Source organism: Propithecus coquereli, unplaced genomic scaffold (assembly GCF_000956105.1).
Source record: "Propithecus coquereli isolate 6110/MARCELLA unplaced genomic scaffold, Pcoq_1.0 Scaffold101, whole genome shotgun sequence".
NCBI classification, from domain to species: domain Eukaryota; kingdom Metazoa; phylum Chordata; class Mammalia; order Primates; family Indriidae; genus Propithecus; species Propithecus coquereli.
Genome location: NW_012133970.1, coordinates 2803523 through 2874798, shown reverse-complemented (window position 1 = coordinate 2874798; position 71276 = coordinate 2803523). Strand labels below are relative to the sequence as shown.

Sequence of the window (71276 nt, the reverse complement as noted above, 5' to 3'; positions counted from 1 at the left end):
ATTAAAACCACAAGATACCACTAACAGAACAACTAGAACAGTGAAGAAAAAAATTTTAATAACAACAAATGTTAGGGAAGATGTGAACAACTGGATCTTTCATACATAGCAGGTAAGTACAATTATTTGAAAAAAAGTTTGGAATTTTCCCGTAAAGTTAAACATATACCTACTCTATGACCCAGCAATTCTACTCTTATGTATTTACCCAAAACATATAAAACATATGTCCACAAAAAGACTTCTACAAGAAAGCTTATAGCAGCTTTATTCATAATAGCCCTAGTGGTTGCTTAGGGCTGGGGAGCTGGAGGGTAATGGCTAAGGGGTACAGAGTTTCTTTTGGGGATAATGAAAATGTTCTAAAATCAATTGTGGTAATGGTTGTACAACTGTGAACATTCTGTACTAAAAGCCATTGAATTGTACACTTATATGGGTGAATTGTATGGTACGTGAATTATATTTCAATATAGCTGTTACCAAAAAAAGAGAATGAAGTATCTGGTACACAAACATGAAGAATATAAAAAACATCATTTGACCTAAAGAAGTAGGCCCCAAAGAGTATATACTGTGTTAATTCATTGATATGAGATTCTAGAACAGGAAAACTAATCCATAGCAACAGAAAACATATCCATGGTTGCCTATGGGGGCCAAGGACTAACTGAAAGTGGAAATGAGAGAACTTTCAGCTGTGACGGAAATGTTTTACATCTTGATTTTGAGTGGTAGAAATAGGGTATGTACATTCATTGAAATGCATTGAGTTGTATACTCACCGTATGTAAATTTTACCTCAATTAAAAGAGGCCACAGGAGACAGGTGACAAGAGAAAGGAAGAAAGGGGAAACAGAAAAGAGGAAGAGAGGAGAGGAGAGGAGAGGGGAGGGAGAGATCTAGAAGATATTTATAAAGTAGAATCTATAGATTTTGTGTCTGGTTGGATATAAAAGATCAGGGAGAGGAAGGGACTACAGCAATAAAAGGTGGCAGAGTAACATTCTGTAAGAATCCTGATTTTAGAGCCAGATAAATGTGTAAGAGGCTCCTTCAAGAACTAGCTGTGGGACCCTGGGCAATCATCTCACCTTGCAGAGACTTTCTTGGTTTATTCATGTGTAAAAATGACAAAAATCCCTCTTTCATGAGTTTTTTATGAGGGTGAATTAAATAATACATGTAAAGTCCCTATAGGAACTCAATCATGACTCCCAGATTTCTAACTTGGCCCCTAGATAGGTCCTGCTCTGCCTCCGGAATGAGATAGGGGTCTTGGATACAGGAAGGAGTTGTACAAGGGATACCCAAAGAAAGGAGCCAGAAGTGAGGATGAGCAGCAGTTTCCCAGCATGCTGAGGGCTGGACTTGGAGCCCAGGACAAAAGTCACTAACTCTACTTTTAGGAGATCTCCTCACCAGATTCTCACACTTGGAGGTGGGATGCTGGTAGTATCCACACTCTGCTAGTTCATAGTCAGAGAGGCATACATCCTTCAAACCTCTCCTCTTACCTTTGCCTGGGCCATAAAGCTTGGCCTTGGACTCCACTTTTCTGGCTCACTGGGTGGAGTGGTACTCTGAGAGCAATGGGACATTTCCCTGGGGTCTGTGGGGGAGCCCACATCTTTTGCATCTGATCAAGATCCTGCTTCCTCTTCTATCCACACCTAATGCCCAAAGGTGTGCAGGTCCCAGAGGGTGGAAGGTCGGCCCACTGGCCTCTGGGCCACCTCTAACCTGTCAGAACCAGGCAAAGAGCAGTAGAAGCTGAGTCATGGTTTCTGGGTTAACTCCAAAGCATGCTTGGGAAGGGTCCTGCTCTTAGACTTTGAGATGGGTGCTTAAGAATCTTAGGGGCTTCAGGCTGATGATTTTGAGCCTGAGCTCACTCTAAGAGAAGTCATCTTATTTAGTGTTTTGATCCTCCCTCCTTCTCCATTCACTTCTCACAGGGGAGTCTGAACGCAGGCCAGAGTAGGCAGCAGCATCTCCCATTCATGGCCTGAAACTCACCCGTCTCAGAACTTGGCTGAGTTGTGTCCCGCTCCTGTCCTGAAGCACTGCAGAGAGGGTGGAGGCAGCTGTATGGAGCTGGGAAAAGCAGCCAGAAATTTGGGAGTCTGACAGCCTTTCTCCACAAGTCACCTCAGGTGGGGAAAAGTAACCTCAGTTACCATGCGGGGGCAGCAGAGGCCAATATACAGAACCCTGACCCTGGACTTGGAACTCCTGGGTTAGAATGTTTGGGTCTGCGCACGGAGTCACGGCCCGGGGCGGCTCAATCCCAGGCCAGCACTACCTCATCGCCCTGCAGGCCAGCACAGACCTGGCCCAATGGTCAGGGGGAGAGTGGTCCAAAGAGCAGCCAGAGAAGTCCGAGAAGAGGAAAGGTACCAGGACAGTAGGGCAGCCTCGGGGACCCAAAATGCCGCAATAGAGAAGTCCAAAGCATGGCAAGGGAGAAGGGCAGTTACTTACATATAATTTAGTTCAGTCCTTACTGTGACTGTGCATAGAAATCTCTCCCTCCCTAACTGACTCTCACAGAGATGCATTCTTCCCCACTTTTCATATTCTAGGCTGAGCTCTCCCAGCCTAGAACTCCTGCTCAGAACAGCTGCCTCAGCTTCTGCCCCAGATCATCTGGGCGATGACTTTTTTCCATGTTTACCATGCTGGCCTCTCTGGCCTGGAAGATCCACCTTCTTATTTTTATGGTCCACGAATTTAGAGTATCTAGAAATTGTAAAAATGCAATTCAGGGATTCCGGGAAGAGTTTCGTCCTTCCCCCTGGGTACAGCAGAAAAGTGACTCATCAGTGATTTCTTGAGGAAGAGGGTGAGGCTGGTAACCAGTGTTAGCTTGATGACTTACTAACCTCAGAAGACACTGGCCATCCACATTCTAAAATGAGCTGAAAGCCAGAAGTACTCCTGAAAGACAGCGCTTTACTGGGAGAGTACAAGTCCAATTTCAGACTTCAGAACAGAAAGAAAGAGCCTGTTAATTGAAGTATCAGAGCCCAAGATGTCATGCACTCTGGAGATCACACAGCTGATAGAATAAACAGACCCAGATATGAGATTAGACCAACAAATGAAGGTGCTGCGCTTCCCTGACAAATGTCCCAGGAAAGCCTTACTGTTTTTCTTCCTAAGCTTCCAGATCATGTGTCAGGCTCAGACCAACTCTAAGAGGTCCCCTGGCCTAGGGACTCAGCTTCCTTTCTTTCCTCTTTAAAGCTTGCATTAACACTCTATCCCTTTCAGTGGGTCTCATCTCTCCTTTGGGCTGGCTAAAGAGTGAGAAAGAGTTATCTTGGCACTCCCCTGAAGATCAGTCTAAAGACAACAGATAAAGGGCTGTACTTCCCATTACCAAGGCAAAACAGAACAGAGTTAACAAAGGCAACACACTGCACATACCAGGTTTGGTGAATTATCACAGTGGAATAAACATACAGTGACAAAGGCTCTATCTTCTAATGTTCCCAGATAGCTGAAGGTTGGGCTGTATCTCCCACCTCCCTTCTGAGATGGCCACTGGAAGCTCTGTTAGGCTTCTTCCTTCTGCTTCCCTTATCCCGAAGCACTCTCCCTCCCCCCACACACATTTCTCCCAACCCATACCTGAAGCAAGGGCGTGCAGGCCCCCTTTCTCTGCATGGGGAAGCTGTATCTCTAAGGATGTTCACCCTGGTGGATGAGGAGGAGCACCCAGCCCACAAGCTTCTGCTATACATAGAAATTTCCCCCTCTGGGAGTTTCCTCCCAGCAGAGAACCAGACTTAATAACCTGCTGGTGAACGTGTCTAAAGCAACAAAACAGAATAGAAAGACACTAGGAGAAAAGAAAAAGGGAGTGCTTACCCTGTCCTGCAAAGAACAGTTCAGGGTGAACTAATATGCAACGAGGGCCACGTACAAGACATTTCAGAGCTATCGTGACATTTTATCTACACACCAACCTCCTGATGAAGTAGCTGTTTTCCCCTTTCTTTCTTTCTTTCTTTCTTTCTTTCTTTCTTTCTTTCTTTCTTTCTTTTCTTTCTTTCTTTCAACTGGATAGGGAAATGAGCTCTGATCGCTTGTGCTCAGAAGTGCTAGGCTGGGATGTTGACCCAGGCTTGCCTAACTCCAAAGGCAGTGCTGTTTCCATTACCAATGTGCTGCATCCTGAAGACCGTGAGAGGTCCAGGACTCCCAGAGCCACAGACTAGACTCCACAAGGTCAGCGGAAAGAGACAACTGCAAGATCTTGGATCATGACCCAAGCCACGGGAGGAGAACCACAGACCCTCCAGAGGACAGGACAGCCACAGAGCCAAAGTGCAGCACATACCAGAGTATCGGCCCCTGCCCAAAGGTAGAGAATGAACAGGTCGTGGAGGTACTGAGGCAGAAGAAGCCCCTGAGTCCAGGCAACCCAGGTTTTCCTTGGGCCCAAAGTCCTAGGTCACATATGTGTCAGCATCCAAGGTGACTCAGACTGTAGGGCTCAGCCCAGGTCTGCTGCCTCAAGACCTCTACTCAGCTCCCTTCTATATTGCCGCTCTGCTGGTGGCAGGCGATAAGGCTGACAGTGACTTTGTATTGACTTGTGGAGGATGGAGCTCCACAACTTCCTTGCCCCCGGGCCTACCTTTCACCACTTTCAGGAGGTAGCTCTCTCAGGCACAATGAGGCAGGGAGCTACAGAGAGGACCTCTCTGGCCTTCGCAAGCAGTCTGATCCAGATCCCAGGAGCCTTTTGGCCAAGGCCTTGCCCTGCCTAAGAAGATGGCTCCAGAGAGGATCTGAAGAGCAGTGCTAGAGGGGCCTGATCTGCCAACGATCAGCTAGGAAATCTACCTTTGTCTCAACAGGTAGATCTCTTGTTGATCCATGAAAAAGTACTCAGTGAAGAAACAAGTTGCTTCCCTTGAGAGGAGAAACCCATAGTACTGAAGAGAGAACCTCCATGGAGGAAGAGGCTGTGGTCACCCTGCAACTCTGGCCCTTTGAATCTCTCCTTTCCCCTTACGGCCCTAGGTATCACTCTGATCTCACCACTGTCATTTCCTTGGTAAAACAAAACATGGGGGCTCCCAGATTGAAGCAAAGAAGATGTTGGGGAGGAGGACATGCAGGAGGGAAGCTCTCACTCCCAGTACCCCCATACCGAGCTCCATGGAAGGGCACGTGTCACTCTCTTTTTAAGACTGTGGCCCTGAGAGGGCCACAAGGCCTATCTTTGGTTTTCCCTGGGCACAGTAGAGGCAGCAGGAAGCAACTGCACAAGAACTTCTTGAACTCTAGGAGAAGCAGAGGGCCATACCAGAAACCAAAACAGCTCAACTTCCACAGCACACATCTCTGGGCCAACCACAACCAAGTTTTCTCTGGGACTCACATGCTCTCTCTGTACTATATCCAGGCTCCTCTGTTCTCCTGTGTTCCTGGCCTGTGCTCACAGGGCAGCCACCTTTTACATCCAACCTCAGGGAGCAAGTGTCTGAGCACTGGGTTCCCTCCCAGCCAGTACTACAGAAACTTAAGTCACAGACTTCCTGGAGTCCTCCTCATCAGCTCTGGTTCCCTCCCTGAGGAATACATTTCTTTCCCCAGTGATCCTCAGAACTCGGTTGTGATTGATGCCATTTATTATCTGACAGTTCAAGTGAGAGACAACCCGCCACATTGAGGGGTATGGCTATGACCCTTCCAGGACCCATAGTCTGACACACTTCACCTTTACAAGACAAGACCCTTAGCATCCAAATACCAAGAGTTACCCATGCACAGCATAACAAGAAGCTGATTCTGTCACAGTTGGCCCCTCAATTCTCTGAACTATGAAATGTGGGGATTTACAGTCAGCCCAAAACAATAACCTTTATTTAAAATTCCTTGGGGCCAGGCGTGGTGGCTCACGCTTGTGATCCTAGCACTCTGGGAGGCCGAGGCAGGAGTATTGGTTGAGGCCAGGAGTTCAAGACCAACCAGAGCAAGAGTGAGACCCTGTCTGCACTAAAAAAATAGAAAAAAATTAGCCAGGCATGGTGGTGCATGTCTATAGTCCCAGCTACTCGGGAGGCTGAGGCAGGAGGATCGCTTGAGCCCAGGAGTCTGAGGTTGCTGTGAGCTAGGCTGACACCACAGCACTCTAGCCCGGGCAAGAGAGCGAGACTCTGTCTCAAAAAAAAATAAATAAATAAAAAAAAAAAACCTCTTTGGATACAGTCGGACCAGTAAATTTCCATCCTTGCTATGAGAAGCATGAGGAAATAGCTTTAAATCTAAGCAGGAAAGATGAAAATTGGAAACAAGATTTCCAGGGAATCACGGAACTGAGAGCTTTGGAAACTGAAGAACCTCTACCCATGGCAATCTTTAACATAGAAAAAAATACTGGTATGTCAAAACAGGAACTAGAAGAAAATCTGCTGGGAAGGAAGGGAATGAATGAGGTGATCTTGATGTGGCTAAAATCCTAAAGTGGTTTGTTCTATGGCTTTTCCATCCCAGAGAGTGTCTGAATCCTCTTTTCTCAAGCCACCCTCTCTGTGCACCAAACACTAGAAACCTTGGATGACAAAAACTTTACAGATCATCTCGTGACTATATTACCACAAGCAGTGATTCAACTTCTGATCAGATACCTGCCTGAAGATACCTTCATTGAGAGGAATGAAGTATCTCTGGAAGCAATCATGAGGAAAAGACGCTCTGTTTCTACATGTTGGAGTTTGTATTTGGTATTAAAACACAGTCATGCTAGCAGATCCATTAGGGCAGCGGTCCCCAACTTTTCTGGCACCAGGGACCTTTTCACTGAAGACAATTTTTCCATGGACCAGGGGGCGGGATGGTTTCAGGATGATTCAAGCACATTACATTTATTGTGCACTTTATTTCTGTTATTATTACATTGTAATATATAATAAAATAATTATAAAAACCTCTCTGCTAATGATAATCTGTATTTGCAGCTGCTCCCCAGCACTAGCATCACTGCCTCAGCTCCACCTCAGATCATCAGGCATTAGATTCTCATAAGTAGTACGTGACCTAGATCTCTCGCATGCGCAGTTTATGGTAGGGCTCGCGCTCCTATGAGAATCTAATGCCGCTGCTGACCTGACAGGACGTGGAGCTTATGCAGTGACATGAGAGATGGGGAGCAGCTGTCAATAGAGATGAAGCTCCCGTCGCTCACCAGGTGCTCACTGCCTGCTACGCAGCCCAGTTCCTAACAGGCCATGGACTAGTACTGGTCCATGGCCCAGGGGTTGGGGACCATAGCATTAGGGTAAATCCATAACCCTGTGATGTAGTGGGGATGGTCCCACTTAAAGTGTTTATTCACTAACTCACTCATTCATTCATTTAATAAATACTGAGCATCTATGTGATAGGCACTGTGCTTGGCACTAGAGAAACAAGGAGGAACAAAAAAATAGGCATGGTTCCTGTTCTGATGGAGTTTGGAGTGGAGTTGGAGAGACAGTAATTAACAAAGAAAGCACACAAATAAGCATGAAAATGCAACTAAGACAAGTGCTATGAAGAAAGGAAGACAGTTCTATGAAAGACATAATAGAGGAATCTGACCAAGCCTGGAAAAACTGGCCAAGGAAAACTTCCCTGAAGAAGTGATGCTGAGATTTGAGTATTAAGTAGGATTAGCCGGGCAAAGTGACTGGAGGTAGGGAGTAGAGAGAGTGTTACAGGCAATGGAAACAGCATGTGCAAAGGTCCTGTGGCCAACAAGGCATAGCATATTTGGACCTGAAAGATGGCCGGTGTGGCTGGAACATAGAGCATGAGGGAGAAAATGGTGTGAGCTGAGGGTGGAGAAGTAAGTTTGGGTAAGACATTATAGGACCTTATAGGCCACATTAATAATTCTTCCTTTTATGGGTCATAGGAAATTATTGGAGGGTTTTTATACAAGATAATGACAGGATCAGATTTAGTATTTGAAAGTATCACTCTGGTTGCTATGTAGAAAATGGGCTGGAAGGGAGTGGCATGGATGGGTAGAGACTGTTGCAATAGATAAAATGAGAGATGACAGTAATGTGGACAAGGGTGGTGGCTGGCAGTGTAACTGCAAAGATGTGTATGGACTAAGAGCCTTTTAAAAAGTAAAATAGATAGAACTTAGTGATAGATTGGATATGAGGAAGAGGGGGTGCCAAAGATGACTCCCAGGTTTCTGAATTGCTTAACTGGATATTTGCGGGTGCCATTCACCGAAAAAGGAGAAACTGGTAGAGAGCCATATCTAAAGAAGATCATGGTTTTGGTGGTGGATGTATTGACTTTGAGTCGTGTTTCAGTCATCTAAGTAGAGATATAGATATGGGATCCATACCATGGGCATGGGTGAGATTGCTTAGGGAGAGAATATAGAGTGAGAAGAGAAGGCAGCCTTCGGGAACTCCAACATTTAAAAGCCAGCTAGGGAAAAATGAGCCCCCAAAGGAGACCAATAAGAAGTTCTCAGAGAAGTGGGAAAAAAATGAAGAAAGGAGGCTGATAGAAGAAAATGTCTCAATAAATAGGAAGTGGTCAATAATGTCAAATGCCATTGAAAAGTCAAGTAAGGTAAAGATTGAAAGCGTCATTGGGATTTAATGGCATGAAAATCATTGGTGACCTTAGTGAAAGCACTGTCAGGGTAGCGATGAGAGTGGAAGCATAATTAGAGTAGGCTGAGACGTGAAGGCAGACAACTTTTTGAGAAGTTTATTTGGAAAGGAGAAGAAAGAGTGATAACAGAAGGGGGTGTGAGGTTGAGGGGGACATGATTTTAAGATGGAAGAGACTATTTCACATGCTACTGAGAAGGGTCAAATTGAAGGAAAGCAGTTGAATACATAGGAGAGCAAAGGGATAGTTGGTAGTGTGAGAAGGCGGGAAGGGATAGGCTACCAAATACCAGTGGAAGGCATGGTCCTCTGAGAAGAAGGGATACCTCGTCTGCTGTTACAGGAGGGAAATCCTACAGAGAATGTAGATGAGGTAATGTGTGGGAAGAGGAGTCCCTGCCTAATGCTTGAATTTTCTCAATGAAATAGGTGACAAGGTGCTATGGTTTGAGTTTGTCCCCTCTGAAACTAATGTTGAAATTTGATCCCCAATGTGGCATTGCTGGGAGGTGGGGCCTACTGGGAGATGTTTGGGCCATGGAGGCAGATCCCTCGTGAATAGATGAATTCTCTTCTGCAGAAGTGAGTCCTTGCTCTCACAGGAATGGATTAGTTGGGAGAGAGGGTTGTTTAAAAGAGTCTGGCTTCCTCAGTTTCTCTCTCTTGCTTTCCCTCTCACCATGTAATCTCTGCACAAACTCCCCTTCCACTTTTTGCCATGAATTAAAGTAGCCTGAGGCCCTCACCATATGCAGATGCCCAGTCTTGACCTTTCCAGCCTGTAGAACCATGAGCTAAATAAACCCCTTTTCTTTTATAAATTACCACATCTCAGGTATTCTATTATTACACTAAGCAAAGACACAAGATTATCTGCTAAGAGTGAGAGGGTAGAGACAAGGATTGGAGATTTGAGAAGAGAGCGGAGAAGTTGGAAATAGTCATCCTGGAAAGTGAGACATGCTAAAGAAATTTAATACTTAGTAGGATTGTGAAGCAGTGTTGAGGGCTTGATTGAGATTGGTGATTTATAGTGGAGCAGGTCCAGTTTGTGACAATGAGAGCAGGTCCAGTTTGTGACAATGAGTGGCTAAGGCAGAGTAGAAGAGATGAGGAAATTTAGGAAGCAGCAGGTTCAGGTGGTGGCTGAATCATCAGCTTGTACACTGAAGTCCCCAAAGCCTTCATTGAGAAAGAGGGTGTACTAGTTTCCTAGAGCTGCCCTAACAAATTAGCACGAAACAACACAAGTTTATTCTCTCACAGTTCTGGAGACCAGGAGTTCTAAATCAAGGTGTTGGCAGGGTTGGTTCCTTCTTCTGGGACTCTGAGGAAGAATCTGTTCCATGACTTTCTCCTAGCTTATGGTGGCTGCCAGCAATCCTTGGCTTACAGCTGCATCACTCCAATCTCTGTCTCTGCCATCACATGGCGGTCTTTTTTTCTGTGTGTGTATCTGTGTCCAAATTTCCCTCTTCTTATGAGAATGCCGGTCACTGAAATGGGGCCACCCACTCTAATCCAGTGTGCACTAATCTTAACTTCATTACATCTACAATGATCCTATTTCCAAATAAAGTCACATAATCACACTCACAGATACTGGGGGTTAGGATTTCAACATACATCTTTGGGGGATATAGTTCAACCCGCCACAGAGGATATGATCAGGAGGTCTGTACATGACAGCAATGAGAAAGAGTGAGTGATATATAAAAATGATGTGAGGCTCAAAAGAGCTATAGTTTTTGTAAGAGGGAGGAAAGCAAATGGTTTGAAAATAGTGCTGGGAGCAAGTAAGATACCTACCCCATCTCCCAACCCTGAGGTACTAGAAGAGACAACAAGAACCCTTCACGTAAGAAGGCTGCCAGGGAAACAGAGCCCTCTGGGTAGAGCTAGGTTTCTGTTAGGTAAAAGAAATTGACAATGCTAATTAGGGAGCAGCTGGTCAAGATGGCCCCCAGTGGAGGTTTGGGTAGGTGGAGAAAAACCGGAGGGTTGGGTTGGGTGGAGAAAAAAGCAGAGCAGTGTGAGAATCAGTGTGACGGTGGAGATGGGCTTACACTTTGGGAGTTGACTGATGACTATGGGAGGTGCGAGGAAGGGAGGATTAGTTGTATCTTTGAAGAGGTTGGCTCTGGACCTAGTGGCCAAAAAACTGGCTCTCTCAAGCAGAGCTGGTGGCAGCTGCAGTAGCTGCATACTCTGTACCCTACAAGCTCTGGAGTAGTGGTGAGCCTGGAGGTGGTCATCTGTGTACCTCTGCAACCTAGAGTGGGATGGATCCTAGGGTGAGACCACTCTGTCTATTACCTACGGATGAGTCTGGATTCCTCGTATTAGAAATTGGAAGTGAGAGGGCAAGCCCATGGTGGGTCAAAATGTGGACATTTACTTCTCTTGGTTTTGACTGAGAAAGCATCAAAATACTTAGGAGGGATCCCCTGGGTTGTAGGTCTATCTCTCAGCCCCATCTGTCCTAGCTCACCCACAACTGCCAAACACTGGAGAAGCTGAAAATTTTATCTGGTGTTTTAATCTAGGCAATTACCCCAGAAGCACTAACCCTCTTCTGAGAGGAGGCAAGGTGAGCATGAACTCCAGAGCCAGACTGCATGTATGCAAATTCTGCCTCAGCCACTTGCTAACTGTGTGACCTTAGACAAGTGACTTAATCTGTCTATACCTCAGTTTCTCCATCTGGAAAATGGAGACAATAATAGTTCCTACCTCAGAGAATTGTTGTCATAGAGGATTAAGTGATTTAGTATACGTAAATGCTTAGAACAGCAGTACCTGGCACATATTAAGTACTATATAAGTGCATTTTTATTGTTATCGATTCTCTCATCCTCCCACTCAATCACTTGACATTACTCTGCTTGATAGAATCTCCCTGGCTCTGAACCCCAATCTGAATAGCTACTTCTGACCCTTCCCCTATGTGCATTCTTCCCTGGGTTTATTTACCTCTAGACCAAATAAGCCCAGGGCCTACAACTTTTCCTCATATGATGCGGCTGCTGGTACACCAGCCTAGTGACTCACCTTTGGACATCTTACACTTTGTCATTATATCCCAGTTTAAATGGGTTGTCCATAATGGAGCACAGTGTACCAGGTAGGATGTGACAAGTGTAGAGAAGGGCAGAGCCATCCCTTCTCTTGTTCTGGTTCTCTACTTCTATTAATGCAGCCTAAAATCTAATTACCTCTTTTGGCAGCATCATCACTCTGTTGGCTCGCATTGACTTTACAATCAAATCAAGGTCTTTTTCACATATGCTGTTGTTAAACCAGGCAGGTCTCTTTTATCCTATGCTAGAGGAACAAACCCAGCTGCAGTTGCTAGGAGAAAGTCAAGTCCAGTAGTCAAAGCCCAGAATCTGAGGGGTTTAGTCCAGGCAAGCAGTTGGTGGTTGGGGTTCATGGCAGATGCTACTCATTGCCTGCCCAATAACAATTTTTCTCTTCTTCCTTCCTTACAGAATTCCAACTTTGTTCAAAGCAGCAATGTGCCCAGCTAAAAGTACTGGGTTTCCCAGTTTCCTTTGCAGGAATATACATAGGAGAAGGATCAGAAGTAGCTATTCAGATTAGGGTTCAGAGCCAGAGTCTATCAAGCAGGGCAATGTCGAGTGATTGAGTCAAGGAATATCCATATGACACAGTTCTAGTCAAAAAGATGTAGGTGGATGTCACCGGAGAGAGTGTTCCATTCAGAACAAAAAGGCAAAGACTCTCTAGAAGGTCCTTTGTCCTTAGCCTTCTTGCCCCCTAGCTCTTTCCTTTCTTCCTGTCTAGAATACAGACATGAAACCCAGAGCTGCAGCAGCCACAGTCATGTGACCATAAGGCAAAAGGCAAGTGGATAAAAGCGTACCTTAAGGATGGTGGAGGTGAAAAGCCAAGGTCTTGATGGCAATGTTGACCTGCCATACCAGCCCTGGACCATCTATCAACAAAATTTTTATTGAATGAAACAAATAAGCCTCTATCTGTTTAAGCCACTATTATAGAGTTGTCTATTTATTTGCAGCCAAAAATATTCCTAACTAACATAGGGTTATTACAGAAAAGCTGGGGATTCAAATGGAGGGCTAACTGACTATAGGAATCCACAAGGAGGGGACATTTACAAATACAAGTGGGCAGCTGGGATCAAAGATGTCTGTCAGTGCGCCACCAGACTTCAGCCATTGGATTGGGGTTTGGGGTCAGGACTCCTTCCCTAGATGGTGGAATAAAAGAGCACGACTGGGCCTAGGCCCTGACAGGGCACTGGTAGGCAGGCAGGGTTTCTGACTGAGGGACTCAGCTACAGGACATGAGACAGAAGGCCAGAGAGCAGAAGTGGGGAATGAGGTACAGGCTCAGTGGAAACGAGATCAGACTCAGACCAGTGGCAAAGGGACACCTTGATGCTGAGTTCTAGTATGCAGGCCAGGGTTACTTCAATCCTTCCTGTCTTAGGACAGGGATAGCCTGCAGGTAGGAGGAAGATTACTCCAGCTATGGAGGGAGGAGAGGGCAGTGGGTAGGATCCAGAAAGAGCCCGACAAGCTTCAGTTCAAGCTGAGCTTTAGCCATTCTGACACTCTTCTTGCAGATTCTTAGATTCACTCTTAATTACATGCCCTTCTTTCCATCTTTTTCCCATGGCCTTTTAAGATCTGAGCTTAACAGAAAGCTCTCTGTGTAACCACAATGGTCACTTTAAATGGTTCCCACTTTGTCTTCTCCCTAATTGTCAGCATTTCACTGTGGAAAACCTTCTCCTTGTCCCTCTACTCCAAGTTGTCTTCCCTCCTGCCTGGTTCGAGGGCCCTCTATCACTCTTCCTGGGCAGTCTGGGCCCCCTCAGGAGTGATCCACCTTTATCCCCTGGCTTTAGCCTTTGCTTATCAGGGGGCAGGTGGAGAGGAAGGGCTGGAAAGAAGAGCTGGCCAGGGCCCACCAGCTCTGGGGAGCAGCGGGCTGCTCCAGCGCCCCCTCCCCACCTTGGCTATTCTACTCCAGGAGCTGATTAGAGGCCAAAGACTTCCCTTCCCCCATCCCAATTTCTTGTGTCATCTAGAATGAGAGAATGAGAGCCTCCTCTGACTGCTGGTATGCTACCACTTCTCCTTTGTGTGCAGCGGGTACTGTGTGGGTAAGTTATTGTTATATTGTGCTCCTGTGATAAATGGACCTTTGTGAGACACTTTTCGCCCTGTGTGCCGGGGGATAGGGAGGGAGTCTTGCCTGAGTGACTTCTCACAGAAAGCTCCAGAGGTGCTCAGAGCTGATAGCCTAGGCCTGGCAGGCTGCTCTTTCATTGGCATTCAAAGTTGTCAATCACTGTGGCCCTGCCAATCAGCTCTGAACTAGGTATCTGTAAGCGATTAGCCTTCTTTGTTAAACAGAACACTGAACCCTCCAAGGACTAAACAAAGACTGGCTTAGAAAAGACAGTTCCTAGGTGGGCAGAGGCAGTCGTGCCAGTATCACTAACTGGAACTCTTTGGTTTCACTCTCCTTTCGGCTCTGTCTCTATTCCTTACATCTAGGGCCCCAGTCCTAGGTCCTTTCAATTCTACCTCTCTCATTTCCCTCCCGTGTGCATTTCTTCTCTCCGCCCCCACTGCTGCTGCCTTTGTTCAGCCCTCAACACCTCTCGCCTGGACTACTAACCAGTCTCCCAACCAGTCTCCCTGCCTCCAGTCTCACCCCCACCAGCCCAGTCTCCATGCTGCAGCCAAATCAATCTTCTAAAAATACAAGTCTGATCGTGCCACCTCCTGCTGAAAACCTTTCAACCTCTTCCCTGGCTCCTAGTGCCCTTGGGATAAAGTCCAAACTACTTAGCATGGCACCCAAGGCCCTTCATGATTTGGCTCCTGCCAAATTCTTGGCCTCATTTTTGGCAGTACTCCCACTTCACACCTAGTCATAATGAACTACTTTGCAGGTTTCTGAACATGCCATTCCTGACTTTGCTTCTGGGCCTTTACACGTAACATTCCCACTGTCTGGGGCATCCTTCACACACCACCTTCTCTGCTATCTGTCTAGCCAGTATCTACTCATCCCTTAAGACTTCAATCAAACTCCCTCAGCCCAAGACACATATTTCTCTTGTGTCTATGTCACTGATGCCTAGTACAGATATGGAACATAATAGATCCTCAATAGATGTTTGATGAATGAATGAATGAATGTCCCAACTCAAGTGGCTGTGTGCAAAATCACCTCTGAAGGAAACTGGCAGAATCGACTGGTCCCTCCCTCTATGGGAGGGAGACCTCTCCCTCATCCTTATTGCACTGGGTTGCAATTGCTTCTTTAACATGATTGGCTCCCTAATTCAACTATGAGCGTCTCAAGGCCAGGGCTATGTCTGATCCACCTCGGTATCCTACCTAGCCCCCAGCATAGTGCCTGAAACATAATGAATAAATAGGCCTTCCAAATGCCTGACAGTTTTGTCCCTTGACTCATCTCCCTCCACTCCCATTCCCACAAACTCTCACCATCGATAGAGCCAAGTGGTCACACTCATGGCTTCACAAACATACAGGGCTGCTTCCCATCTCTGAAACTTTTCACCTGCATCCCTCTTACCTGGAATGCCCCTCCTACCCACCCACCCAAATCCTGATACTTCTTTAGAAGCCAGCTCCAATTGTCCCTTTTCCAGAAACTTTCATGCACCCACTCTAGCCCATCTCTGAGTAGTGCTAACCATTCCTACCCATCTCATTTAAGCCTTGGCATCTCTTCATGTTGCTCAGGGGAAAAACAAAACTCAGAAAGGGAAAGGATTCTCTGAAGGGCACACAGTATGTTCAACGGTAGAACTATTACCTGAACCCAAGTCTCCAGTCAATGAATCTTCCCACTGGCCGATACACATCTTGCTTCCTCATATAGACTATAATTTCCTTTAAGGCAGTACTGTATCTTCCACCCCTTCATCTTTCCAGGGCCTTTCTGGAGTGTTAAGAGAGCTCTAGAGCCACACTGACTGGGCTTCTATCTTGGCTGCTCCAGTTACCTTAAGCAAGATTACCACACTAAATCTCAGCTTCCTCGTATGTAAATAAAGATAACAGTAGTACCTATCTCATAAGATTGTTGTGAAGATTAGATGAGTAATGCTTGTAAAGTACTCAGACAGAGCAGGACATAGCACATAGTAGGCGCTCGATAAGGGCTGTTTTCTTTGTTGTTATGATTCTTAATATGAACAAATCTTTGCTGGCAATGGTTGATTAAAAATTAGAATGTGAGTTACTCGGAGTGGAGGGTGGGGAGTGAGGAAAGAAAGTAGACCACAGGATCAGTCTGAGATTTGGTGGAGTCCAAACAAGGTTAGTGGCGCGGCAGGACGTTTGTACGTCCGAGTTCCTAGTGCCATGTGACTCTGTGAGGGCCCCAAGCACATGGTTCCATCCGGCAGCGCAGCTTCCCTAACTCTCCCCCAGCCATTCTCAGCAGCCTGTAGGGGGAGCCAGGAAGCTAGGACGGGGTGGGGGGGAGGTTGCTGGAAATATTCCTAAGGGCAAAAAAACGACACCCCACCAGTACTCCCCATCTTAGCCCACTGCCTTGCCACCTCCAGGACGCTCTCCAAGCTCCGTCCTTTTCCGCAGCTGAGCTGGGAGCTGTCCTTCAGCACCGGGGCCGCCTTGGTCTCGGGCAGGACAGTGAGGGCGACAGTGGAGTTAGGGACACGGGACTGGTCCGACCTGCAGGCGGCTCGAGCGTCTCCTAGTCACGGGGTCGGGGGAGGCAACCCAAAGAGGCAGCGAGACTAGCTACGGAGGAGATGCTTCCTGCCCCTTGCCTCCAAGAATCACCCTCAGAAGTCCCCTACCCTCGGGCGGGGGCAGTGAGGGACAGCCTTGGGGAGGGAGGCGGGCGCCCGGGTTGGTGGGGGAGGGGGAGCGCCGGGGCCTGGGACTCAGCGTGAGGCGTGTGCACGCGGGGAGCGGGCGGATGAACGGAGGCGCCGGAGTGAATGGAGTTGGGGGTGGACTGGAAACATCCCCAAACAGCACAGGCTGCGGCCGGCGGGGGCTGGGGTGGGGTGGGGTGGGGGGAGTCCTGAGGCGCAGGCGCAGTCGGGGCCCCAGTCCCGCTCCCTCCTCCTCCTCTCGGTGCCTTTCTCCGCCCCGCTCCCCCCAAACACACTCGCACACGGGCTCTCAAGGTGTTCTCCGCACAGCGGAAGATGGCGACAGACTGAGGGGGCATGGCCAGCGGGAGCCACGGGGCCGTGCCGCTCGGCGGCCGCCACAGCGGTGCGAACGAGAGGCGGAAGCGAGAGGCGCACTAAGTAAAGCCCGGTGTCCGCGTCCGGCGCCTGTGGCGCTGCCGGGAGCCAGGTGGCCCGCCCGAGCCGGAACTCCGGGAGCAGCGGGTGCGGAGCCCGAGCAGAGCCGGCCCGGGACCGGCCCCGGCGAACGGCCGGAGCGCGAGCGAAGCCCGAAGGGCCGGGCAGCGGACTGGCTGGCCGGCCTAGGAGGGCGCGAGCGAGGCAGGGAGCGGCGCGGAGCGGGCAGCGGGCGGACGGGCGGGAGAGGAGCGGCGCGGGGCGAGCGGAGCGGAGCGCGGCGGCGGGGCCCGCACGGCGGCGCTGAGGGGCGCAGAGCTGCGCCGACCCGAGACGGCCGGAGCAGAGTGCAAGCCGGGCGGCCGCCGGCGCGGAATGAAGTGGCGCGGAGCAGAGGGCATCTGAGGGGCCCGACAATATGAGGAGTGCGGCGCCGCCGCCGCAGCCGCCACCGCCCCAGTGCCCCGCACCGCCCCCCGCCGGGACGCCGGGCAGCGCCTAGCGGGCCGGGCGGCGGCGCCCAGGCTGAGAGCTAGGGAGCGCGGGAGCGGCGCGGGGACGGCACGAGAGCGCCCCGCGACTCCGGCCTGAGTGGGGCCCCGGGCCGGCCGGCCTGCCTTACCATGCAGCCCCCGAGGTAGAGCCTGGACGGCGCCGAAGAGCGCGGAGCGGCGCGCAGCCCGCCCGCCTGAGACGGCCGTCCGGCCTCGCGCCTGCCTACTCCCTCCAGCCCGGACCCCCCTGAAATATGTTCAGGGGCGCTTGGATGTGGCCCGGGAAAGACGCCGCCGCGCTGACTATCTGCTGCTGCTGCTGCTGCTGGGCTCCCAGGCCGAGCGACAAACCTTGCGCCGACTCCGAGCGGGCGCAGCGATGGCGACTGTCCCTGGCGTCCCTGCTCTTCTTCACCGTGCTGCTCGCTGACCATCTGTGGCTGTGCGCGGGGGCCCGGCCCCGGGCCAGGGAGCTGAGCAGCGCCATGCGGCCGCCCTGGGGGGCCGGCCGTGAGCGGCAGCCGGTGCCTCCTCGCGCGGTGCTGCCGCTGCCGCCGCCGTCGCCCGGCGAGCCCAGCGCGCCCCCGGGCACCTGCGGCGGGAGATACAGCAACCTGACCAAAGCCGCCCCCGCCGCCGGCTCCCGGCCGGTCTGCGGCGGCGTCCCAGAGCCCACGGGGCTGGACGCAGCTTGCACCAAATTGCAATCTTTGCAGAGACTTTTCGAACCGACTACCCCGGCCCCCCCTCTGAGGCCCCCTGACTCCCCTTCCCGTGCCCCGGCCGAGTTCCCCTCCGCCAAGAAAAACTTGCTCAAAGGCCACTTTCGGAACTTCACTCTCTCCTTTTGCGACACCTACACGGTCTGGGACTTGCTGCTGGGCATGGACCGCCCCGACAGCCTGGACTGCAGTCTGGACACCCTGCTGGGGGATCTGCTGGCCGTGGTGGCCAGCCCAGGTTCCGGGGCCTGGGAGGCGTGTAGCAACTGTATCGAGGCGTACCAGCGGCTGGACCGACATGCTCAGGAAAAATATGACGAGTTCGACCTCGTGCTGCATAAATACTTACAGGCAGAAGAGTACTCAATCCGGTCCTGCACGAAAGGCTGTAAGGTAGGGATTGGCGTCCGCGGCCGCAACGGCTGCCTGGGCAGTGGCAGCGGTGGCATTGGGACTGTGATGAGAAAACGAGGACTCCCTCTCTACCCATCCCACCACTCCTGCCGTTCCCAGTGCAGCACTACCAGTGCCACCCGAGGACCCTCCCTAGAGAAGGGGCCTCAGAGATTCAGGTCAGGTAACCACCTGGCCAACTTCTATTAATTCAGGATTTGAGCACCTTAGGGCTGAGGCTTCCTGGCGCCCCCCGCCGCATGAGGAGGGAGGGGCCGCAGAGGCCCTGGGCTGGCAAAGGGGTGGCAGGAGGGATTGTGCTCCCCCAGCCTCCACCCTCATCCAGCTGTGCCCCCTCCTTTCCTGGGCTGGAATTGAAAGTCCTGGGACTGGCTGGTGCAGCGGGAAGGCCAGAGGCAGGAGGAAGAATATTTGGCAACCTAATCCTCACTCTTTGGCTCCTGCCAATGGGTGAGAGGAGGGGTATTCCTGGTGGTGGGGCACATCACACTGTTGACCTTATGTGACCTGAGATGGCTGGCCAAAGCCGAGACAGGTGTAGTCCCATAGTGCCTGTCTTCTCCCAAGGAGGGAACTTGCAGGCTCCCGTCCCCTGACAAAGGAAGGAGCTGAGACCAGGGGACTGTGGCTGGTGGGAGGGCCACTCGATGTTGGTGCATTACAAAACTCCCAGTGCCTTCCCAGTGCCCCAAGGGTGGCAATGGAGGGAAAGCTGGCTTTCTGGCTCCTAGGGACAGAAGAGATGAGGCAGCTGCAGAATGGGCCCTGCCCAGGGAAAAGCCGAGTGTTGAGAAACTTCTTGACCCTCAGCAGGGTTGTTCTGGACAGTATGTGGGTGGGGGCTGCAAACATTTGGGACCTGATGCTACTGCCCTGCTTGCCCAGCCTGGCCAGGTGGCATGTCTTTGAGAGGAAAGAGAACAGCAAGGTCAAAGGGTCAAATGACAAGGAGACCAGGTGGTTTAGTGGCCTCACACATCCTGGGGCTGGGGCCAAGAGCTGGAAAGGGAGACAGTCGTCTCCTTGCCTAGCTCATCTCCCCCCAAGGCTTCGGGGAGGGGTGGAAAGTGCCCCTTTCCAGCCAGCACGGCCCCTGTGGACTTCTGCAAGGCTCCCGTGCTTTCCGTGCGCTCCATAGGGATTTGGGCAAGAGGATTAGGGAGGAAAGGGGCAGCTCCTTGCTCCTGACTCCACTTTCTCCTTCTCCTTTTTCCTGTTCTCGTAACCTAGCAGTCTCCCTCCCGCCTCCCTCAGCCTCAGCTGACTCACTGCCTCACTCACACTACCAAAGGAGATATTCCACTTCTTAAAGGTGTACAGACAGACACACACACACACACACACACACACACTGCCATGCACCACCACCGCCACCCCGGGCAAAGTCACACAGAGATATAGAGACGTCGTCACACACACGCACGTCTCCTCACAGTGTCAGAGACACACAGGCAGAAGTACTGTCACATGAAAAAGGACACATTCCCTCGATGTCAGCCACAGACACATACACTCAGTGGGAGCAGAGGGCTGTAATCCACAAGCAGATGGAATAAAGGATGTCTGTCTTTTGTTGCCCTCCCTCCAACCCCATACCCCCGACTAGTTGTTTCTCAGACACCAGTATGAATGAGAGCCACGTGGCAACTTTTCCATGGGGTTTTCTCCACGTTGCAGTTGGCTCCAAGCTCTGTCTGATCCTGCTCTAAATAATGATCTCTCGTGTTGATTGTTTTTACCATGCAGTCTGATGTAGGAGAAAGACATCTGATCTCTCCAATTCAGGAGGCTTTATCACCTCTACAACTTGTTAGTAGTATGACCTTGGCCAAGTCACTTCACTTCTCTAAGCTTTCATTTCCTTATTTGTAAAACAGGGATAATAATCCTTGCTCTTCCCACTTCCTGGGTCTTTTGTGAGACTTAAATGGGAAGAGGTAGCTGATAGTATTTTGTAAGAAGAATATAACATCTGACGTTGATGTAATGCTTAGGGTTTTCAACCCCTCTCATATGTGTTTTGAGATCAGGGAGCTTGGAATACTAGCACCATTACCTCCACTTTACAGATGAGGAAACTGAGGTGCAGGGGCATCGAGCAGTTTGCCCTAAGGTCACTCAGCTAATGAGCAGGAGTGCCAGGACTCCAACCTGCGTGTTTTGGTGCTAAGCCCATGCCTTTGCCATGGCTTCCCATCAAGTTCCCGATGGCCCTCCCTCCTCTCCTTTGTTTCCTTGTCTGTCTTTCTCCAGCGAGCAAGCGAACTCCTCCTGCTCTCTTGCTGCCTGCCGTGCTGGCAGAAGGGCAGTGCCATCGCCACAGCTTTCTTCCTGTCTTTGCCACCCCTGTTCCAGTGCTCTCTCCCTCAACTGAGGCCTGGACACGCAGGGCTCTCAAATCTAGCCGTATTGCGAACAATAAGGGAAGAAACAGCCCTGCTGCCCTCCCCGCAATTCCCTCTCTCCTCAGCCCCTCACCCCACCTCCCTCACAGGCCTTCTTTGCCGATCCCCTAGCCAGTTCCTAGGCTCCAAGTCCTCCTGTCCAGCCCCCACCCCAAATGAGATCCCTGGGAGATGCCCCACCCTCAGAGCTTCTCCTGAGAGGAGAGCCCACAGCCCCAGGCCAGGACGAGGAGGCTTCCTCTACTTCTGGAAGCCAGCCTGGAGCCTCTGACCCAGAGCTGGGTGACCCCCAGTCCCCAGGTCTCTGTCCTGAGTGCCTTAGATCCTTCCTGGGTGGCCCCAGAAACCCTGTTCTCTGCCTTTGCAATGTCTGCCCCTGTTTCAGGCCACATAGGGCCCCACGAATCATACCTGTCCTCACTGCTGCCTGTGACACCTGTGACACCTCCCGATTTAGTACCAGCTGCAACATTTCCTTAATGTGCGACTGACTTCCTCTCGCACAGCAGAGCGATGTTAACTTAGGCAGGCCAATGCCCATCCCCGCTCTGGCCTCTCCCAACTCCTGGGGTCATGTCCCACCCCTCTCTTATCTCCCTGTGCACCCCCAGGCCCCACTCCCTGCCTTGGCTCTCTTGGCCCTGCCTAGGGTTACTGGACAACCACCTCGCTCCCCCATGGCTCTCCAGCCTCCCGACCCTGCCGTGCTCCTGCCTCATTCTGATTGCCTCTTTCCTGCTCTCAATTCAGAACACTCAGGTTGATGGGAGCAAAACTCTGGCCTCTTCTCTCATAGCTCTTGATCCAAGGGGGGATACAGGCCCAAAGGAGGGGCAGTTCTCTGCTCTCTTACCAGCCATAGGGCCACATAAATAAAGGTTAGTGCCAAGGAAGGATGTGATAGCTTTGCTCTGTTCTGGACTGGCCCAAACCCACCTGGCAGACTATATGTTTGGTTCTGGGTCTCACACTGACTGGGCTGAGAAGGAGGCTGGAACCCAAGTTCTCCTGGAGAGAGTCGAAGGAACTGTTTCACTTGGAGAAGAGGAGACTCGGGAGGACGTGGTCTCTGACTTCCCATCTCAGAAGAGTTGTCGTGGTACAAAGAAGCACGTCCTGCTTGGCCTCAGAGGGACTTTGTAGTTAGAAGATACTAGGTTCAAACCTCGCTCCTTTATTTATTACCGGTGTGACCTTGAGCTAGGGCCTTCAAATCTTTGAGCCTCATTTTTCTCATCTGTAATATGGGGCTAATTCATACCAGCCCTGTGAGGTCATTATTAATGAAAAGTCTGTACAGTACCTAGACCTGGCACATCAGAGTTACTCAGTTAAGATTTCTCCTTCCAAAGAAGGAACAGACTGCCTTAGGAGGAAGTGAGCTCTTGCTTCTAGGAAATGTCTGGCGCAATACAGGCAGACCCCTGGGGGATATGCTGTGGAGGCTAACACCAGCTGATGGGCGGAGTTGGACCAGGTGACTTCTGAGGTCTATTTCAGCCCAGAGTTTAGGCCTGCGAACAGAGCCTTCTCCCTGAACAGCAGCATTGGATGGGGAGCGCTAGGGAAGGAGGTTGGGCCTGACAGCCACACATGGAGAGGGGGCGGGGGGCTGCTAGAGCCAGTGCCTCGCCTTCTGCCCGTACCCGCCGGGGCCCTGCTCTTCCTCCACTCCGGCTGGCAGCTGTTTCTGCCTCACCGCCTTCCTCTCTCATCCCACCTGTCACAGCTTTCCTGCCAAGCAGGACTCCCAGGCTAAAGCTGGAGATGAGGGGTGCTGAGAGCAGGGAGCTCAGGAGCACTGGGAAAAGGGCAGGACCCCCAAGTTAGCCAGTGATCCCTACTGTCATCCAGTCTGGCAGGCAGGGAGCAGTGCCCCACAAGCAGCCTCCCTAACCCAGGGCTCTTGGGACCAGAGAGGGTGCCCTGGTCCCTGTCGGGGGCTGGAGGACAGAAGAGGCAGTCAGTAAGCGGCCTCCTGGGAACCGCGGCAAAGCCTGCCCTGGGGAGGAGCCTCCAGAGCCACAAAAGTTCGTCTCCTACTCGCCAAGGAGTGCGAGCATGGGTTCTGGGAAGGGGCAGGAACTGGGAATCTTGGAGCAGGGACGGAGAGGAGGCACTGTTTATGTCCAGGACAAGGAAACAGCAAATTTTGACTGGGAGTGGGAAAGCGGCTTCCTGCTGCCCACACCTCGCCAGACCTCTCAGCCCCATCCTGACCCAGCCCCATCACAACCCCTATGTTCCTCCCACATTTTAGCCCACACCCGATCCCCATTCACATACAAGGACCCCACAACCTTCCCAGTCTTCTAGTTATCACCCTGGACCCTTCCCAAACCACACCCACACCTCACTCTCCAATCCTTGTCCCTACACCTATACTCCTCCAGCCCCTGCTCCTCTCAGCAGTTACCTCCACCCCTACCACCCCAACCCTTTACCCCCCACCTTGCCCCCTCTTTCAGTCGCTCCCGTCCCACTCCACTCCCCCAACCTGCCATCTCCCCCCTCCCCCCTCCCAACCTTTACCCTAGACCCCGCCCCCTTTTCTGGCCTCTATGCCCCTCACCCCTGGCACCCCTCACACCCCACTCACACTCCACGTCCTTTCTCCCCATCCTTTCTCCTGGCCCCTCTCCCCTCTGCTCTCTTTCCCTTGCCTCCCTTCTCTCTTCCGCATCCAGGGTAGACATGTGCATGGGTGTGCACTCAGACACACAGACACACATCCCCCAGTCTTCTTCATGGCTACTTCCCATCCTTCCTGCAGGCTGGTGCCTGACTACTATAGTCACCATAGCAACGGGAACCTCCAGGAAGGATATACTGGTATCTCCCGAAGGTGGGAGTAGGGCGAGTTAGGTGGAGGAAGGGAGCCCAGCAGCCTCCCACCCAATACCATGGTCTGGCTGGAAAAGTCTGCTGAACCCGGTGGAGGTGAGGGTGAGGAGAGGGAAGACAGTGAGTGGGACTGAGATTAAAGGAGGATCGGAGATCTCTGAACACTTCATAAGCATGAGAGGGTACTTCTGAGCCATGTGGGTACGTGCCGGTCCCCTCCACAGATGTCAGTACCTCAGGGCAAGGGTGCACCCGCTCTTTTACATGGGGATGGGGATGTAGGCTGACACCTCAGACTCAGGGCTGGGAGTTTGCCCTGGAAAAACTTCCCTCGGGGCAGTTCTTTTGTGTCCCCACCCTCTGAGGCTGTTTACCTGCTGTGTGCCATGCAGACTGGGCATCAAACTGCCCTCCCCAGCTCACTTCTCAGCCACATGCGGACTCCAGTTGCCAGTGTTCGCCAAAAGCCAGGGGCAGCCTCTGCTTCTGGGGACAACTCTGGGCCCTCAGAAGCACCTTGTCCAGTGCTAGCCGGTGGGTCTCTGGGGAATGGGTATGTTCTCACTCCTGTGTTACAGCCATGCAGACCACAATGTGTGCACGAGGCCAGGGAGGCTGGACCAGCCTCTTCTCCCTGGGCATAAGAGGGGGTTCAGAAAAGCCTGAATTTTTTGAGACCTTGAGCCAGGTAGGTGCTTAGAAGGGAGAACAAGGGCGTCAGGTGAGCTGTAGCTGGCCCTCGGGAGGGAAGGAGTTACTGTGGAGTGACAGGGACTGCCAGGGCCAAAATTCCTGCTGGAATGGATTGTGAAGAAAGGAGCTGGAACTTGAGCCACAAGTCTCTGGGCCAGAAGTTGAGGCCAACTGGCTCCAAAGAAGAAAGGGCTAAGAAAGGGAAAGGAAGGAAGGAAACTGCAAGCTTTGGAGTGCCTAGGAGATGCCAGGGGCTTTGTATATGTTCATGAACTCATTTCATCCTGACGATCATCCTAGTAAGCAGGCACTGTCATGATCCCCATTTTACAAGTGAGACAGCTGAGGCTCAGTGAGGGCAATGAGCTATCCAGGCCACATGGCCAAAACATGGGAGGACTGGGATACAAACCCAGGTCTGTCTGTTCTTTCCTCAGTGCACAGATGTATAAAGAAAATGTTATTATTCTCCTCCAGCTGTCAGAGGCAGTGCCTAGCTGGCTGCTGAGAGGCCGAGGGGTGAGAAGTTGGGCAGACTGGAGAGGAGGTCCAGCAGAGCCTACAGGGCCTACAGGATGGGGGAGGGTGCTGCTTCCTTTCTACAGGTCTCGGGGTTAATGACAGCAGGCCCCAGGTTCTAAGGCGATGAGTTCTGGAGAGGGAACAGGCCAAAACAGGGCATGGGCAATAGGCAAACCTAGGGCCACTGTAGGCTTGGGCTTGGTGCCTCCTGGGTGGAGTCTCATCACTTACCAACTCGAGACCCTGGGCCAGAAACTATAGCTCTCTGGGCCTTTCACAAAAGAGCTGCTGGAGGATTAAATGTAATAATAACCCATTTAAAAAGAATGCATAGTAAATATTCTATAAATGGGTTTGTTGTTAAAGAAGATTGGGGCAGTGGACAGGAGCTGAAAGAGAAAGGTTGGCATAGATTTAGGATTCAAGATAAGGTTGTAGATGGATTACAGATTCTGAATGAAGGTTTGGAGAGTATTTATTTATTTAGAGACAGAGTCTCACTCTGTTGCCTGGGCTACAGTGCAGTGGCATCATCCTAGCTCACAGCAACCTCACTCCTGGGCTCCAACGATCCTCCTACCTCAGCCTCCTGAGTAGCTGGGACTGCAGGTGCGGTTTTGGGCCTTGTGTTACAAGCCCAGGAAAGACCTGAGTGGACCCTTAGGGGCCTCTAGCCCCTGGCTGAGGCCAGCTCAAAAGGAAAAAAGTGAGATCAAGACTGATAAGAGGAAGGAAGTGTAAAGGGAGGAGGCAAGTGGTAGGGAGGGAAGAGGAAGTAGCCCCCAACCACCGATCACTCCCACCCCCTCTACTCCTTAACTTGGAGGTCTCTCCTGATTGGTGACTCAAAAGTTCTAAGCTGTCTTTGGTGTACCTGTGGGGGTGGGTGATTCTGGGAGTTCATGAGAACCAGGGAGGTGGCAGGTGCCAGAGGGCACTGGCCCAGGAAACAGGAAACATGTTGAAGTCCAAGATTGCTCTGCTGAAAATTGGTTCCATCCAAAACTGGCACTTTAGGGGCCCTCTGAAGTGGATCCAAAGTGAGGACCCACCAACATCCTCTATGTTCAATATCCGAGCCTCTTGTCCTTGAGACCCGGATAGCAACAGGAAGAAGGAAGGTGTTTGTTCCCTCCTTTTTCTACAAGCTGTGCAAAGGAGATGGGAGGAGCTGGGCTCATCTTGCCTGGGGGGAAGGTATGGCTGTTATATTCTCAGCCCCAATCTGCTGGAGGGGTCAACCAGGACAGGAGAGGAGAAGGTGCCCTAAGCAGGCCTAATGTCGCCCTGAGCCCCTGGCCTCGACATCCACTTCACTCCAGCATGTACAATTTCTCCAAATCCTTGCCCATGCTGGTAGAGCTGGAAGGGAAAGTGAATGCAGTGAGGCTTTGTCACCCCAGAGCCTGTCGAGGCCTGGCCTTGGCTTTTTTGGATGCCTGGCTCCCATGCCAGGGTTTTGGTGAGCCCATGGCCTTGGATACCTCAGCTTCTCTTGGGAATTGAAGGAAGTGCCAGCCCACCAATTCTGCCAGGAGGGGGCCATTCGATGGCGGTAGGTGTTACCAGTGTTCCCTGTCTTATTTGGTTTTAAGCAGATAGCATGGCTACCTATCTAATCTGTGAGAGGTGAACATGTCTGTTTCGTGTTGAACTCAACTAAAATTTCAACCAACTTAATCCTTCAGGATTAGTATAGACTCAGAATCTTTTTAAAATGTCTTTTTTTTTTTACAATTACAAAAAAAAGGTCTTTGAGAAATTTTGGAAAATAGAAAGATAACAGGAAAAACTTCCCAGAGACACTTAATTTTCTTATTGCGGTAAAATATACATAGCATGAAATGTACTAGTTCAAGTATTTTTAACTGTACGAGTTAGTGGCGTTAAGTACATTTGCAGCATTGTACAACCATCAACACTATCCATTTCTAAAACATTTCCATCCTCCCAAACAGAAACTCTGTACGCCTTAAACAATAACTCCCTATTCCTCCCTCCCTCCAGCCCCTGATAACCACTATTCTATTTTCTGTCTCTATGAATTTGACTAGGTACCTCATATAAGTGGAATCATACACCATTTGTCCTTTTGTGTCTGGCTTATGTCACTTAGCTTGATGTTTCCAAGGTTTATCCATGTTGTAGCATGTTTCAGTGCTTCTTTCCTTTTTATGGTTGAATAACATTCCATTATATGTCTATGCCACATTTTGCTTATCCTTTCATTTGTTGGTGAATATTTCAGTTATTTCCACCTTTTGGCTATTGGGAATGATGCTGCTCTGAACATTGGTGTACAAGTATTTGTTTGAGTCCCTGCTTTCAATTGTTTGGGGCTTATACCTAGGAGTAGAATTGCCAGATCATAGAGTAGTTCTATGTTTAACTTTTTGAAGAACTGCCATCCTGTTTTCCACAGTGGCTGCACCATTTTACATTGCATTACATTTTACATTATACATTCTGCACCATTTTACATACGTACCAGCAGTGCACAGAAGTTCCAGTTTCTCCGTGTCCTTGCCAAAGATTGTTATTTTCTGGGTGTTTTTGATAATAGCCATCCTAATGGGTGTGACTATATATTTTTACATAGTTGAAATCATACAAGTTTTTTTTTACCTTACTCTTTTTAACTTATTGTTAAACTGAGTATCTTTCCATGTAATTAAATATTTATAAACATCATTCTTGATGAGTGTACAATATTCCATCACGTGAATGCAACGTAATTTACTTAACTAGCCCTCTATTGATAGATATTTGTTACTTCCAACTTTTTACTCTTATAAAAAATGCTGTGATGAATATCTTTGTTCATAAATCTGTGTCAGAGCTACAGTTCTTTTTTACCAATAAATGCTATCTCAAATCCTTTTTTCCTTATTTCTCTACTATGGTGAGTTTTTAAAATCACAATAATGCATGCTCATTGTACCAAATCTAACAATACAGAGGTTTGTAAAGAAAACATTAATGGCTAGGCACGGTGGCTCACACCTGTAATCCTAGCACTTTAGGAGGCCGAAATGGGAGGATCGCTTGAGACCAAGAGTTCGAGACCAACCTGGGCAATAGTGAGACCCATCTCTACAAAAGAATACAAAATAAATAGCCGGTTGGGTGGCGCATGCCTGTAGTCCCAGCTACATGGCAAGCTGAGGCAGGAGGATCACTTGAGCCCAGGAGTTGGAGGTTGCTGTGAGCTATGATGATGCCACTGCACTCACTCTAGCCCGGGCAACAGAGCGAGACCCTGTCTCACAAAAAAAACCATTAATAATCCTCCTATTTACTCCCCTCCCAGGCCCACTGCCCTGAGGTCACCAATGTTAACAATTTGGAGTGTGTTCTTCTACTCCTCTCTCTAGGCTTACATAAACATCTACACACAAAATGACTTTTTCTTTCCTTTGTTTTGCATACAAATTAGAGCATAAACATTAATTCTACAGGATGAAGTTTCTTTTGGCACTAGACTTACAGAATCAAAGAGTGTTAACCATTTTAAAGCTCTTGACACACATTACCAAATTTCTTTCAAATTACTAGATTATTCTGGTTTATACCTTCACCAAAAGTGGAAGACTAATTTAGCACATTTTTCCAATATCGGCTAACATGTCTTTAAAGCTTTACTTATTTAATAGTTGAAAAACGGTGCAGCATTGGCTTTTCATTTGCATTCCTTAGGTCAGAAATTTGCTTTTCTTGTTTATAGGCCGTTTGTATTGCCTGTTTTGTGATTCGTCTTTTCATGTTTTGTGTTTTTCTTACTGATTTGTATGTACTCTTTTGTATATATTAGTGATATTAACCTTTTTCTGATCACATTTGTGGCAGATTTTTTTTCATTTGTTATTTGCATCTTAGAACTCAAAGGAGAGAATGGGAAGGAAGGGAACTATCCCAGCCATTTTATGTCCTTTATCTTACTTAATTCTTACATCTGCCTTCTGAAGTGCATATATATTATCTCCCCTTTACAGAGGAGAAAACAGGCTCAGAGAGGTTAAATGACTAGCTCAAGGTCATCCAGCTAGTAAGAGTTGAGCTGGGATTTAAGTGGCAGCAGACAATGGTACCACCCAATCTGTGCTGGTATAATTATACTACAGGTAAAGCTTTGTGCTTGTTACTTTACAGACATCGTTTACAGAAAAGTAAGAGTAGGTACTTTTATTATCTCCATTTTGCAGATGAGGAAAGTGTGGATCAGGGAAGTCAGGTAATTTGCCTGAGGTATTGTAACTGGTAAGAGCAGACCTGAGATTTGGACTGCAGGACTGTTTCAGTTTAAAGTTGGTTGACCCTGTCTTCCCATTGTACATGTTTGCTCCATAGGGACCATCTTCTTGGATCCAAATTTAGGCCCAGAAAGAGAAAATGCCTTTCTCACAGTCATATAGAAAATTAGTGGCAGAGTCCCTGCCTCTTGACAGGTAACTTGTCCAAGCTCGCACACCTAGTGGCAGAGCCAGACTCTGAACCCAGCTCCATCTGGCTGGAGCAAAGCTTCTTGAGGAAGAGCATTTATGGAATAAGCTGGGGAGAAGGAGCGATTGGGTGGAGTTTATAGCCGCCCTGAGGCTTTCTGAAGGAATGGACTCTGGCATTAGAGTCTTCTAGCAAGGCTGTTCCAGAAGCCCCCAGAAGTAGGACCTAGGACAGGAGAACTCATGCCTTAAGGCAAGAAAACCTTTCTACTGGAGACATCTTGCCCTCCTTTCACCAATTGCCAAAGATTAGAGCAGGAATAGTGAGCCTCAGGCTCTGGGTAGGAACCTGGTGGGTATGAAAGAAGCAAAGCGGTGTTTGCCTTTTTTAACACCTTCATCTCCCAGGAGGTGTGTGTGTGTGTGTGTGTGTGTTTAGAGGAAAGAGGGAAGGGAGTGCTTTGATAGGGAAATAGAAATTATCATTTGTAGCCCCTACTATCCAAATGCTCTTCCCCCCACCTCCACTTAAAAAGAAAATCTTACTCATATGGGGAATGGACTGAATAGAGTGATTTTAGAAAATCACCCCCTGCCCCGATCCAGACCTAGAAATCTCCCCAACTTGACCTTAAATTCCATCAAAAAGAGATTTGTTTGAGTAACAAGCTTCAATGGTGGTAGTACATTGAAGGGACCGTCCCGAGGGTAGTGTGGTATATGAGAGCTTGGGCATTGAAGTCCAGGTAAACCTGGCTTCAAGTTCCAGTTTGAAATCTGTCTGCTCTGTACAATAGTTGTTGAGACCTTGAACATATTCTTTAATCTTTTTTGGAACCTCGTTTTCCTTGCCTTTGGAACTAAGAAATAGGGTCATTATGCGGCTTAAATGACATAAAGCATGCTAATCTCTTAAGAGCACAGTGCCTGCAAAATGGAAAGTACTCAAGAAATGCTAGCCACCATTATTAATATTATTATTATTATTATTGGCTGTGGGCCTTGGGCAAGTTATTCAAACTCTTTGGACCTCCCTGTCCTCATCTGTAAAGATCTGTCTCTACCTCGGGGGGTAATTGTGAGGATTCAATGAGTTAATAAATGTCAGGGTCAGGTGCTTAGAACAGAGTCTGGCATATAGGAAGAACTTAATAAATGGTAGCTATTATTATTCTCACCTTAATTAGATGTGCTTAATCTAAATGATTGCTTAACACCCAGTTGAGATTGACAATACTGGGGTAGGCTACTTAGGAGCAGGAAAAGGTGGTTTGGGAGCGGGAGGCGAAGGTCTGGAGCGGGAGTGGGGGATTAGGAGCCAGAAGACAGCTGGAGGGATTCTCGTGAGTGAGGGCACAAAGACATGCTTAGATGGGAGAGGGAGACGGCAGAGAGGAAGGTGGAAGGACTCCAAAGTCCTTGATTTACCTCATCACCAAAGACCAAGCACAGCTGACAGTCACCTTTGATCAGGTCCCTGTTCTCCCCAGCCTCTTATCTATCTAGCCAGGCATGGCATTTGGGGAAGGAGGTAAGGCAGGAAAAAGGAGCTGGTTTTATGGTGATCCCTGCAGAAGGCTGGAGATTGTTTCCTAGCCTGGGCCGAGGTCTAGCTGTGTGGGCAAACAGATGTGCAGCTCAGTGGAAACTATGTTTGTCACTGTCACACTGGCACCATTCCTGTGGTGACCTGCACAACCACTGTGCACAGAAGCTCCCAAAGCTCCCCTCCTCTCATCTTAGTTCCTCTCTTTAGCTATGGGACCCCTCGTTAGCTCTCGCTTACCTGGCTTAAGCCCATGGCCCAGACAGTGGTGATGGAGTAGGTGATCCAGGGCAGGGCAGTGTGGGCTGAGTCTGGCGAGGTTGGTCGCCGGGTCAAGTCTTGGGGATTTTGTTTTGTTGTTTTTGAGGTTCATGGCTGCAGATCAGTTTATGTTTTTATTTAATTTTAATTTTGTCGAAGTAATATATGTTCATAATTTTAAAAGGCATTTGCAAGATACATATATATATATATATATATATACACACATATACATATATGTGTATATGTGTGAGTGTACACACATACACCCCTGAGCCTCGCTCTTCAGGGTTAAACACTTGAGATTCTTTTGGCTGTTTCTTCTGATATTTACCTCCACATTTCTAAATGGCATGTCAATATGCTATTTCTTGATTTTTCTGTTTTAAATATCTGTTGACTTTTAAAATTTGATTAGAAGAGGATTTAGCTCTTTTACTACGAGCAGCACTATCTGCACACACATGCTTCCCCTCTCCCTATACACTCAATATTGGCAAGTCACAATTTCTGCTTTTCACAATATTCCATGTTTACATTATTAGGATTATAAATATTGTTCATAGCTGTGTCATGTCGAATACTGTGATTACATTTCCTTCGTTGGTCATCTTGTTTTCCTGGAGTTAATAATTGCCTCTTTTTTCCTGTTTGTTTAGTGTTCTATGACTTTTTGCTAATGTATGTCCAGTTTCTGCATCAGAGCTATAAAATCTCATTCAAACACATTCATAACCCATTATTTTCACTTTTTTCTTGGAGCTCTCCATCTTGTTCCAATTTGAGCTCGTTGCTAGAGGCTCAATTTTCAAATACTTGGCGAGCACTTCCATGTGTATACCTCCTCTACTTGGGAACCCATCTCTGTGTGAGAACCTGAGGGCAATACATGGATGAGTAAGATACAGTCCCTGCCCTCAGGGAGCCTACAGTCTCATTGGTATTTAATTCATATAGATGTCTCACCAGAAGGATTGGGCTCTGTCTTAGGACTTTGATCTAGAAGGTCCCATACTCCAGACAGGCCTTTCCTTCTCTGCCTCCAGTGAGTTTCTAGAATATGATACAGTCCCCCAGAGAGCAAATGTGATCTTAGGCTACATTAACAGAAGCAGTTTCTAGGCCAAGAGGGCTGATGCCGCAACTTCAGTTTGTGTTGATAAACCCTATCTGAGGATTGTGTTCAGTTGCAAAGGACACAGAAAAATGGACTCATCTGAATGTGAAAAACTAGGATAGAAAAAGGGACTGGAAACCACATCCCTTGAAATAGTTGAAAAAACTGGGGATGCTTGGCTTCTTGAAAGAGTAGTCTACACGTAGCTATCTCCATTTTTCTTCCCTAACATTCCCTTTTCAATTTACTACAGTGTGGTTTCTGCCCCCACTGTTCCACTGAAACTGCTCTCCACATAATGAGACTGCCTCTTAATTCCCCAAACCAATATGTTCCCATCTAAATCCTTATCTGTTGACCATTTCCTGTTCTTGAAATTCTCTCTTCCCATAATTTACAGAATGCCACTCTCTTCTGTTTCTCCTCTAATCTCTTAAACCAGCCTCTGCCTTCATCTGATTACCTTCCTCCACCTGCCCCTTAAATGTTAGTATTTTCTAGGGATCTACTGTTGATCCCTTTCTCTCTCTATTCACTCTCCCTAGGCAATACTATCCACTTTCTAGGATTCCACTATCACTGTTATCAGTCAGCGTGAGCTAGGTTAGGCTCTGGTAACAAGAACCCCTGAATATTTGAGGCTTCACAAAACAAATGGTTATTTCTTGCTCATGATGCATGTCCGAAACAGATCAGCAGGGCACATCTGCTCATGATAGTCACCCAAAGACCCAGGGTAGTAAAGGGTCCGTCTCAACACTGCTTCCGCAGTCAGCATTGGAGGAAAGAGAACGTGGCAAATCATGTACCAGCCCTTAAAGCTCCTCCCCAGAAGTGATCCATGTCACTTCAACTCTTATTTCATTGGCCAAGGTATGTCATAGGCCATGCCTAACTTCAGAGGGTATGGAAAATTGTAGTCCTACTGTGTTCTTAATGACTAAACCCTTAACTCCTGATGACTGCCAAACCTTTATACAGACCCTCCTGAGTTCAGAGTACTGTGACCAGCTGTCTGCTTGACATTTTTACCTAGCTGACCCACATATACCTCAAAGTCAATATGACCAAAAACTGAATTAATCTTCACTTTCAAGTCTTCTCCTCCTCCTGTTTTCTTTTCTTTAATAAATGAAACTTCTATTTATCCAGCTACCCAAGCCAGAAGCCTGGTAGTCATCCTGGACTCCCCTCCCTCTCCTTTATTCCCCACATCCTTAAGTAATCCTGTTGACTCCACCTGTTTAACATCTCTTCTCACATCCACCCCTTTCTCCCCCTTTCTTAATTCTGCTCCTACTGCCTTAGTTGAGGTCCTCATTGTCTCTCACTCAGATTGTTGCAATAGTCTCCCTGGTCTCCCTGCCTCCAGTCTCGATGACTACACTGTATCATCCATACTTCAGACAGAAGTCTGAAAAGTTATTAGTCACAGAAGTGGTAAGCAATCTTTAAATAAGCAATTATTTAAAACCCATTGAAGACTCTTTATTGCCTATAGGATAAAGCCCAGCTCCTCCTCAGGTTCCAGAGCTTATCATGGCCTCTTCTGCGGCCTCGTTTCTCATTATGCCCCCCTTTGCACCCTCTAACTATGCTGAACTACCTGTAGTGTCTGAGCCCAGCACTATTTCACACCTCCAGGCCTTTGTGCCTGCTGATTTCTATGCTTGAAGTGCACTTGTTCTCTCCCTGTTCCGCCTAGTGAACTTCTACTCATTTTTCCAAGCCCTAACTCAAGCCTCTCCCAGATGGAGACATTTTCCTGTCCTTCAGCCTTTAAAACACAATTGATCACTCCTCCCTTTATGCTACCACTGTACCTACTCGATCCGGATGCTCCTTGACGTATGATTGAGTAATAAACCCATTGTAAGTTGAAAATATTATAAATCAAAACTGCATTTAATACACCTAACTTACTGGACATCATAGCATAGCCTAGCCTACCTTAAATGTGCTCAGAACACTTACATTAGCCTACAGTTGGGCAAAATCATCTAACATAAAGCATGTTTTATAATAAAGTATTGAATATCTCTTGTAATTATTGAATACTGTACTAAAAGTGAAAAACAGAATGATTGTACAGGTACTCAAAGTATTGTTTCCACTGAATGCATTTTACTTTCACACCATCGCAAAGTCAAAAACTGTAAAGTTGAACCGTCATAAGTCAGGGACCATCTGTACTACTTCTCATAGTAACTTGTAACGATTGATTCACATAGTTGTCTCCTTTGCTCCTTGAAGACAGGGATCTTCTCTTACTCATCTCTATTATCTGTAGCTCCCAGCACGATGCCAGGCACTCAGAAGATGTTCAGGAAGTGTTCGCATGAACAAATGAATGAGAAAACCAGATTCAGAGAAGTCTACAAATACCTGCAAGGTTGTCATGGGGGACAGGAAGGTGACTGTTCTGTATGGCACCAGAAGAGCCAAGTGCCATGAGCGAAGACCCAGGGAGGCATTATCTCAGCTCAAAAGAAGGAAGAACTCCTTTAACTGCTAGAGTTGCCCGAAGATCCGGGCTGTCCTGGGAGAGAGTGAGCTGCCCGTGACAGGTTTATAATCAGAAGCTGGATAGTGCTTGGCAGTGATGTTAGAGTGGTGGAGTGATGATTCTCATGACCCCTTCCATTCTGGAGCAGCCATGAACTGGCCTCCTCTGCTCACCTGATTGACACAGACTGTCTAGGTCCCTTCAGAGCTGTCCCTGCATTAGGGACACTACTTCTCCATCAGGCCACCCCCCTTCCAGGCCTGGCCCACCTAGCCACTGGACTTTGAGCAGATGGAATAAGAGGCTTGGTTGGAGGTGCAAGGGCCCTCTCGAACTGTGTTGAGTCTAGGTTCTCACCCACCTCTCCAACCATCTCTCCTGCCTTTCCCTCAGGCCAGGCCGGGCCACTTTGACTCATGACTGCTAAGTCTGAGAAGCAGGACAGCTGTTGCTTATTTTTACAGCCACTTAAATAAAGCCCCATCATCCACCTGGATTTGTCCTGTAATGCCTCTAATCCCAGTCTGACTCTGCCAATCCCAATGAACTACTGCTGTCCTGAGAGTTACATCCATGATCTCTTTCCTCTGGTTGGGGCGACTGATTTTGACCTTATGCTTTTCTGATATAACTCTTTGAAAGCCCATAGTTGGGACTAGGAGCACTTGACTCTTTTCAGACCCTGCCCAAGGGGTCCCTCACACACTTCTACATGTGCTGATGGCTGCAGTGCAAAGAGGCATCAGGTTAGCAGTCAGGGTACCTCCCTTCTCACCCTGGCTTCGAGTTGATTTCTTGCATCCATCTGACTTGGCTAAGCCAGTCCCCTTCTTTGGGCCTCAGTTTCCCCATGGGTAAAATCTGAGGGTGGGGTGTACCACAGTGTCTGTAGACGGTGGATTTCATCCCCAAGCCGAACCCACGTTGCTGTTTTGCCTCCACAAGCTCTGCAGCTGCAGCTTCTGGCCAAGGATCCCGGGGGTACATTAAGAAGACAAGCAGCCATGAAGTGAACATCTACAGGGAGGGTTTGGATGGGGAAATAGGCCCTAGGGAGGGAAGCAAGTTAGAAACCAAGGAGGAAACTGCTTACTTCCTGGTTGTCAAGAACTGAAGCTTTCCTCCCGGGAGGGCTTTCCAGCCCCAAAAGCGAGAAGCTCAGAACGGCCTCCATTTTCTAAACCCTCCGGCCCCAGGTCCTGGCTTTGGGGTGTGCAAGTGTGCATTCAAGCAGTTCCTTCTGGAGGAGAGTAGGGATGAGAATGCCCTGTCCAGGGCTGTAAGGCAGGGAGCCCGAGGGTGAGGCTCTCTAGCTCCTCCCACTTCTCCCCAAACTGGCAACTGCGGAGCCCAGGAGGGGCGGGGATCCCCCTCACCTCGCCCCACCCATCTCAGGAGTGGCTCCGCAGCCCAGCGGGGAGGAGGGGGGACAGCCTTCCTAGCTTCCTTTTTGGGTTAATTGGTGTTCCCTCTAGTTACTCCCTGCTTCCTTCCCCTCCCAGTTCCCATAGCAACTGGGCTGTAGCAGCCAGAACTTGATTGAGCCCAGCAGTGGCCCGACTGAGGTGGGGAAAGGAGGGCACTGCCAGGCCAAAGCTTCCCACCCCACCCATCCCCCGCTGCACCTCAGGGGTCCAGGATGGTTAAGCTCAGAGGACAGGGCATGATGGAGAAGCTTTTTCTGCCAGGGCCGGAGGTGAAGAGCCTGACAGCCCAGAGCAGCCCTGGTTCTCTCCAGCTCTTCTCCCCTACCCGTGCCCTGTGTCCTGCCCGTGAGTTTTGAATTCACAGTTGCTGGTAGGATCATTCAGTATGGAGAACCCTAGAGTTGGAGTAGGGAAACCAGGTTTCGAGTTACTCCCTCTGCCACTATCTTATGTGGCTGTAAACAAGTCCTTCACCCCTTTCTGGGCCTCAGTTTTCCCATCTGTAAAATGATGAAGTAGGACTGAACTGATGGTTCTCAACTGTGGCTGCACACCGAGGTTGCCTGAGGTGTTTTGAAAAACTACAGATGTGCAGGCTCCAGCCACAAGGATTCTGCCTTACTTGGTCTGGGGTGTGATGTGAGTCAGGCAGGTTTTTTTTTTTTTTTTTTGAGACAGAGTCTCACTGTGTTGCCCGGGCTAGAGTGCCGTGGCGTCAGCCTAGCTCACAGCGACCTCAAACTCATGGGCTCAAGCAATCCTCCTGCCTCAGCCTCCTGAGTAGCTGGGACTACAGGCATGCGCCACCATGCCCGCCTAATTTTTTCTATATATTTTTAGTTGTCCAATTAATTTCTTTCTATTTTTAGTAGAGACGGGGTCTCGCTCTTGCTCAGGCTGGTCTCGAACTCCTGAGCTCAAACAATCCGCCCGCCTCGGCCTCCCAGAGAGCTAGGATTACAGGCCTGAGCCACCGCGCCCGGCCAGCAGTATTTTTTAAAAGCTCTCTGAGTGATCCTAATATGCCGCCAGAGTTGAGAAGCTGGAGAGCAAATAACCTACACGGGTCTCGCAACTGACTGTTACCTGGTTCTGGGACATTTCTTCCTTTCCCTGCGTGCCCCACCTCCAGCAAGCCCCACAGCTCTCCTAAACCTGACCCTCCTGGCTTTTCCCCTCCTTGTAGATGAGCGTCCAGGCGCCTGTGACTGCCCAAACAACCTTCCTCCCTGGCTCAGTCCTAATGCAACAGGGCAAGCTACCTAGGCCCATCTAAGGAACAGGCTGCAGAGTCTAAGGCAGGCTTATTGCCCAGGCGGTAGCACTGAGAGCTAGACCTTTCACCTTAGAAGGCCCCCGGCCACCTGTGAAGCATGAGGGCCAGCAATGGCCTCAGCCGGCTGTCGGTGGGGCCCAGGAATTGGATTACCTCTGAGCCCCGGATCGCTCTTTTTCCTCCATTCCCCTCATTAGCTCCTTGCCTATTCCTGCTTCGCCACCCACAGGCCTGGTGTCCTCCCCAAGCAATCTGCTCACCCACTTGTTGCCATGGTGACTCTGGCTGGGGGTGTGGGGACTCAGGGGGGTCGTCTAATTAAGGAGAAAGGCCACACTCCCACTGTCAGACCATCCCCTCCCCTCCCCCACCTTTCCTGCCTCCCTCCTTTCCTCCCTCCTTCTGGGAGCGGATGAGGGGAGCGCCCGGCCACCATAGCCTATTACTGGGCTAGTTGCAGTTGCCTGGGAGGAGGGCAGGGACTCCACTAGGGCCTCCTTACCTAGGAACAGGAGCACTGACCTGGAAGAGCCCAGGGAGAATCCCACATGGGCCTCTGAGCCCCACTGATGGATGCAAGGTGGGGGGTGGGGGCGATTCCACAAATTTTGGGGTGAGGGTGAGGCAGTCTCTGGGTCTAGGCTGCAGAAGTTGGGGCAGAGGCCGTGGACAGAGACTCATCTTGGCACTCTGGGGCCCAAAAGATGGAGGCAGGGGTCTCTGTGATTTCGTGTTCTTTCCTGTCTTACTTCTGTTTGTTTCTCCTACCTGTCCTGTGTTCTCTTATCCCTCTTTCTTACCCCTGCTTTCTTACATTCCCATCTTTCTCATCCACGCTTATTCCTTCTAATCCACCCCTTGCTCACTCTTACCCCGTCTCGCCTACTCCCTCTTTCTTACCTCCTCCTCTTAACAGCCCCTCTCACCCCCATCTCGCCGTCTCTTGTCTCTTAGGTCCCTACTCTTGATTACCCTTCGTCTCCTCTCACCCTCGCCCCACTCTCTTACCCCTCACCTCCCTCACCCCTCCGCGCCACTTATTCCCTGCCTCTTTCTCCCCGACCCTGTTCTTTCCTACCCCCGCTATTCCCAACAGTCCCTGCCCTCCACCCCACTCTTTCGCACCCTCTCTTTCCTGCACACCTCCTGTCTTTTACCCCTTACCCCGCTGCTACTCTCTTGTACCCCTGAAGCCCCTCTCTTCCTGCCCTCTCTCCCCCACCATTTCTCTCTTACTCTGCCTCTTATTTGCACCTATTCCATTTTACTCTCCTTTGACACCCTTCTCATTCCTTTGCGCATATCATTTATCCCAATAATTTCATATTTAGGAATTCATATAAATAAAATTTAACACAAGTGTGTAAGAGATGTGTCTACAGAGATGTCCACTGGATGACTATTCATAGTAGTGAATACTTGGAAACAAACATCCGCGAACAGAGATCGGTACCTTTTCCATTCCATTCACACAGAACCATTCTCTGTTCTCTTAGCACACCACGCATCGCTGCCTCCATGCCGTTGCCCAAGTGGTTGCCGCAGCCTGGAATGCCCTTTTGCCTTCTCTCTACTTTCCCATCTAAAATCCTACTTTGAGTCCAAGCTCAACTATTCTCCCCTCACTGAAATCTTTTCTGGCTTCTCTGCTTGCTTCCCTCCAGTGGTCCATGGTTTGCCCTCTCCTGTAGTATAGATCATATGCCATAGATCCAAGTTATTTCCACGAGAGTAGGGACATGTCCTCATTTACTTTTCCTGTTCATTCAATCAACAGTGGCTAATAAGACAACCCCATGTCTGCTTACATGCTACTCACATTTTAATGGGGTTGACAGAGAAACAAAACAAGGGAGCAAAGTAATACTTGTGGTGAAGAAACAATTAAGGAAAAGAGAGGATTATGAGGGTGGCATCCTCTAGTGGGAGTGGTCAGGGAGATCTTCTTTGAGGAAGTGACACTTAAATTGACATTTGAAAGGTGAAAAGGACCCAAGTATGCCAAAAGCGGGGGAAAGAGAATTCTAGGCCAAGAGAGCAGCATGTGCCAAGGCCCTAAGGTGGGAAGAAGTAGGGCATGTTCAAGGAAAAGAAAGAAAACCTCTGTTTGTAGAGCATGATGAGCTTGAAGGGAGAGATGGAAAATGAGGTTGGAGAGAGAGACAGGAGCAAAGTTATTCAAGGGCCTGAAGTCTGTGGTCAGAAGTTTGGGTTTTAGTCTAAATGCACTGGAGGGTTTGAAGCAAGGGAGTAACATGATTTGATTGCGTTTTGAGAGCATGCCTACTCCTGTGTGGACAGTGGATTGGAAAGAGCCAGAGCACAGGTGGGGAGGCCAGAGAGCAGGCTGTCACCCAGGTGAGAGATGATAATGGCCTGCACAGAGGTGTGGATGTGGAGCTGATGGACTGGGTTTGGGGGTCCAGGGAAAGAGAAATAAAGGCCGACATAGGCTTCGTGGCACTTACTGAAATGGTCAAGACTCGAAGGTGACAGCAGATTTGGGATAAAAAAATTAAGAACTACATTTTAAAATTTAGAGCGTGTTAAATTTGAGATGCCTGTAAGATACCAAAGTCCCAAGCGATGCTTTGTTCCTCGGGGGATCGATCTGTGCCACAACCCACTACTAACCCCTTGCTTCACACAAGGCCAGTGTGGGACCGCACTGCCCAAGTCCATGTTCACAGTGGAGTTATTTGTAGTTTGGTGAAAATGTTTAAATTAAGTGTAAGAAAGAGTGACAAAGTGCTTCTAAGACCATGTTGCTCAGAGGGTGGTTGAAGGGCCTCCTGCAGCCAAGTGACCTGGACCCTGGTTCAAAAATGGAGATTCTTAAGCCCACCTCAGTCCTCTTGAAGCTGAAATGGAGGGAGCCATCTGCATATTTAACCAATGCCCCAGGGGATTCTGAAGCACACTGACATCTGAGAACCATTGCTGCGAGGAACAACTATGAACCTAGAAGGCTCCCCTGAAGATCCCAGGGCTGGATGCAGGCAGGGCTCTGATCAGTCCCATGCATGAGAGTCATGTGGGCATCATGTTAAAATGCAGATGGTGACGTGGCAAACTGGGGCCGGTGCCTGAGATTCTGTATTTCTCACAAGCTCCTAGGTGATGGTGACGCTGCTGGTCTAGGTCCACACTTTGAGTAGCAAAGAACTAGATCAGTGGTTCTCAATGGGAGACGATTTTGCCCCCCAGAGGACATTTGACAATGGCTGGAGACATTTTTTTTTGGTCGTCATAATGGGTGAAGGGAGAGAATTGCTGCCGGCATCTAGTAGGTAGAGGCCAGGGAGCTGCTCAGTATTGTACAATGCACAGGACAGCGCCCACAGCAAACAATGATCCCACCCAAAACATCGGTAGTGTCACTGTTAAGAAACCCTGGGCTTGATGATAGCCAAAGAGTATGGAGCAGGGAACCTTTCTTAACTAGGACCCAGTGCCTGGTAGGGATGGGCTAGATGAGGAACAGGAAGTGTACCTATGAAGTGAAACTGCAAAGCAAAGATTCCAAATGAAATGTAGCAATGCCCATGATGTCTGCTCTGTACCAGATCTGAAGCCAGCAGGACCGGGCATGGATTAAGTAGAGCTCAAAGGCAGTTGTGGTGCCTGGCAAGGCAGATTCCTATTTTTATTAAAAACAACCGCTCACATTTCTGTACTTTACAGTTTACAAAACATTTTCGTATGTGCCATATTATTTGATCCACACAACACCCTGATGACATAGAGCAAGGATTATTCTTCTCATTTCTTTCTTGAATTTAAAACCTCAGCACCATCAGCCAAAGAAATGTTCGCTGAATTGAACAGAACTGAAATTTGCCTCATTACATTACATACAGGTAACCTCAGACAAGTCAGGACACCTCTTTGGACCAAGTGTGAAATGATAGGGTTGGGTGGGATGACTGGTAAGGCTCCTTCCAGCTCTGACATGGGAGTAATTTTGTGATTTTTGCCAACAAACAAATTCTGAGTCTTGGATGACTACCGACTGGGGTACTGGGGGAGACTGGACTACAAGATGGGAGATCTTAGGGTAGGAGGTAGTGGCCTTGACCCAAACCCTTCTTCTCTAGTCCCTGGATCCTGGGGTTAGTTCGGTGAGGCCCCGTTGAGAGACCACAAGTCTGCCCCCCCATCCCTCTCCTCTGAGGTGGGAAGGGGCTGGCACGTGGGCTGATGCTCTTTCCTCTCCCCACAGGCTGTCTACAAGGCCTGGCTGTGCTCAGAATACTTCAGCGTGACCCAGCAGGAATGCCAGCGCTGGGTGCCCTGCAAGCAATACTGCCTGGAGGTGCAGACCCGGTGCCCCTTTATACTCCCTGACAATGAGGAAATGGTGTACGGAGGGCTCCCTGGCTTTATCTGTACAGGTAAAGGCAGGGCACTGGGGAAGAGGGAGGAGGCTGGGGGCCCAGGGCAGGCACCAGGCCAGGGGAGTGGGAGCAGGGAGGACAACAGGGTAGTCAGGTCAGAAGAAGGCCAGTGGCTGGAGGAGTGAGCAGCGAGGTCCCCAGGTTGGAATAGGGAGAAAGACCAGAGTGTCCATCTCTGTGCATAACACGCCCAGCCAGGGAGTCACTCTGGAGAAACTGGCTGGGGTCCCCAGGAGAGAAGGGCTCAGAAAGGGAAAGTGCGGGGGGCTGGGGGAAAGGAGTCTTGGGTAGGGCTCCCCGAGCAGTCCGAGCTTTGAAAATCTCCTCTCTAGGTTGAGACATAGCATCGGCCCCTGAGCACCCCACCACACCTTCCTTATCCATTGGCAGGGTTGCTGGATACTTCACCAAAGCGGCCGGAAACCAAGTGCTGTGACGTGCAGTGGGTCTCCTGTGAGTCGGAGAAGAAGAAGTTCAAGGAGTCTGAGGCCCCCAAAACCCACCACCAGCAATTCCACCACTCCTATTTCCACCACTACCACCAACAGTACCACCACTACCACCCCCGCCATGACCTCCCGGGCCGCGTCAGCCACAAGCCCTCCCTGCTGCCGGTCTCTGGGGGTTCCCGCCTCAGCCCCAGCAGGATTCGGCTCTGTGTCCTTGTTCTCATGCTCCTCCATACCATGGTGTCCTTCTCCAGCAACCAGGGTGGCGGGGGACTGGGGCTGGAGACACTGCCTGCCCTAGAGGAGGGCCTGACACGGGAAGAGTGACAGTAGGGAAGGAGAACAGACCTCCACCACACACTGACATCAGCTCCAGCCCCCCAGGTGGGAGGGAGGGGGAAATGGGGGACCGCACATCCCCCCCGACCTACCCCCACCCCAAAAGCAGCTCCAACAGAACGGCCAGAGGGCCCGAGGGAGCTGAGAAACTCATCCGGGAGAAAAAGGCAGGAGCAGCAGGTGCCCCTCCCAAGACCCCGTCTATGGGGCTCAGCAAACAAAGGGGGGCAGTGGGGGCTGGAAATGCCCGCCCCTGCCAAGAGCCCTGACCCCAGGGAAGGAGGCTGCTCACCCAGCCTCGGCCCTGCAGGGAATGTTGGGGGGCACAGAGGGGAGAAGCTCTTTCCCCCCCTCCACATTCCTTTTGTTGCCAGGATCCTTAATTCCCTCCTGCCCATATCCCTACAGGCGACGGCAGACAGTGCAATGGCCCTCCTGCCACTTCAGTGCGCCTTGCCCCACCTGGGGCCATCACAGGTGACGCACTAGGCTGGGAGATGAGGTGCGCACAGCCACAGCTAGGTCGGGGCCCCAGTTAAGCTGTGCCCCACCACCCTAGGCAGTGAGGGGTAGGAGTGGGGTACAGAATGGGCGGTGAGAGAGAGTGAAGACAGGGAAGGGGGAGAGAAGAGGACAAATGTGGACAGAGGGCTTGGAGAGATGGCCAAAGGGGCTACTGCCACCTGGCTTTGGAGAGGTGGGCTCAAGAGCTGCTCCCCAAATCAAAGAGATTTCTCTCTCAGAGAGTTGCCTAAGGAGCCCTCTGGGAAAGAGCACGGGAACTGAGTTATTGGGCCTTGAAACAGAAGGCCGAGGGCATGTGGTTCGACTGCCGCTGTCTGAAGGGCCATATCTTACAGAAGGTGCACATACTCCCAAGGGCCGCTCTTGCCCTGGAGATCTTGGCCTTGGGGCCAAAGACGTTTCCATTTCCAATCTCCATGGGGAGGAGGGACTTAAGCCCAAGTAGGTCAGGCCTGGCCTGGGTCCTCATACTCCCCCATCTTGTCCTAGCCCAGGCCTCCATGAAGGAGAACCTGGTGGCATTCCCCCAGAACTCTCCAGAGATGAGCCTCCCCCATCCCTGCCCTCTCCCCGTCCCCAGCCTACCAAAGAGTATTCATCCTTCCCCATCCCTGACCCCGTGGGTTACTATCCCAGCTGTGGAACAAGCAGGCTCCTTTTTACCCTGTAGCGGGGCCCCCTGCTCCAGTTACCCCAGTCCCTTGCTGGAGAAAGTCCAGAGACTGGCAAGAGGACCCTTCGACTAAAGATAAAGTGGTGTCACCTCTTGGCTGAGAGACTTGGACTAGTTAGTCTGGCTGGAGGGCAGGACAAGAGGAGAGACATTGAGTGCCCTTGCGGGGATCACTAGCCGTGCCCCGGTCTGCTGGGGGGCACGTCTCCTGGGACAGCTAAAAGCCAGTAAGAGCCAATAAGAAAGGGAGCCAGAACTGTGTTTCTGGGGCAGGCCAGGGGGCTTTCAGTGCCAGAAGGACCCGTGTCCTCCTAGGATGTGATGCTCGCGAGTGAAGGGAGGGGTGGGCCTGGAGCTGCATTAGAGTGAAACCCAGAAGGAGACGGGGAGGGGAGAGCAGCCCTTGGTGGGCCTGGGGATGAATGGGAGGCCTCCCGAGGAGGGAGGAGGGAGGGAATCATTCGTGCATGGGCCTCCGCTGGGTCCCAAATCGGCTTCATGAGCCTGGGGAGTCTTTCCTTGCCAGTGTTCTCACTTCTCACAGGCTGTTCCCCACCCTGGGCCCGACCACACGGCCCCGTTTGGCCCTCAGCACTTCGGGCCTGGCCACATACCCCATCCCTAGAGTGCTCTTTTCAGCTGGGAAGGGGAAGAGGTGCTGGCTCCTTTCCAGACACGCTTGTGTGTGAGCGAAGGGGCAGGTGCTTGGGCTCCAGAGAGACCCCAGGTACTGCCTTCTACTCCTGCATCCTCAGGAGGGGAAAAGGGACTGGGAAGTAAAGGGGGAACCATGTGGCCCCAGGGAATGGACCCTTGGAGACTCCCATCCTCTCTTCCCTCTCACCAAGTGCCCAGGAGACCCCTGGCTCAGACCAGCCCACGGCCTCGCCCAGCGGCAGGGGAAAGGGGCACCACACTCCACCTCAGAGTCATTCGACTGCCCCCATCTGCCCCACGCCCCAATCTTCCACCCCGTCTCCGGCCGCCCTGCCCTCCATCACAGGCAGCAGAGCCGGGCAGCTTTCTTCTGCCATTTTCTACACTGTGCTTCATGAGTAGGACTTTCTTGCACTAGTCCCTACGACTGAGTCTCCAAGCTGGTTTCTTAGTGGTCCCCCGTCCCTTCTTCCCTACCCGGCTACGATTCAGTTGTCTCTGCCCTCCCTCTTACCCCCGCCTGTGTTCGGTGAGAGTCTCTGTATGTGTACTGCTTTCTGTTTTGTTGCTTTGTGGGGCAGAGGCCTCTCTGCTCTTGTTTAACCCCATAAAGAAATAAATGGTGAGACTTGATGATAACTCTCCCTTTATGGCTTTGTTCTGCGAAGTAGAGCTTGCTGCCCTTGGAAACAGTCTATGGCTTGGGGAGGGGGTGGGACCAGGGGATGCTGACCCTGTGCCCGGTCCCCTGTCGGCTCAAATCTCAGGAAAAAAGGGTAAACTCTGTAGCAGGCCATTCTAGACAAGGACTCACAAAGCCAACTGCCTGCAGGGATCGGGCAGCTAACTGTAAGGAGTGAAGTGGGCCAGGCTGTGGAAAGTGCAGACTCAGATGGGAGTGGTGAGAGCTGCAGGGCCCGCGCAAAGGGGGCAGCTCAAGCCCACGGTTGCCTTGTGGGAACGTGGGCCCAGTGTTGCCAGATCTCCTCGTTCTACAAGGAAAATCAGGACTCAGGATTTTGACACAAAGCCCTTATTCCTAAATGTTGACTCATGTCTAAAAACCAACCAACCAAACTACCTGCACGTGGGCTAAATATGCCTGTAGGCCCCACGTGCCTGTGGGTTACCAGCTCTCCACGTTTGTGGCAGCCATCAGTTCCGGTCTAGCAGCCCCATGTCTCCTACCCCTCTTCACCAGGCCCATCGTCCCACTGCAGGGGGAAGGGCACTCAGGGAGAACTGCCAGAGGGGTGGCAGAAGACGCCCTCCACCACCCACCACTTCTTTCACATGAGCAGGGGGGAAAGCAGAGCATGGCCCTGAGGGAGGCTGGCATCCTGACTGAGCTGCCAGATTACTTTGCCAGGAAAACATGCGTGCCCCCTCTCCCCTAAAAGCAGCATAGCATGGGGAGCAGGGCGTGGTCTCTGGAGCCACACTGTGCGAGCTCCAAGTCTGGCCTCCACCATCTCCTACTTGTATGACTTTAGACCAGTTCCTTTATTTCATGGAGCCTTGATGTCCTCATCTGTCGCGAGGGCTATAGTGAGAGTTAGATGGCGGACATGCAGTGCTCGGCACGACAGCTGGCACAGAGGAGCCACTCAAATGCTGATCACCATTATTATCAGCAGTCGCTCAGCCTTTCTTCTCTTTCCTTCACCCATGCGTAAAACGGTCACCAAATTCTGTCACTCTCACTCTGTAATATGTGTCAAATCCTTCCCCTCCTGTCCACCCCAACTTCCACCAAGCCGCTTTAGGCCCTCAGTAGCTTTTGCCTGGACTCCTCCAATCGTCCACCAACTAATCTCTTGTCCGATTACTCCAGCTCCGGTCCATCCTCCACCTAGCACAGTGCCACGCACTTCAGAGGAACCCGATAGAGATTTTTTGAAAGAACTGCTGCCATGGTTGAGTTTCCTAAAGGACACAGCTAATCTTTGTAAAGCAAACATACTGCATCTCTCAAAAACATCAAAAACAAACAAACAAAAAAAACATCAAAAACGTCAGATGGCTCCGCATTGTCTGTGGAATCAAGTGTGAATTTCTGAGCATGCCATTCAAGGCTCTTTGTTTCGGGATCCTATCCCACCAGTCTGGTCTTCCCCCATAGGTACTCAGGCACACACGTCCCAGCCCCACTGCCCTACTGGTTTGTCTCTGAGCTCTGCATCTTCTCATCTCCTGCCCTTTGCTCGCATTGTCTCTTCGGCCTAGAATGCCGTCTTTCCATCTCTGCCTATCACAGACTTTCCTGGTTTTCAAAATCTGGCTCAAATGCCACCTCTGGCTATGAAGACTTCCACATTGCCCCTCTCCCAAGCTGGAAACAATCTCTTCCTCCTCGTACCTCAGTAACACTTTGTCCCTTAATCGTGGAATTTATTACATCCTGCCTGTGTTCTACTTATTCATTCAAAATATACCTACTGGGCAATTACTATATGTCAAGCACTGTGCTGGGTGCTGGCAGTACAGCAGGAAACAGACACATTGTACATCCGCAGGATAAAATGACTTTATGCGTTAGACAAGCACAATGCACTCACTATAACATTAGAGTCTTTGTCTCACTGCATGGCCATGAGGAGGAGGCCAGGCCTTCTTGGCTTCGGGCATAGGAAAGAGAGGTGAAGGATGAGAGGTCCTGTTCTAACCTACTACATACGGGAGCAGAGGGGGCTATACACCCATAGTGCTAAGGGAGTAAAAGGCACAGTGGCTGTGCCAAGGAGGTAGCTCTACCAGCCATATGTCACCCTTTGACTCCTGAACTAAGCTAGCATCACTCTGCTGCTGCCTCTCTGAGCTCCCCTCCTCTAGCCAGGCCTAGGCCCTGGCATACTCCCTTCCAATCAGTCCAACTGCAAAGCGCTTCAGTCTCTTCCAGCCTCAACATGGACGAGGAGGGAACATGGCAGAGGCTCACAGCACTGGCAGTGCATCAGAATCACCTGGAGAGTTTTAGCTCTGGCCCCACCAGCAGAAAGCCTGATTTAATTAGTCTGGGGTGGGGGCGTCCCAGCTTCAGTATTGTGTAGCAAACTCCACAAGTGATTCTAATGTGCAGCCAGGCTTGACAATTACTGGGTGAAGAGAAGGCTGGGGCTACATAAGTCCTTGTTATTTGAGGATAAGTGGTGCTAGAAAAGGCCACTTACAATGAATCCACTTGAAATGGGGACCGACATTTCATAGTAGAGCGGAAGAAAATGGGAAAAGTGTTTGATTGGGACTGACTTCATCTTGAGAAATAAAATTAGAAATGTGGAAAGTATTTTAGTCTCAATTTAAAAATGTGCAAATGTATAAATGATTGCAAATATGCACTAATTCTTAGAATGAACAAAGAATGAATCAAGCATTGGGGGATAATGTAATTTTCCTGACCAAAGTACATGAGAGCACAATATTGACTTTCGCAGCACAGTCATAAGCAGAGTTTTTGTTTTGTTTTTCCAAAATTAAAGAGCTTCTTCAATTACCCCAAGGACCTCTCGTAATCCTTTGAGAGTTGAATCATTCTCTTTGAAGCCTTGATCCTGTCATTACCCAGGTCAATTTTCTCTTCTGCCAGTGGTAACTGGTCCATCTCTGCCAAATCCCCGTTTATCAAGGACTTGACATGACATTAGAGGTGGCCTCCAACATCACTTTCATTGGCTTCATGAAACCTTGAATCCTTTTCAAGGCCCGCAGTTACACCCTGAGACTTCTTTTCATTGTGTGACACTAACAATTAACAAGAGTCCGAAAGAGACCTTGGCATAAGGGATATGGATAAACAGCACTAGGGTGTTGAATGGGAGGAGGGGCTTATGTGGGATTCCAAATAGTGGCTATTTTTTGCTATGACAACTTTGCTCTTCTACCCAACTTCACAACGTCCCTTTTCCTTTTTGGTTTTTTAATCTGCTTATGTGTAAAATGAAAGGATATGATTAGATGTTGTTACAAAGATTAAATAACTCAAATGCAATAATGTATGTGAAGACATTGGGCCCAGTTACTAGCACAGAGGAGCAACTCCATAACTCCTACATTTTCTTCCCTCCCAAACATTTTTAAATTCTTTAGGAGACACTGAGGGGCAAAGGAGGAAAAAGGGAGAAATCCATTGGAACAACTAGAAAGCAGTTCCAGAACTAATGCCCCAGGCCCAACTTTCTGTCCTACTGCCATCACCTCCTGTCACATTCACTGTGGTGGGTCATAGAGATCTATTCACTCAACACTGAATGCCTATGAGGCTAACTGCTTGGGGTGTAGAAGGGGAATCCGAAGATCACTCAGATGTGGAATCTGCCCTCAGGAAGCTCCTGGGTTGATTGGGGAGAGAACATGCGAACAGAAATTGCTCAAAATGCCTCCGGAATCTGAGGATTTCTCCCACCCTCATTGTCACCACCTGGTCCAGGCCACCATCAACTCTCTCTTGGACCAACGAAATGGCCTCCTAACTGGTCTCCTTGCTTCTTATCTTGCACCCCACTCACAGTCCATCCAGAGTGATGCAAACCAGATCATGTCTCTCCCCTGTGACGTCCTCCCATAGTTTCCCATTTCAACCAGAATAACGTCCAAACCCCTTACCACGGCCCACAGTGCCCTGCACAACCTGCCACGTGCCTACCTCTCCAACCTCGCCCAGTGTACTCCCTTCACTCTGCTTCAGCCTCCCTGCCTTATTTCTTTCCCTCTGAAATGCTGAGCTTGTTCCTGTCTCAGGACCTCAGCCTGAAATGTTCTTCCCCAAGATTTTTGCAAGGCTGACTCTTCGTTATCATGTTCAAGTTCAGATGTCGCTTTCTCAGAAAGGCCTTTTCTGACTACTCTAGGTATAGCAGTGCCCTTCTCACCGCAGACACTCTATCATACCACCTTGCTTTTTATACGACCTAGCACTTGTAACTGTTTGAAATGATCTCGTTTACACTTCGGCTTTCTTGTTTATTGTCTCTCTTGCCGTTTGAATGCAAGCTCTGAGCAGACAAAGACCTGTCTTCTTCACTCTCTCTCCAGTGCCTTAGTCAATGCTCAGTGAGTGAATGGATGCGGATGTGGAAGTGGTGAGTGGTGAGCGGGCCATCTAGGCAGGAGTGAGTGGTATAAGATGTGTGGAGTGGGTGGCAACAGATGAGCTTGAAAGATAGCCTGAGATCAAAACATGGAAGGCCTTAAAAGTCAGGCCAGGGTATTTGGGCTTTATATGGTGATCCATAGGGAGCCATGGAAGATTGTTGAGTTTGAGAGGAATATCATCAGCTGGCCTGGAGTAAGATTCACCTAGTGCCATGTGTCGGATGGATTGGTGGGTGAAGTGAACGGAGGGGCTGGTTTAAGAGCCGGTCAACTACTGCATGTCCGCCCTCGCACTCACTTTCCTCCAGGCCCTCTTCCGCTGCCCTGTTCCACCCAGCTCCCACCCTCCTCTGGGGCCACCGAACAGCCCTGACTGCTGTTCTCCGACACTGGCCGCTGGGTGGCGCTGTGGCTCCTCCTACCCGGGCTGGAGGCGCCAGGGAGGCGGAGGCGCAGCCGCCGAACCCGGCCTGGCGCGGGGTCCCTTGGCGCCTGCTGAGCGGGCTCTTCCTAGTTGGCTCCTTTCTCCCACCTCTCGTTTTCCCCCCACGTCCAGGCCCGTTCCCGCCCCCACTCCCACCCCAGCCCCGGCCCGCCGTAGCCTGCTCTCTTTCGCCCCTGGTCGTCCTTGGCTTTCCAACCAGCCGGGCCAGAGGCAGGGGTCTGGGCGGGGCGCAGGAGGGGCTGGGGCCAGGTGGCGCTCTCCCTTTGCCGCCCACTCAGGCCTCGGGCCTCCCTGGACCCCAGCGACGAGACAGCTCCTGCAGCCACCACCCGCAACCGCAGGCCCTGAGCTGCCCGTCCCGTCCGGCCAGGCCCGAACTAAATGGAGCTCAGGGCTGCAGGGGCAGCCTTTTGGTACAGAGGGACCAGAGCCATTAAGGGGCCAAGTCACCGTTTATGTTAATAGCTCTGCCTATCCTCCCGGCCCCTGGAGCAAGAAGCCAGTCATCTGAGACTCCTTTGGCCTTTTCCACACTCTCTTGCCATGTGTCCCAAGCATTATGTCTCTCTCCTTCTCTCTCTCTCTCTCTTTCTGTATATGTGTGTGTGTGCTTACATGTATATATAGCCTGTATGATAAAACTGTTTCCTCCATCGTCACTGCTATTCTCTGCCCAGATTCTCATATCCTCTCATTACCTCCCAACTGGCCTCCTTGCCACTAGCTTCCAGCCTCCTGCTCTTGCAGCCCAGACACCCTGGCACAGGGCCGGGAGCCTCCTGGAGCACTGGCCTGGCATCCTGCCCCTGTCATGGCTCCCATTGCTTGGAAATATCAAAAGCTGGTGTTGAAGGCCCTCTACACTCTGACCTCACCATTTTGGCCAGTTCACTTCAACTCTCATCCAGAGTCAAAGGCCTACCCCTGGTGGGCTGCCCAGAGTGGAAGAGCAGCTAGAACAGGAACTGAACACAGTGGGAGGCTCTGTAAGACTCTGTACAGGACTCCATGGGCATCTATTCGAGCAACCTTAGCTCATGATCACATTGTCACACGACTAGAGAGATGCGCACAACACGATGCCTGTCTTCCCTGGAGCACTGGAGCACGTCTGTGTTCATTCCTTCGCCTCCTCTCCTTTTCTCCCCTGTCCCCAGAATCGGTACTTCTCTCCTGCCATCTCCCTGTTCCTTCTTCCCCTCTACCTTGTCCCCTCATGACCCTCCTGCTGGCACAAGAGGCTTATTCTCAGTAAGCACACAGCATCCTGTCACAAAGTGGTTGATGACATGCATGACCAGGTTTCTCTGTAATGTCGACTCTCACTTTCAGCAGTTGGATTGGGTTTTTGTTTTTGTTTTTGTTTTTCTTGAGGCACTTAATATTCACAGATACTAAGACTACAGGTAGCTCTTTGTGAGAAAAGGTTCGAGACTACTGTATTGGACTTAGCCTTATTGAACCCAGCACACAAATCTGTAAATTAGCATGGAAAAGCATACAAGTGAACAGGAAAATTGGCAAAAGCAGATTTATTGGCAAACAAAGCACTGATGGTTAATTTCCAGATGTCCTGGACCCTTAAACTCCTTGAATCAATGCCCAGGGTCAGATATGGCTTATTCATGGCCTTAGAAGTGGCCTAGTAGACAAAAGAGCTTGGGATCAAAGACATAGCCCTGAGAAGGCTGGGATGAGAAGAGGAGACAGCTCAGATTCCCTGACTCCATCTCAAGGTAGCTTTCCCTGGGAAATGCCTGCTTCCTGTCCCCCCAGCAAACTCTGCTGCTAAGAACGTCCTCTTCCGTTTGTATTGCACGTGTACATGCAGTGAGTGTCTTGCTGATCCTCACAGTAACGCTGTGTGGTAGAAATCATCAGTTGGGGTTTACAGATGAAAAAACTGAGACTCAGAGAGGCCAAAAGATCCACCCACCCCCAAAACACCAAGCAAACAAAATGCAGAGAAGAAGGCTAGGACTGGAAGCCAAGAATTCCAACTCTAAGACCAGTGCCAACACCTTTTTATCCAGTTTCATGACCTGTTGAGGACCCAAAGCTAGGCCAACTGGCCCTGGCCCTGTACCTTCACGCTGTTCGCAAGAGTGATCGAAAATGCAGACAGTGTGACTGAAACCAGTTGAAGGGCTTTCACCTGGCTCCTGGGCCATGCAGACACCTGGCCTGGGTCCGAATGATGGCAGAGGAACTAGGCAATGTTGAGGTTTTCAGAATATCAGAGTGACAGCTGGCCTCATGCTTGGCCCCTCTAAAGTAGAGGTCTCCACCTGGAGGCTTCCAGAGGAATTTTGTTTGATTTGGCCCTATCTTGTTTGACTTGATCTATGCAGTGTTTAAATTTGAGCCAGGTTTCCTCAATAAGAGGTTATAAGCGTAGTGATTAGGTGCATAGCCTAGGTTTGCATTCTGACTCTGCCACTTGTTCTGTGTGACTCTTAGAAGTCGCTTAAACTCTCTGTGCTTCATCTTGCTTATCTGTAAAACGGAGATAAAAATAGTACTCTACCTCATGGGTTACAATGAATATTGAGTTATATTTAAAGCTCTTAGAACAGTACCTGATGCACAGTAAGTGCCGTGTGTTTATTATTACTAATATTATTATTATTAAACACAAACTGGGGAGAGTTGACATCAAACCCAAATTTCTAGCTTCTCCTTAAATATTCAGAAGATCGGACAGCACTGGGCCTGCATCGCCGCAAATCCCCATTTGGTCCCGACACTGAAGCCAGGTGTCAGTTGCCATTTATTGTCTTACATGCAGCTAGCTTCATGGATTTCCATTATCTGCCTGGCCTTTAAAACCAGTCTGTCTTCTCTGGCCACTGCTCAAATGGTTCAAGAGGCAAGAAATATCACCAAGCAGGAATTGTTAGCCAGTGGAGACATCTCAAGAGGCCTCTAGCAGGCCAGTCAGAAGCTTTTGCCTGCCTTCTCCTTAATGTCCCAGAATGGCACTCAGTCACACCAACTTGAAGGTCAAGGAAAGCAGCAAAGATAGTAAAGGGAGGTAAAATGAGCCCGTGATATTCCAGAGCATTCTCTGCTGCAGCCTCAAAGTTGGGTTTAAAATCTGGCTCAAGGACTCTGTAGTAAGCTATACTCACACTTCTGTGAAATCATGTATGTACAAAAATAGTTATTGCTGGCTGGGCACGGTGGCTCACGCCTGTGTTCTTAGCACTCTGGGAGGCCTAGGCGGGCAGATTGAGCTCAGGAGGTCGAGACCAGCCTGAGCAAGAGCAAGACCCCGTCTCTACTAAAAATAGAAAAAAATTAGCCGGGCATGCTGGTGCTCACCCATAGTCCCAGCTACTGTGGAGGCTGAGGCAGGAGGATCGCTTCAGCCCAGGAGTTTGAGGTTGCTGTGAGCTAGGCTGATGCCACGGCTCTCTAACCCAGGTGACACAGCAAGACTCTGTCTCAAAAAAAAAAAAGAATAGTTTTTGCAGCATCACAAATAATAGAAACTATTGAAAGGAACCTAAATGTCATCAATAAAAGACTGGTTGGATAAATTTTGACACATACATATGATGCAATACTATGTGGCCATTAAAAAGAACATGAAGAGCAGTGTTTATAGTGTACTTCTATTTCTGTGGGAAGGGGGAATGGGAAATATAAACATATGCACTTATGCGTTTGCTTGTATTTGCATAGAATATCTCTGGAAGGATATATGAATATAGCATAGACATAAAGTATCCGTGGAAGGATATATCAAGAGACTGGTAACTGTTGCTGCCTCTGGGGAAAGGAATTGTGTAGCTGAGAAAAGAAGGAGACATTTTTTCTCACTATATACCTTTGTATTTGTTTTGGATTTTGCACCATGAATCTAATAAAAATGTATCTTCTTTTAATAAATGCTGTAGTAGATACAAAAGAAAAAACAAGTAACTCCAATATCCCTCCCACGACAACCTGAAATCACACCCAAGGTGAATCGCAAGGAAAGCTGTACAGGGAACAGCCTGGTGTCTGTAGTACCCAAACCCTTCTTTTGCAAAGTCATTTACACAGTCGTCATTCTATGTCCAAGTGTACTTAAATCAGGTTTACTCTGCTCCTTCTTGCCCAGGCCACCCTGTCTCTCCTTGTCAGGTTGGCTTCACTCAACCTCTAAAAAAAAATTCCTGGTTTGGGCTGCCTCCTTGGGCTAAGGTTAAAAGGAGTTTGGCAACAAGGGTGCACCCAGAGATCAGGCTTTGAACCTTCCTTGTTCTCCAAAAGTGCTTCTCCCAGCCATCTGGGGAGGGAACTCCGAAGTGGGCAGAGCCCCTGCATCTGGGTAGGGCCCATTCCCAACCAAGGTTCACCTCCTTTACCTGACCAAAGGCCCCCAATTCAATTCAACAGCTTCAAAAAAATCTACTCTGGGCCCCAGGCCAGGTGTAAGGGTTCCAAGGTGCTGGGGACACAAGGTATAGGAGACACAGTGCCTCCCCTCTAGAGACTCACAGTCTAGGTTCTGAAAAAGTCTGAGTTGGAAGAATTCTGGGGAGATAACTGAGGTGACGGGTTTCACCCACAGTTCTGTGGTGCCCTTGGGTTTTACAGAGAAGCTTCAGGAGTTTTGCAAAGGTTGGATATGTTGGCACATTTCAGGCAGCAACCGAGAGCTCTAACCCTTGATTTGAAACCACTGATTTGATCAAAATAGCCCCATAATTCTGATTGATTCACTTTATAATAAGGTAAATGACATAAATTTGAACTCGGTGAACATATTTCTATTAATAAAGCACTGCTTTTATCCGTTTTATACAGTAGGATTCTGTGTAAGCTTTCATTAAAAGGGGAAGGGTTCAGCTGCTTTAAAAGATCCATCTTGTTTTGACAGAGGAAGAAACAGACCCAGAGAAAAGAAAGGACTTGCCCAAGGTCACACAGCCTGGCAGAAGTAGAACCTGGCCCAGCAGCAGGACCTCCCTACCCAAGCAAGACACCTCTTAAGCATCAAGACAAGTCTGAATTAAAAATCGAGTTGGGTTAGGGACTTCCTTCTTGGTGGAATCTTTGCAGGGCGACAACAGATATTCCAGGATGCTTTAGAGCTCAACAAGCCCAGCAAACCACCATTTTCTCCATCACATGACCTTCTCATGGAGCCTGCGCTTTCAACAGGCCCCAGGTCTGGGCTTCTTTCAGTCAGAGGCACTACCCTGCTGCTTGCTCTGTTCCCTGGAGCTTCCTGGGATTCCCTCAAGCCAGGACCTGGGCCAGGAAAGCCGAAATTTACTACTTGCTCAACATGGCTTGACTCCCAGAGGCTGGGTCTGAGCTCTAAGCCTCTTGCCCGCCCTTCCTGGGGGCTCACATCCCTTGCCTTGTTCCCGCTCGTTCCACCTCCTCCCTCACAGGTGTTCGCCCCTTTAACACTCTTTGGCTGGCAGACATCTGCGCGGGCCCTCCCCTTTAGTCACCACTCCCCCTGAAACCACTAGTGCTGCCTCAGACCTCCTGCCTTTTATCTTGCCCCAGAAGCCGAGCCCTCCGGTCCCTTAATTGTTCAGGTTGTTCTTTTCTGAACTCACTCCAATTGAGCTCCATAAATTGTAGATAATTGGACTGTCTCGCTCAGATTACGAGCCCCTGGGGCAGTGTCTTCTTGGTCTGGTACAGCCCTGCCCAGAAAGGGAGGGGGCGAGGGGCGGGGCGCAGAGGAGGCCAGCCCAGGAGTCTGGCTCAGACCCCGGGGAGAAGGCACAGCATCACAGTACAGACATTTCTCCACTGCTGGGTTTTGCAGCCTCAGTCCTTGCTGCCCGCCCTCGTCCTCTGAGGTCAGTGACGATGCGAGGGGCCAACGCTTCTGCACCGACAATGTTGGCAGCAATTGTCTCGTATATAAAGTGGTTTTTCAAATACTGTCAAAGAAACTCTAGGATTCTAGATATAAGACCCTCCTTTTGTGGGCACCTGAGTGAGTCACCAGTGAAGAGCCAGGAGTTTATGGGGGCAAACTCAGCCTGAAGAAAACCCTGGGCAACTTGCCTCTCGGTGGGCATGCTCAATTCCACACACTAACATCTTCTCAGAGAAGTTTATGCTGCCACCCATCTTGGGCACGGCCAGGAAGGTTGACTTGGCCACATCCTAGGTATCCAAGGAGATGGGATAATTATTGCTGCAAGGGGTGGTTAGAGCAAGGTGTGAGGTGCTAAAGCAATAATGGTTTGCTCCAGACTTAGGACTCCCCCCTGCCCACCATCTCGTGACCTCGCATTGCCATGGTGCTGCAGTGGGCCGGGACACACCCTGGAGCAGCTCTTTGGCTGTTCTCACTGGACATGGGAGATGCTCTCTCCCCACCACCACCAAGGTCATGCTACACAGGCTCAACCCCTTCTGCTTCCCATTATGTCAAAAATTCCCATCATTGTCCATCAAATCTCCTGAAGGCAGCGGAGTCCACCGTCATACTCAAGGCCTGGCATGGAGCCCAGCACAAAGTAAATGTCCGTTGAGTTAACAAATGAATTGGTGGATGCAGTAATTATGGTCTGAATTCTTCCATGCTTTCAACCTCTACAGAATCTACCTCCTTCCTTCCCTTGTGGGTCTAACATCATAGAATTCCCCCAAGGAAAGCGAAAAGGGGAGGTCATATTGTCTATCCTCTTGCCTCTAGTTGGGACTGTATGCAAATGCTCCCAAGCAGAAGGCTTTTAAAACTTCCATAAAACGAAGCTGAAAGGGAAGCAGCTGGGCTGTAGTTGAAAGAACATTCAAACTTGGAATCAGAAGACCTGTTATGAGATCCGCTCTTGCACTCATTAGCTAGAATTTAAATTGCAATGGAGGAAATGAGGCCAGAAATAGCAACAGGCTTTATATGTCACTCCACAGAGCATTTGGACATCCATTCAGGCAACAAACTTTACTGGATACCTACTATGTGCCAGGTACTTTCCATCACTCTGGCTGCTGGGTGGAAACAATCACTGAGGAGCAAAACTGCAGATGGGGAGACAAGTTAGGAGGCTATATCACTAGTTGTGGTGAGAGATAAAGGCCTGGACAAAGGCAGTAGCAGTGGAGAGAAGTACATATATTGCAGAGCTTTTTCAGAATTAGAATGGATAGGACTTGAAGAGAGTAATTGTTAGGAGATGGGAGAGACTCGTGTGTGTCTGTGTGTGTGTATGTACCCTGAGGGGAAGAAGCTGGCAGAGGTTGAAGATTCACTAAAGAAGGAGACATGATGATAGGATCCAGAACACAGAAAGAATAATTAGCCTTCTGCAGGAAAGGGGACACTCCTCTCAGGTCAAGGAAAGAGGAAAGGACAATAGGAGATACGGACAGGCTTGTAGTTGTGGAAGGCATGCTCATATCCCTTGGCCTCTATTTTTAAAAGGACAAAGGTTTAGAATATTGGCTAAGGGAAATGGGAGGGAGAGCTGATCAACAGTGTTTAGAAACTAACGAAAATTAGAAACCATACATTTGTAGTGGCACCCATCTGAATGGCATCTGATTTTTTCTCCAGAAGTTCTGGCAGAGGAGCAGGGGTGGTAGTTTTTCCTGTTGATTGTAAGGGATTTGTAAGGTAAGTGCAACAGATAGGCAAGAGTGCTTAGGTGGTGAAGTTCCTGGTGAGAATGATCAGTCATGGGAGCCAGGATGGGTAGGGAAAGAAACACAGAGGGGGACTTCCAGCAAATTAGAAAACGTGAGGTCAAAATTTGGAATGAGATGGAGGAGGTACCGGAGTAGGGAGTGTAGGAGCTGGAAGACTGTAGTGGTACTCCTGGGACGTCAGAATTCAGAGGTAGTGAGATTCTAGGGGATGTCAAGTCAAGGTGTGATGATGAAGTTGGATTTCTGAAGTGTAGTGGAAGTGAAAGTCATTAGAGTTGAGGGTGTCAAGGATCTGTGAGACCAGAGCAAGTAGTCCTGCATCCTGGCTTGCAATGCAGGTAACAATTGAAAACTTTAAAAACCTTCATGGCAATCCTGGCACACTAAAATCACCTGACAACTTTTAAAAATATCTGTGCTCAGGCCACATCCCCAGAAATTCAGATTCGATTGATTTGAGTTGGTCCCAAGCATCAGTACTTTAAAAAAACTTTTCCAAGTGAATGTTGAAATCAGCCAATGTGGCAACAGGACTTGGAATGGAAAAGGAAATTATTAACTAAGGGTGGGTGCGAAAATCCTCTGACAATAAAGAGAAAATGCATAACAGTGATGGTGGATGGAGGAGGATAGAGGGTGATAATACCAGACGGAAGTATTGAAAGAGGAAAGGGTTTTACATGATAGTGGAGAGCAATGGCCTGGAAACAACCACAGGGATTTAGGTGATACTGACTGTACGTTGAGGCAATGTGCTGGTGGGATGTGGGAAGAGGAGTTGGTTTGTAGAGGAAGTGTTGTGCCCATGAAGAGCCTGATTTTAGCAGTTAGTGCTGGAAGTGGAGGGAACACTCTAAGAAGAGGTTGACAGTGTACAGGAGTTTGCTGACCTTGGAGTTGCATTTCCATAGCACACATCGGAATCAGGGCTGCCATACTGCTTGGCCCCAGGGATGCCATTCACATTGGGAGTGATGGGGATGATGGAGAAGAAAGTCCAGAGCAGAATGAGAGTGAGAGAATAAGAGAATGTTTGTGACCAGTTGAGACTCCTGTCCTTCTTACTCTTTCTGGCTTCAGGTTTTCTTTTGGCTTCATAAAGGACTGATTAACAAACAGGTTTGGGATCTGACTCATTTCAAGTGGGCCTCTTCTAATGGCCTTTCCCTTACGTCTCTCAATTCACCTTTTTGCTTAAATGTGTCTCAACCTCCTCAGCCACTTACTCCTTACAATCTCCTGGTGGACCTCATTGTGACTTAATTGAAAGGACATCATTGTGACTTAATTTCACCATGCCACCTTCCATTCAAGAGTCATAGAATCAGCCCAAGACCTCTATGGTAGCAGCTTGTCTGCAGATTCAAAGAGGCTTTGTGGGTCTCTGGCTACAAGGCTCTGGTTGGGCATTCTCTTTCACAAACCTGATTCTTTGGGGCAGAAGAGATGTCGCAGAAGTCTCAGAGAAGTGCAGATGGACAGGAGGGATCCAGTGGCTAAAAGAAGTCATAGCTAAATGAAAGTCTCATGTTTGGGCCCCAAACACTGCTTATTAACTTAATGCCAATGAGAGAACACTGACTTGGGTGGAGATTTGAAAATAGGTTGCAAGAGAATGTGCATTTTCTATGTTAATTTGGCCTAGCACAAGTGTCTGCTCTGAGTTGGCTAATCCAAATTTATTTTCAAAGAAAAGGTTCATGTGATAATGTCCTGCTCCCACCTCATCCATGTTTCACCTCAAGCCATCAAAGCTGTTCAGTCCACAGTGAGTGTACTCAGCCCTAACCCTGGAAAGGAACCACCAAATCATATTTTTCTTGGGCCTTGGCATGCATACATGCACCCATACCCACCCTCAGCTCCCTGTAGAACTTTCCAGATCAGCCAATCCGTACTTGGTCAAGACCCCAAGGCTGGGCAGTCTTTCTCAAACCCAGAGGAGGAAACAATGGGTGTGAATGGATGTTTGGAGCCTGCGATAGGCAGAGTTCTAGGATGACCCTCCCCCTCCATGATCCACACTCTTGGATAATTCCCTCCCCTTGAGTGTGGGTGGAACTGGTAACTATGCTGGGCTATCATTCCCATGATTATGCTACTGTATAAAAAGGAGATGTTTGGGATGCAGTTAAGGTCCATAACCAATTGACTTTGAGTTAATCAAAGTGGGGCTGATCCTGGGTGGAGCCTGACTTAGTCAGGTGAGCCCTTAAGAGAGACAAGAGGTGTTTTCCACAAATGATGCTGCTGCATGTGGATAGCCATAGGCAAAAAGATAAAACTTTACCTGAACTTAGTACCTTATACAAAATGTAACTCAAAGTGGATCACAGATTTAAATATAAAATGTAAAAATATAAAACTTTCAGAAGAAAACATAGGAGAAAATATTTGGGACCTAGGAATTGGTGAAGCATTCTTAGACTTGACAGGAAAAGCACGATCCATAAAAACATTAATAAATTTGACTTCATTAAAGGTAAAAACTTCCACTCTGTGGAAGATTCATTCTGTCAAGAGGAAGAAAGGACAAGCTACAGACTGGGAGAAAATACTTGCAAACAACGTGTCTGACAAAGGGCATGTATATAGAATGTATAAAGAACTGTCAAAACTCAACAGTAAAAAATAAACAATTCAATTAGAAAATAAGCAAAAGGCATGAAGAGACATTGCGCTGAATATACAGATGGTAAGTAAGCACATGAAAAGATGTTCAACATCACTAGCCATTAGGGAATTGCTAATTAAAACCACCTATCCGAAAGGCTGAAAAGAATAGTGACGATACCAAATGCTGGTGAGAATGTGAGAAACTGTATCACTCATTTCTTGCTGGCGGAAATATAAAATAGTACAGCCACTCTGGAGAAGAATATGGCAGTTTCTTTAAAACTATACATGCATTTGCTGTATAACCGAGGGATTACGCTTTTGGACATTTATCAGAGAGAAATGAAAATCTATGTTGATGCCAAAATCTACACACAATTGTACATAGCAGCTTTATTTGTAATAGTCAGAACTGAAAATGACCACAATGTCTGTTACTAGGTGAACAGTTAAACAAACTGTGGTACATCCATACCATGGAATACTACTCGACAATAAAAAAGGAATGAACTATTGATACATGCAAAAGCTTGAATGGATCTCAAGGGCATTATGCTGAGTGGGGAAACAAAAAGCCAATCTCAAAAGGTCACATATTGTATGTTATATAAATAACGTTTTCAAAATGACAAAATTATAGAGCCGGAGAGCAAATGAGTAGTTGCCAGGGATTGGAGATGGTGGCAGGGAAGGAGGTAGGTATGATCACAAAGGGGTAGCACAAGGGAACTCTTTGAGGTATGGAACGGTTCTGAATATTGACTGCAGTGGCGGTTTCAGGAATCCACACATGTGACAGAATGGCATAGAAGTATACATTGTACCAATGTCGATTCCCTAGATTTGATTTGGTACTATAATTACATAAGATGTAACTGTTGGGGAACACTACATGGGACCTCTCTGTACTATCTTTGCAACTTCCTGGGATTCTATAAATATTTCAAAATATATGACAGAGAGACAGAGAGAGCGCCAGCGCACCCCAGCAGACGCTCTCTTTTTGACCTTGCAGAAACAATCATGTTGTGAGCTGCCTGTGGAAGAGGCTATGTGGCCATGACCTCAGGGTGGCCTCTAGGAGCTAAGAGTAACTCCTGGCCAATGGCCAGAAAGAAAATGGGAGTTTAAGTTCTATAAACATGAGGAACTGAATTCTGCCAGCAACCAGCGAGTTAGGAAGAGGACCCCAAGTTTCAGACAAGATTGCAGCCCTATGAACAGCTGATTTCAACCTATTGAGACCCTGAGCGGAGGACCCAGCTAAGCTGTGCCCAGACTCCTGGTGCACAGAAACTACGAGATATTAAATTTGTGTTGTTTTAAGCCATTAAACGTATGATAATTTGTTATGGAGCAATAGATAACTGATGCATAGCCCTAAGGGTGAGATGCCATTGAACAACTGGGAGCTTTACTTCCAGGGTCCACAGTTGGGACCTATACATTCCGACAAAAGAAACCAGCAACATCAGGAGGGAGGAGCCAGTCTTGGAATTGAAACAGATGCTCGTGGTCTTTCCCCCCCAAAAATATGATTTTTCAGTTCAGAGTCTTGAACTGCTTCCAAACCAACCCAGCTTTGCTGGCTGCTTGACCCTGCAGTCAGCTATCACATCCCAAATATGCTGTTCACAGTCACAAATGAATTGCACATTGATGGCACTATGCACTTGCCCTGCTTCTTGCTGAAGATTTTCAGCTGTAGCTAATTCCCCTTGCAACCTTTTGACCCTTCCTGGAGAGGTGTCCTTGCGCCCAGGGCCTCAGCTGCTCCAGCAGTCCTACTCAGTTCGCAAGCAGCTGCATCAGGCCAGCCTGAGCCTAAGAAATTGGCCCTTTCTCCCTTTCTTCTAGGCCCCAGAACCAGGGCTGGCAGGACACCCAGACTGGCTCTCAGTGAGTGCCAGAAAGGTCAAAGACATAGAGCAGCATTGCACAATCGGGCTGGGAGCTTTCTTTCAATCTTGGTTTTTGCTGCTGTGTATCATGGTCACTGGATTATTCTGCTCAAGCTGCCATAACAAAGTACCACAGACTGCACAGCTTAAACAACAGAAGTTTATTTTCTCACAGTTCTGGAGGCTGGGAAGTCCAAGATCAAGGTGCCAGCCAATTTGGTGTCTGGTAAGGGCTCTCCTTCTGGCTTGCAGACTGCCATCTTCTCATTGTGTCCTCATGTGGTGGAGGGAGAGAGAGCTCTGGTCTCTTCCTCTTCCTTACAAAAGAGGGCACCAGTCCTATCATATCAGGGCCCCACTCTTATGACCTCATTTAACCTTCGTTACCTTCTCATAGGCCCTATCTCTAAATACAGTCACATTGGGGGTTAGACCTTCAACATATGAATTTTGAGGGGACACAACTTTCAGTCCATAACAGTCACCCTCTGCTAGGCTGCCAGCATTTACAAATTCTGTTCCAGTACAAGCAGGCAGAGTTAGCAAGAGGGGGGAGCAAAAACTACCTGGTCATGCCCTCATAGGCTTGACCAGTCTCGATTACAGTCTCGAAAGGTGGTACGGTAGAGTGGAAAGAGCATGCAGTTTGGTGTCAGGCACATGTTTCCTCTTACTGGTTGTAAGACCTTGAGTAAGTTATTTAAACTCTCTGAGCCTCTGTTTCCTCATCTGTCAAATGGAGATTACAATACATATTTCTCAGGAGTGTTGTCAAGGTTAAATGAGATTAGGCATGTAAAAGCGCCTCTCTGCACCTCATGTATAGTGGGTATGCAACAAAGATTAGTGCCCTTCCCCATTGGTCCTCTCAGCCCATTCCCATAGCAGTCACCCTCACCAGGTCCAGTGCATGCTCTGGCGACTGCTCGTACTCATCTCCCTTGCTCTGAGTGGAAGGCAGCAATACTCCACAGCCCTGAATTGGAGGCTACAGCAGGCAGAATTTCTAAGAATGGCCTCAGGATTCCACATCCTAATTCCCAGAATCTGTAAATGTGATCAGCTGTTTCTCCCAGAGCTGTGTTATGTTATATGGCCCAGTTGACCTCACAAAGAAAGATTCAATGGAACATCATCCAGCCTTTAATAGGACGGAAATTGAGGGGTGGGAGTGGGGTCTGGAAATTCTGAAACATGCTACAGAATGGGCATGGGTAAACCTTCAAAACACGATTCTAAGTGAAATAGGCAAGTCATAAAACACATACTGTATGCTTCCACTTATATGAGGTACTTAGAATAGTGAAATTCACAGAGACAGAAAGTAGAATAGTGGAGAGTTTTGTTCAATGGGTACAGAGTTTCAGTTTGAAAGGATGAAAAAGTTTTGGAGATCGATGGTGGTGATGGTTGCACACAATATGAATGTGCTTAATGCCACTGAATTGTACAGTTAGAAATGGTTAAGTGGCATATTTTCTAGATTTTACCACAAGAAAAAAGGAGACTATCTGGATGGAGCTAACCTAATCACATGAGCCCTTAAAAGCAGTGAACTTTTCCAGCTGGTGGCAGGAGAGCAATGCGGACAGGAAAGGCAAAGAGAGGCACTGTGGCTGGTTTGAAGGTGGAGGGCTGTGTGAGGAGAAACGCAGGCGGCCTCTCAGAACAGTGAGCAGTCCCCAGCTGACAGCCAAGGAGGAAACGGGACCTTACACCTATGGCCAGAAGGAAGTGGATTCTATCAACATCCTAAGTGAACTTGGAAGTGGATTCTTACTCATCCTCCAGATAAGAGCCCAGGCCTGGGGAAACTTTGATCTAGCTCATGAGACCCTGAGCAGGGAACCAGCTGTGCCCACTCAGACTTCTGATCTACAGAACTGTGAGCTAACAAATAAGTGTTGTTTTAAGCTGCTAAGTTTGTGTTAACGTGTTACAACAGTTATAGAAAACTAATACAGAGGTCTTGGAGTTTCAGTCACGTGAGGCAGCACCATCGCAGGCCCTAGACGTTTGTTGTTGTCAGCTTTATTCATTTAAGATATTCCTGCATGCATGTGTTCAATATATTTGTTGAATGCCTCCTATGTACCAGACACTGTGCTAGGCCTTGAGGATACAGTAACAGAGCGTGGATAGACCTGCGGAGCTTCCAGCCTAGCCCAGGGACAGTATTCCCACCCTCTGGCCAAGGCTGGAAGCTGTGACCTGCATGGGCAACCTGACCTACAGCAGAGGGTCCTGATCTGTTATCAGGATCCCCTTAGTCCCTCCAGAATCTGAACCTTAATGCCATTCCCTAATGCTTATGCTGGGTGCCGCAGAAAGGCACAACAGCAGGAAGATGCAAGCCGGGAAAATCTCTGTAAGGCCCACAGATGGGCACTGCAATTCTCTTCCATAGCATATAGATACTCCCCAGGAGTGCTTGTGGGCATTGGGCGGGCTCTCAGTATCTTGGGACAGTCTGAGGCCCAAACAACTTAAATTGAAGGATCTTCCTGGGCTTCTGAAAGAGTAAGAGTAGGGAGAGGGGTGAAGTGAGTGTTATCTGGGGCCATTTTCAAGGTTCCCAGTGGGCGTTTGGAAAGGAAACCCAGAGAGGGAGACATGTGGCGGCAAATGTGCTTGGGAGGTAGTGGGAATGAAGCTGGGGATGGTGAAAGATGGGCAAGAGATGGCAGAGGTACACAGGGGAGATGGGCAAGAGCCCAGGCTTGCGAAGCAAAAAGAGTTGGAGCAAGATTCCGGGGGAGAGGCCAGGGAGAAAGGGGCAACAGTGAACGGAGAGGCCCCAGCCTGGCCAAGCTCAGTAACTGAGAGACTGGGTGGGGCCTAGGCTTTGGGGACCCAATCCCTCTTCCAGGCCCTCCTGGGCAAAGCTGGGGCCTAAGCCTTGGGGGAAGTGCCAGGGGTGGGGCCAGGGACAGCTTGACTCTCCAGCCCATTAGCAGCCCTTCCTGACTCACTGGTAATCTGTTTATGTGTTTATTTGCAAGATTGGTTTCTGCTTCAGCGAGGGGGAGCTTGGCTCCCTGCACTTGGGCCCCCAGTTCTGAGTTAAACTCCCCTCTGGGGCAAGCTGCAGCTCCCTGCCCCATTTGGCTGACTTTCCTCTGCCCTGTCTGTTCCTTGGGCCCCTGACTGGTGGACAAAGAAGTTTGGGGTTGGGGGTGGGGTCTGGTCCTCCAGGACTGGCCAGAGAAGCAAAGGGCTCTGGTTCCCTACAGGCCCAGACATCTGGGATGGGGGTGGCGTGGGTCTGGGCAGAAACTCAGCCTCCATAGGAACCCTGAGAAAATCAAACTGAAATCCTGCCCAGGGAAATCTGCAGTTATCCAACAAGAGCTTCACTTTAATACATGTGGTAATTTTTTTGTTGTGCTTATTCGGACTGTAGCAGCTGTAGAGGGAGAGGCCCACGAGGGGGGCAATGAGACTAGAGCAGGATGGCAGGGTGGGGAGAAGGTAAAGGCTGGGTTGCCACGGAAGGCCGCAGCCTAGGGAGGGGAAGGGGGCGAGGTGCAGGCAGTTGGGGCGTAAGAGAGGAAGTCCTGTGTCTGACATGGGAGAGAGGAAGGGGGGGCCAGGGAGAGCCTGACTGAGGAGGGGCATGGTGTGGATGATGGAGGCAAGGGAGGGAAGGCATGAGGGGGTGACTCTTTTACTGTTGATGGATATTGTCTGTTACCATAATTCAGCATGTGAAGTATTTTTCTATTGCAAAACTGGAGAGAGAAAATTCTGGAAGGTCATTCCCAAGGATAGGCGAGGGGGCACCTGAATGAATCATCAGAGAAACCCTGGGGAAGTGGGTGGAGTTAATGACCTGAACTGGGAAAGGCCTGATGATTCACTGGGCTCCAGACTTGTCAATTCTCTCTACTCTGCCAACGGACTGAGAATTAGAGGTGTCCTTCAGACAAGACACTGGAACTCTGTGAGTGCTGTAATGGGGGAAGGGGAGGCGGTTTTGAAACAGGAAGAGACAAGGAGTCTGCTACTGAACTCTGAAGCGGACGGACCTGAATCATAGAGCTAGAAAGGACCTTCTGATTATATGGTCCAACCTCTTTATTGTACACTCAAGGAACTGGAACTTGAAGAAGGAAAGTAATTCATCCAAGGTCACAGAATTAGTGAAATAGGTAGACAAACAGAAAGGTCACATAGGCTACTAGAGAGAGAAACCCAGATGGGGTCTGCAAATACTTGGCAAACATAGTGCCACTTCCTGCTCCTGTGTCCATGGTGGACATTGCACCCCAATTTCAGTACTGACTCTACTTAGAAGTCCTTCTTAATGGAGTATGCTAGGCAACCACTACCAATGGATCAACATTGACATGGAAAATGAAAGCAATTTGTAATTTGTAATTTCAGGTCTAGAATAATAGCTGTATATCATAGATGGGTAGAACTAGTCCCAATGTCTAATTGGTTAGATGGCATTATCTATGGCTCTTTGGGTTGCAAGCAGCAGAAGGGTTACCTCCAGGAAGGGCAGGAACCAGCACTGCTCTGTAGACCTAAACAGTACCAGCTGATGGCCCCTCCTCATTAAAGCACTGCCACTCATGAGACTCAGCTTCAATGACTGGTTGCCACATTTTGTGTCTCCTAGTGCCAGTTTCAAATTTCCTGGAGAGTGAAGTTCATTGGACCAAGTTGGAACAGATTTTTAAACCCTGGAACAATAAGTGATGGAGAGGGGACAGGGTCATTTATTATAGGGCAGACTTGACCACCGGCCCTATAAATTGGGGCATTTCCATAAAGTGTTACTCAAGATGCTTCAGCTATAATTATTAGAAAACACATCAAGAAGTGATTCAAGCTATGAGGGAAATTCATTGTCTTGTCAATAAGATATCCAAGGATAGGGAGTCCCAGGATTGGTCGATTCATCAGCAAGGACCTAGCATATTTCCATCTGTTAGCAAAGAAGAGTGGGACAATAGCTACAGGATAGACAATCAGTTGTGACTGCCACAGGGGTGCTGTTGTGAGCCAGATCACCATCGCAAGAGGTATCTGCCACATATACTTCAGGAAAACCCAAGGGGACGAAGAGAAAGAGGTTGGGGTAAAGGTGGGCTTTTCAGAGACCAGAGCCATAGAGGCCTCTAAAAGGGGTTACAGAAACACCTGCTAGGCTCCCTGAACGGCAAGAAAGGTCTCCTTGGGGCTAAATAAGGAAGTTCCTTCCTTACCCATGGGACCAGGAAGCAGGATAGTTCTCTCAGAGGACAGAAAAGCTACTCAGGACAAGTATAGAGTTTCCAGGACTAGGAAGTAATCTAGCAATGTTCCCCACCTCCCTTGCCCTTCGCCCTTCACAGAGCTAAATTAATAAAGCAGATTCTGGAAAGGATAGAGAATCCCACCAGCCCTAATGGTGGCACAAACCCAAACTTTCCAGGCAATGAATCTGAATAGCATGGTGAAGCATCCAACTCAGACAGGACTGAGGCCAAGAATAGGAATGGGGATTGAGTGCCCTATAATCTGCCGGCCAAGCCCATCAGTGGAAAGATCTGAGACCCATTAGGAAAATTAATCAGTCTTCTGTAAGCTCATTTATTTCTAGGGTTTTGTAATTTTAAAAAAAATCATTGTGTTCCCCTCAGTTTCTGAGAAAAGTTCCTTTCAAAAACTCCCATCTTTTCTTAGATCCATTCAAATGAAAGGCATTCAGCCACAGAAGGGTCAAAATAGCTAGGATGATTATCAAGCTCTCAGAGGGGAGGAATGGAGGTGACTGTGATGGGCCTAGTTGAAGTCTTGGGTTGAGAAGATGGAGCAAGTTAGAGAGGTGGCATTTCTATGAGACTTAAAGGTTCTTCCTGAACTTTTCCCTCTTAGAGGGGGAATGTAAATAACTATGGTCTGTAGACAGTACATTATTTGGGTACTTTGAGCCTGAAGGCAATATGAAGTTGATGAGCATTCAGATTATGGCCCTTTTAAGTAGAGACTATCTCTAGAGGGGTCCAGTTTTTTTTCTCTCTCTCACCTTTGCCTCTGCCTTTGAGTATATATATGATACTGTGCAAGTTACTTAATCTCATAGAGCCCCAGTTTCCTCATTTTTAAGGTAGAAATGCCAGGTAGAGGGTTAAACAAGGATGAAATGAGATCATATACAAAGTGTTCAACATTCTTGGCCCAAAGCAGCAGTTGATCAAAGAGAGTCAATAAAGCTTACTTTCTTTTTTCTTTGCTTCCGTGTATGTGTGTGTGTGTGTGTGTGTGTGTGTGTCTTTCTTTGTGCCACACATTGTGCTAGGGGATGGATATTCAGAAATGAAATAATAAAATCCATTCCCACAAGTATCTTGCAATCTAGAAAAGAAGATATAGTTAAGGAAATGTCATTTACAATGAAGTCTCTAGGAAAGGTATATATGTATACGCTCAGTGGGAACGTGGGGGAAGTAAGACCAAAGTCTAATTGAGGAAGTCAGGGAAGGCTTCACAGAGGAGGTAGCATTTGATCTGAGCTTTAAAGAATGAGTAGGAATTTGCTCAGTGGACGTGCATGGGAGAGTCTTAGAGGCTAAGGAAACAACATGTGCAAGGCACAGAGTTATGAGAGAGCATACCTAATTCAATATTGCTGGAGCATTACATGGTACCATATCAGGCAAAGAGGGTAAATTTCATCCCATAGTCAGGGGCATGTTACTGAAGAATTTTGAGCAGGTAAGTGGCTTATCATGGTAGCAGTAATATTTAGGATGATTTGAAGGGGTAGTGAGATTCAATGTTAAAGACTATGATTTGGGGGCCGGGCGCGGTGGCTCGCGCCTGTAATCCTAGCTCTCTGGGAGGCCAAGGCGGGCGGATTGTTTGAGCTCAGGAGTTCGAAACCAGCCTGAGCAAGAACGAGACCCTGCCCTCATTCTTAAAATAGAAAAAGCTTGGGGTTGTGGTGTGCGCCTGTAGTCCCAGCTACTTGGGAAGCCCAGCAGTTTGAGGTTGCAGTGAGCTAAGATGATGCCTTTGCACTCTACCTGCGGCGACAGAGTGAGACTTTGTCTCAAAAAAAAAATTATGCTAAGTGAAAGAAGCCAGACACAGAAAGATACATATTGTGTAACTTCATATACACAAAATATCCAGAATAGGCAAAAACTCACCTAACTGTATACTACACATGGGTGGGTTGTATGATATGTGAATTGTATTTCAATAAAGCTGTTACTAAAATTTATATTAAAATGATGGGAAGAAAAAGAAAGGCCTTCATAGGAAACTGTAAAGGAAAAGTCCCAAAGATAGAATAACCAAGAGCAAGTACTGGGCCAGATAGATATACAGAAATAACAGCAAGTCAAGAAAGTGTTCCAAAACAAGGGTCAAATGTGAGGGACAAGCCATGTAAGATAAAGACTTTATTTCTTCTTCCCTCTCTTTTTTTTCTCCTGTCTGTATGAAGAGTCATCTCAGCTGTGATCCCTAGAAGGCAGGAGAATCTGCGCCCTCCTATACTCAGGTCCAATGACCTGTTCTTACGCAAAAGCTTGGGGGTGGATGAACAAAAGAGAAGCTTGCAAAAGAGTGAGACTCTGTCTCAAAAAAAAAAAAAAAAAAAGAGAAGCTTGTTGAGATAGAGGCAGGAAGCAAATGAGAGGAAAGGACAAAATCCTTACTAATGAGAACTCTTAGGATATTCATCCGGTCTCTTCTGGGTGACCAATTTTAGCCTGGAAGGAATATGACTTTTGCTAACTGCTGGTCCCACAAAGGTAAACATCAGTGAGGCATGGTATGATGAAGTAGGATAGCCCTCAAATAAATACCCTTTACTTTGACAAAGTCATCACCAAAGAGCACTGAATAAGTTATTTTCTATGCAGAACCCTAAATAAAGCTTATTTTTAACTAATTAGATCATTGCCTCCAATTCTTTTTTGAAAGGAGCTTACAATCCAAATCCATAGAGGACATGTGGACATTAGACCGTGAGTTCCATCAGTGAAAAGATCACGTATCATTCATGTCTGTATGACCCAGCATCCATCAGGGGACTCGACACAATACAGGTGTTCAGTGAGGGTTTCTTATCTGACAAATCACTGACTGAATAAATGAATGAAGTAAATGGACATACATTAAAAACCAGCAGCATGTGGAAATGTTGGGATATAGGAGAAATTAAATTCCTATTCCTTACCTCCTCTAAGGGGTAAGGAAGTAAGAGAAGATTTTGAAAGTTCCAGGTTTAGTTGATGAGAACCTAGTTTGAGTTGCCAGTTCAGACCAGGCAAGAAAGATACCTGAGTAGAGCTGACCTAGTCTGAGATGGTAGGGAGTGTTGGACCTGGGGGGGAGCAGAGAGTTATAGCCAGTCCACAGGCACTGCAGTTCCAACGTTTGAAAACACTGTGCCCAACCGATGAACCTGTAGGCCCAATTTAGCCTAAGGGCCATACTTTGCAACCTTTGGGACTGCTTGTTAAGAGGAAGTGGCAGTCAGAAATATTTGAATTAAGGCAGAAAGAAAGCTTGTGAGTTGCGGGGCATGTGCATTCCAGGATCGAGTTGGGGCAGATGGCTCAAAAGAAGGGGACTTTGAGTGAGAGAGACTAAGAGACCAGCCAAGGGAAAAGGAAGAGAGTGGAGAAATGAGGTTAGTTGTAGCTGCCAGGTAGAAGACAAGTCCCAGCAAGAGAACAATGAGAAGCCACTGTAGGGGAGACAGAATTTATCACTCACTCCTCTGCATTTCCATAGCACTTAAAGCATAATATCATCATCATTTTCTGAGAGGCTTGTCTTGTCGCTAGACTGAGCACATGGTTCTTCTGCGCATGTGCCCTGATACCCTGAAAATATTTGTAGACTGAAGAGATGGTTGGATGAATGGAGTACTGAATGAAAAGAGGTGTATTTAATGTGATAGACAGTTTAGGAAACCATCCAAAAGAAGAA

General features: G+C 48.7%; 1 protein-coding gene across 1 annotated transcript; it reads left to right on the top strand.

Moving 5' to 3' along the window:
• Positions 1 to 17711: 17711 nt before the first annotated feature.
• FAM155B (family with sequence similarity 155, member B) lies at positions 17712 to 42868 on the top strand. Its single transcript, XM_012643456.1, has 3 exons — positions 17712 to 18572; positions 41852 to 42023; positions 42417 to 42868. The coding sequence occupies exons 1-3, from the start codon at positions 17712 to 17714 to the stop codon at positions 42800 to 42802; spliced, it is 1419 nt and encodes a 472-aa protein (XP_012498910.1). The 3' UTR covers positions 42803 to 42868.
• The last annotated feature ends 28408 nt before the right edge of the window (positions 42869 to 71276 follow it).

Bases quoted from the DNA above. Each gene is read 5' to 3' on its own strand.
- FAM155B (XM_012643456.1), top strand. From the start codon at position 17,712: ATGTTCAGGGGCGCTTGGATGTGGCCCGGGAAAGACGCCGCCGCGCTG. The intron at 18,573-41,851 runs GTAGGGATTGGC...CTCTCCCCACAG, and splicing joins CCTGCACGAAAGGCTGTAAG to GCTGTCTACAAGGCCTGGCT. The intron at 42,024-42,416 runs GTAAAGGCAGGG...ATCCATTGGCAG, and splicing joins CCCTGGCTTTATCTGTACAG to GGTTGCTGGATACTTCACCA.